Raw genomic sequence first — 72,089 nt, forward strand, 5'->3', positions numbered from 1 at the left:
TTTTCTTGTTCTTATTCTCCAGATGTTTCCTCTATTTGGTATTCTCTGGGCTCCTCAATTTGCTGCAAAGTGTGCCTATGGTGACAACTCTTTAGCTGATTAATATGGACCCAATTCTCTTCTCTCAGTTCTCCTTTGGGCATGTGGATTCTATAGGCGACAGGTGAAATGTTATCTACAATTTCAAGAGGACCGTGCCAGCTTGGTAAAAAATGTCTGCTCTTTGGTATGGTTCCTTTGGAAATTGTACAAGTAGACCCAGTCTCCTACCTGGTATTCCTTTTTGGTTGTTTTTAAGTCATATTGAGTCTTCATCCCCTCTGCAGATCTTTCCAGATTCCGCTGAGTGTATGCAAAAGCATGTTGAAGGTGTTTTCTTAGATTCTCAACATACTCATGAGTTGTAGAGGCATTTATCAGTATCTGCTCTTGCGTTCTGTAGAGCAGATGCTGAGGTAGCTCTTAGACTCTCAATACAAACAAATATAGTACTCACAGAACTGGTCCCTTTTTCCCTTGGCTTCTGAGTTCGTTTCTGTAGTATCGAAGTTGTGGTATGCCTCCCAGAAGGTGCTGAAGAGACAAGGAAAATGGGCTCTAAGCACCTCATGGGCGACACCCTCGGGAAACCCTCGGGAATAAAACCCGATGTGCTTGGATTCCAAAATACGTGCAGGTCTGGTGAAGTTCTTAGTACAGAGTCATTTGTACTGTTGGCCGAATTGTCCAGCTGAAGTAGAAAGGAAACCCGGCTCCGTGTAGCCGAGTCTCGTGAAGGAAGGTCCGGAACAGGACAATCTTCTTGAGTCTTCTTGATGGAATCCGGGGGCAAGGAAAAGTAAACAGGACGCACAACAGGGCAGGACGGCGCCCGGAGCAAGGTGTAAAGGAGCAAGGAGGCACAGCGATGCTGAAGCACAATTAGGAAGGAGAGGGGAGGATACGGCAAGGAAGTACAGCCGCGGGAAGGGAAAGGAAAAGGTGGAAATAACAAAGAGAGTAGGGAAAAGGAAGACCGTAGTCAGAAAGGCGGAAAGGATCGAAAAGGCAGGAGCGTGAGCTGCTATGAATCTGCACAGGATGTGGAGCGAGTAGCGACGCACCTACCTGGGTCTCAACGAGACTGATATAGCGTTTGGCTTGAGGAGGTCGCCATTTTGGAATAAGCTAGACCTGCCCGGAGCATTAGGAAAAACGGAACCAAATAGACGCCATCTTGGTTTCTGTTGAAGGTAGCGAGGATGGTGTAATTTCCATATTTTCCAGTATGAACGCTGGGATTTCCTAACAGTATGCCCCCCCCGTGGGGCCGATGGTCTGGGTTTCCAAGGATGAGTGCGATGGAATCTCCGGACCAATGCAGGACCATGTACCTGAGAGGCCGGCTGCCAAGACCGATCAGCAGGTCCATAGCCCTTCTAATCGATAAGGTACTGTAGTGTTCCTCGGTGATACCTGGAGTCACAGATGGCCGCGACTTCAAATTCAGGTCCAGGAGGAGAGAGTATTGGTGGAGGAGGGGCATTTTGTTTTCTGTGGAATCTGTCGGGAATGTGGCTCTTGAGTTGAGACACATGAAAAACGTTATGAATTCTGTTCCAGGTTTGGGGCAGTTGGATGCGATATGCCACCTTACCAATGTTATTGAGAATGGTAAATGGGCCAAAGTAGCGAGGGGAAAGTTTTGTAGGTATCAAATGTTTGGGAAGAAATTTTGAGGCTAACCAAACCAGGTCGCCTGCTTGATAACTGGATTCCTGCGATCATTTCTTGTCTGCTTGCTGTTTGGCTTTAGCTGTGGCCTGGTTGAGTGTGCAGTTTGGATGTCATCAAACAGGGCATCGACAGAAGGAATCTTGGTAGATGATGGCACTGTGGTCGGGAAAACAGAGGGATGAAATCCGTTGGAGCAGAAGAAAGGGGACATTTGTAAGGCGGAATGATGGGCGTTGTTATACGCAAATTCCGCGTAAGTCAGTAGGGTACTCCAGTTATCTTGTGAGGCTTATATGAAACATCTGAGGTATTGTTCCAATGACTGATTAAGCCTTTTCAGTCTGGCCGTTTGATTGGGGATGGTAACCAGAAGTTAGACTGCGTTGTATTCCCAAAGACTGGCATAAATATTTCCAGAAAGCGGATATATATTGTGGTCCTCTGTCGAACAAAATACTTTTTGGTAGTCCGTGCAGACGGAAGATGGTATGTAGGAAGTATTGAGCCATTTGAGCCGCAGAAGGTACTTTAGCCATAGGTATGAAATGGGCTAATTTGGTCAAAGAATCAATGGTCACCATGATGGTGGTGTGTTGGAAGGAAGGAGGGAGCTCAACTATGAAATCAGTTGAAATCCTTTCCCAAGGTTGAGTAGGTAGCATTGGTTGTATGAGTTTTCCCATGGGTAGTCTCCTGGGGTTTTCAGATTGAAGACAAGTTATGCATGAGGCGACATATTCTTTAACATCCTTCCGTACTTCAGGCCACCAGAAATAACGGGCGATTGTGTGGTAGAAATGCCTCTGTGTCCAGCCGTCTTGTGATCATGACAAAGATGTAGGATTTTCATTCTGAGGTCATGATTTGGGATGAACAACTGCTCATGGAAGTAGTATAAGCCTTCCTCCTGTGTCAAGTTGTAAAGTTCCACATCTTGCAGAGAAAAGTCTTTGCTTTATTTTTGGACTTCATGTAACAAGGATGCCACGAAATAAATAAATGGCGTTTGGGGAAACATCCTCTCTGTTTTGGCTGGAATGTCTATTTCGCCGGAACTGCGAGACAAGGCATCAGCTATATGGTTGCTTGTTCCGGGAATGTATGTAACAATCATATCGTAAGAAGAGAAGAAATATGCCCAACGGGCTTGCCGACTGTTCTGGCATTCAAAATTCTGTAAAGCTCTCAGATTCCGGTGGTCTGTCCTGATCAAAATAGGATGTTTTGCCCCTAGAAGAAGGTGTCTCCATTATTGACATGACCTTTTGACCGCCAAGAGTTCCTTTTCCAACACCGTGTAGTTACACTCAGAAGGTGTAAGAGTTTTGGACATGTATGCAACAGGATGTTCTAGGCCTTTGGGGGACTTCTGTTTGAGTACTCCACCAATGGCCGAAGACGAGGCATCCGTTTCCAAAATGAAAGGTTGAGACTGATCGGGAAGTCTCAATATGGGAGCAGATGAAAAAGTGTTTTTTAGGAATTCAAAGGCTTGTTGAGCTTCATCGGTCCAATTGAACCGAATCCCTTTTTTGATAAGAGAAGTAAGGGGTTTGGTGACCAGAGAAAATCTTGGAATAAATTTCCTGTAAAAATTGGAAAACCCTAGAAACCTCTGGATATCCTTACTGCTCTGAGGTCTCTTCCATAGCAATATGGCTTCGACTTTTCTTTTTTTTTTTAAATTCTTTTTTATTAGGCAGCATGGCAGCAAAACAGCAGGCGAACAGCGCCCAGCAAAAACAGTCTGTCAACGTTATGCATGGTACAGGCATACAGAGATTGCATACAAGATGATTAAGAAACATAAGTACAATCAACATGTGAAGGGGAGGTGGCCGAACACAATGATGTGGAGGGAGCCCTCGGACTAATGAGAAAGAGTGGGTGGTGGGGAAGCAACCGGAGTCGCGTTGAGGTCGGACATGTAGGAGCGGAACCTAAGCCAGATGTCCCTAGGCCTGGAGTGGATGGGTTGCATGTGTGACCAAGTTTCCTCGGAGTCAGAGGCCCACGTGACCGCACCCAACCATTGGGCATGTGTGGGAGGAAAGGGGCGAAGCCAACAAAGCAGGATAGATCGAACCGCTAAGAGCATGCAGAGGCCGGCCATTTTTTTGGAGTTTCGAGAGAGACCCGGGAAGTCGTGAAAGAGGCACAATGCTGGGGAAGGGTCGATAGGGTGATCGAGAATAGCGGATACCATCGAGCAAACCGCTCCCCAGAACCGCGAGAGGCGGGGGCAGGACCAAATCATGTGGATGTAGTCCGCATCATCATGACTGCATCGAGGGCAACTAGATGAGTATTCACTGGACATACGATGCAATCTGACCGGGGTGTAGTGGAACCTATGCAGCACTTTAAACTGAATGAGTTTGAATCGGGAATTAAGGGACACCCGGTGAGTGCGTTCACATAAACGTGCCCAGCGATCATCTGACATTTCTACGTCCAAGTCTACCTCCCAGGACCGTCTAAGTTTAGCGAATACTGGGAAGGATCTGGACTGCAGCATAGAGTATAACCTGGAGATTTTACCTCTCATGGGTGAGGGGGAGGTCAGTTCCTCAATGGCCGGGTCGTCTGGTGGTAACGCAGGGAACATCTGATACTTTCCCTTGAGGGTCTTACGGAGAGACGCGTATTGAAGCCAGACACTCCGGTCACTCCTCAAGGGCAGGGGGAGGTCAAGCCACTCAATGAATATACCCTGGTCAAACACGTCTCGCAGCAACTCATAGCCTGCCTCGGCCCAGCGACGAACAGTAAGTGGTGGAACCTGGGGAACCCCCGGGAGGAAGTTCCAGAGAGGAAGGTTGCCGTGGAAGGCGTGGGCAACTCCCAGCAGCTTCCATGTCTTGGCTAATGCAAGGGATGTGCTAGCGACCGGGCTCTGTGAGTTCAATACCAGAGGAGCGGGTTGTTTAACCAGAGAGCGAATTTCGCGGTCGCAGAACGCGAGTTTCTCGAGCCGGACATGAGGGGGGGGGTCAGTTGTGTTGAACCAATGGGAGCTATGCTGGATCTGGGATACCAGCCAGTATTTAAGAAAATCAGGAGCACCAAAGCCCCCGTTGGCCATGGGAGCGGACAAAGTCTCATACTTAAGCCGGACCGCTCCTGAGTGCCAAAGGAAAGAGTTAACAGTACGGGTCAAGTCGCGAAAGAAGTCCGCGCCTGGCCACAAGGGTATGTTAGCAAATTTGTAAAGCAGCTGAGGTAACACCACCATTTTCAATAATCCCATTCTGCCTGCAAGGGAAATGGGGAGCTTGTCCCAGGCTAATAATTTAATGGATAGAAGTGTGAGGTACCTCCGAAAGTTCTCCTCGAAGGTTAGCGCCTGCTGGCGCGTTACCTCTATTCCCAGGTAAGTGAACGTGGATTGAGCCCATGTAAATCCCAGAGTGTCAGGGGGGGGAGAGTGCATTCCGTAAGTGGGAACAGGGTAGATTTTGAACAGTTCACCCTAAGGCCCGAGACCCGGCCAAAATAGATGATATCCTCAAGCACTGGAGGCAGGTTAATGGATGGTGAGCGAATGAACAACAACGCGTCATCCGCATACAGGGAGACTATGTCCGCCCTCCCCGCAGCACGGAGGCCTCTGTGGGCATGACGGTGACGGAGCATGTCCGCAAAGGGCTCCATGGCAATTGCAAAGACCAAGGGAGAAAATGGGCACCCCTGCCTCGTCCCCCTGGCGATCCCAAAGAAAGGGGAGCAGTGGTCACCAGTGCGGACCCTAGCCACGGGGGATGAATAAAGTAGCTTGACCCAAGAGAAAAAAGAGGGACCAAATTTACAGCTCTCAAGAACCCGCCAGAGGAATTGCCATGAGACCGAGTCAAAGGCCTTTTGCATGTCTAGCGTGATCGCCACAGCCTGAGTCTCTGGGCTAATCCTGTCAATTATGTTAAATATACGTCTTAGACTCAGGGAGGTAGAACGCCCCGGGACAAAGCCGGCTTGATCGGGATGGATAATGGATGGTAGGAGGGGGGCTAACCTGAGCGCCAGGGCTTTTGCGTATATTTTGGCATCACAATTTATAAGTGAAAGCGGACGGTACGATCCACACTGCGAGGGGGGTTTGCCGGCCTTTAATAAGACTGTAATCGTGGCCTCACGTAGTGAAGGGGGGAACACACCCGCCTCAACCGACTCCTCCCAAACAGCCAACAAGTGGGGAAGCAGAAGTGACTTATAAGACTTGTAGAATTCGACTGGGATACCATCCGAGCCGGGGGCTCTTCCCGAGGATAGGGAGTCGATAGCGTCAGAGAGCTCCTCCAGTGTGAGTGGGGAATCAAGGGAGCCCGCAGCCTCAGGAGACAGAGCAGACAAGGGAAGGGAGTTAAGAAAGGAGTCAATCTCTGCCACTGATACTTCGTCTGAATTGGAATATAGGGACTCGTAGAAATTAAAGAATTCCGTGTTGACGTCCCGGGAGGAGACAGCCAAGGAGCCGTCCGGTCTCTCGATCCCGAGTATATGCGGGGAACCCGTCTCATGTCGGATCAACCTTGCGAGGAAGCGGCCAGGGCGCTCACCCTCCCCGTATTTCCTCGCCATACCTGGGTTGTCCAGAAACCTCCGTTCACGGTCAGCCAGAGAGCGAAACGTATCCAATTCCACCCCAATGGCCGCTAGGTTACCCGGAGAAGAGTGAAGTGAACACGCTGCCTCCAGGGTCGATAACTTGGATTCACTCTCGGCTAGATCTCTCCGGATCGACTTGAGGACCCCGTTTTCCTTGGAAAGTGCAATCCCTCTAATATAAGCCTTGAAAGACTCCCATAGTGTGGCTAGGGATGGCACCGAGCCCGCATTGAACTCAAAGAACTCTTCAATAGAGTCCCCGAGCTCGGAGCGGAACTCTGGATCGAGTAGGGCAAGGGGTTTCAGTCTCCAACTCCGGGACCGGCCAGGATCGGGGCTCCAACTTACAGTGATGGTCACTGGAGAGTGGTCGGACCAGGTTCTGGGTAGGATCATTAACTGTATCACGTCCTTAACCAAGACATTGGAGATCACCCATCGGTCAATTCGGGAGTGTGAGTCGTGGACTGAGGAGTAGAACGAATAAATGCGGGAGTCAGGGTAAAAGAACCTCCATGCGTCCACCATGGCCAAACGAGGTAAGGATGATAATGCAGCATAGGCTGCCCTGGAGAGATGACGGGGCTTGGACCCAGATCTATCAAGGGCTACATCGAAAATAGTGTTAAAATCACCCCCCCAAAGAATAGGAACAAGGGGGAAGCCATCTAGAAGAGACGTAACCTGTCTGTAGAACTCCGGGTCATCAAGGTTGGGGCCATAAATGTTTAGCAGAACCACTTCCTTCCCCTGAAGCGTGGCGTGTAACAGAACATACCTGCCCAGGGGGTCAATGTGTGAGGAAATGAGGGTGAAACGGAGACTCTTGTGAATAAGGGTCATGACCCCACGACTTTGAGTAGAAAAGTCAGTAAAGAATCTATGGGGGCCCCAGGTTTTAGCGAATCGCACGCATTGTTCCGTGCGGGCGTGTGTCTCCTGCAAAAAGAGAATCTTGGACCCGTGGCGCTCAGCCTGCAGCTGGAGCTGACGCATCTTTTTATAGTTACCCAATCCCCGCACGTTCCAACTCATAAAGGTCAGGTCCCCCTCAGCCATAGATGTGATAGTGTTAGAGTCAAAAAAAGTGTCCAAGACCAATGGGTGAAAGCTGCACCCCGGTCCGCCTTCGCTGCCAGCGCCAATTTTCTAATACTAATACCCCCAACATGTCCCACCCCCACCCACATCCCCCTCCCAAACAGAGGAATGACAGTCCCAAACCCCCTCAACCAGAACCAAACTAGAGGCATCAGCGCCTGGGGGCCTGTAGGCCGGCTGGCCGTGGCGCTCCGGGACGGAGCAGAACCAGTAGAGCTTAAGGTGCAACTACAAACATTGTGTGTAACTTTAAACAAGGTGTCTTGCACTTAGCGGAATGGCACATATTTGCAATAAAAGGAGAAACTTGAACAAGCCGAATCCGGGAAGGAGGATCAATGCGGCACCAGTATCGGGGGACGGCCGGCCTCGGCCTGCCCCCGCAGGGCCCAAGGGGGTAGCTACAAAGCAGCGGACAGGAGAAGGGAGTCAACCTGGGAAGTGTTCGTCCATAAACTTGGAGGCCTCCTCCGGGATCGTGAAAAAGAACACCTGGTTAGCATGTTCTATGCGCAGTTTGGCGGGTAGAGCATTGCATATTTAATGGAGTGATCTCGCAGCCGCCGCTTCACCGCTTGAAAGGTCTTACGCTCACGTTGGACGGCCGTTGAGAAGTCGGGGTAAAGATGAATCCTCGCACCACCCAATAGCAGCTCACCCTTGATCCTCGCGGCTCTGAGTAGGGTATCACGGTCCCGGTAGTTTAGGACCCGGGCGATGATGGGCCGAGGCGGAGCTCCGGGTTTGGGTTTAGCGGAAAGGGCATGGTGCGCCCGCTCAATGGCGAAGTGAGGGGAGAGCTTGGGTGAGTCCAGAAGTGACATTAGTGTGTGCTCAACGAAGTCCTCCATTGGCTCATGGACCTCGTTCTCTGGGACCCCGATAATACGAAGGTTATTACGCCTTGAGCGGGATTCCAAGTCCTCGTTCTTTTTCTCCACTTCGAGGACTCGACCAGAGAGAGCGACCACCTCGGAGCGCAAGGCACCCAGTGCATCCTCCGCGGAGCTGACCCGTGTCTCGACCTCAGACACGCGACTATCGGTCCTCTCAATGTGGGCCTTGATCGAGGATATTGTGCCGTTCATATCGTCCAGTTTTGAGTGTAGGGCGGTGAAGCCCTCCCTAATGAAGTCCATCATGTTTTGAGATTCGGATGCTTCGGCGGATGATGTCGCAGCAGGGCTCTGCTCAGTGGACTCCTCCGGTGATCTCACAGCCGCTTTTGCAAACATGTTGATAGAGCTCTGTTTCCGCGCGCCCCCTTTAGTCATATTGACGAGGATAGTGGTCGAGTGGGGAAAAGGGGGAAACGCTATCCGTCCCAAGAGGGAGACGGGGAGTCCCAGGCCGTGCAAGCCAATACCGCAGGTAGGGTGCGTAACAAGAGAGGGAAGCGGGGGATGCCGTGGCCCCGAGACCGTGTAGGTAAAGTGTAGACCGCAGGGCTCCAGCCCGCTCAGGGAGGCGTAGCAAGCAGTACCAGAGGGCCTCAAAGGTGGGAGATCCCAAAGATGGGAGAGTGGGGACCAGCGGTACTGTCAGCACCCCTTCTTCAAAGTATCACTGCGGGTGGAGAGGCAGCAGTCTCAGAAGTGATGAAGTGGGGAGAGGCAGGCCCCCAGCAAACAGTAGGGTCACTAAGAGCGAGGGATTCCAGCCAGGGTGGAAGACATGTGAGGTCGGTGAAGGCAAGACAGCCCCCAAATGGGGGGGAGGTCAAGAGCAGGACCGCCAAGCCGGGGAACCGAGAAGGGAGGGGAAATAGTCACTGTTGTGGGCCTCCGGCGCCCCCCACCGCGGCAGGAAAGCAGAAACCCCGGCACGGGAAGCCCGCGGGGCCCCCCCCGCACGTACCTGGAGGCCGCGCCGCTCCAGCAGTGCAGCGTGTGCCAACAGGAGGGGGAAGGTCCCAGCGACCCCCCTACGGGCGGTGAAGATCTCCCGGGAGAAGGCGAGTAGACCTCGCGATGGTTCCCCCCCCGGGGAGAAAGAGCGGGCAGACGTTCGATCAGGAAACGCCGGGGCAGCGCCAGGCCACTCAGCACCAGCCAAGATGGTAGCACGGCCGGCGGGCCACGGTCCCGGCCCTCCGTCAGGCCCGCCGCCGAGAGGGGAAAGGCAGGCCAATCACAACCAACACACCGCAGATGCAGGGGGAAGACCCCGCTGGGGTTGGGTGTAGGCTTCGCAGGATCACCACAGGAGGGGGGCGGGCCCAGCGTAGTCCAGCGGAGTCCAGGAAAGCTCCCCGCGGCCCCCGGTCCGCACCGGGGCCGGGTCCGCCGGAGCCCCGCGGCAGCGGCTGCAGAGTCGTTCAGGGAAGGCTTCACTTGGAAGGCGGGGAAGCCCCGCGATGGATCACGCAGTCGGGGAGGGAGAGCGGAGCGGCCACACCGCAGGCCGCGCGCCCCTCCAGGGACACGAGGCCGCTCCGTCTCAGCAGAAGAAACAGCTCGGCCGGCGGGTCACGGTCCCAGGTCTCCGTCGACCCCGCCGCCGAGTAGGGTGAGGCACGCTGGCCCCCACCGATGCCCAGCCGATATGAGAAGGAACGCAGAGAGACCCCGGGCGGGCTCGACCACCCTCCGCCGGGGCTGGATTTTAGGCGCGCAGGAGCGTCGCAGGCGGGGGGATGGGCACAGCGGAGTCGGGGAACAGCACTTCCCGGTTCCGATTCACGGCGGGGCCCGGTCCACAGGATCACTGGGGCAGCAGCTACAAAGTCGTGTGTCCCATGCGCGGCTGCAATAGAAAAAAGTGCCAAAATGCAGGATTATGAAGTCTGCCTGCTGCGGAGCTCACGCTTCAGGCGGCCATCTTGCTCGGCGCACAACAGCGCCCCCCGGCTTCGACTTTTCTTGGGTCCATGGCTGCTCCGTCAACAGAAAGGAGGTATCCTAGATAAGGTATAGTGGACTGATGGAAAGAACATTTCTCGAGCTTGGCATACAAGTGATTATTTTGTAATCTTCTGAGGACTTCCGACACGTGTTGCACGTGTTCTGTTTGGGTTTTGAAAAAATAAGAATGTCATCCAAATAAACGATAAGGGAGTGTAGGAGCAAATCAGAGAAGAGGTGATCAACAAATCTTTGAAAAACCGAAGGGGCATTGGCTAACCCGAAAGGCATCACCCTATATTCATAATGTCCGAAGGGTGAGCGGAATGCAGTCTTCCACTCATCACCTTGTTTTATTCTGATAAGGTGGTATGCTCCTCGCAAGTCCAATTTAGTGAATATGGACGCTCCTCTGACTGCTTCCAGAATGTCTTGTATAAGTGGTAAGGGGTATTTATCCTTATGAGTTACTTGATTTAACCCCCTGTAATCTATACAAGGTCGTAACTCCTTACAATCTTTTTTGGGAATAAAAAATAAAGATGCCCCAGCAGGACTTTTGGACTCCGTAATCAGACCATGACGAAGATTGGTTTCTAGATACTCCTTCAAGGCCTCTTTCTCTGGTCCTGAGAGCGTATACATTCTTCCAAAAGGTACCTCTGTGTCAGGTAGGAGATCTATTGCACAGTCGTCACTGCGGTGTGGTGGGAGTTCTTTGAATTCTTCGTTAGAGAAGACTTTCTGATATTTCTGATAACATTCTGGTAAAAGATTGAGATTGGAAACAGATTGTGGTTGTGGTTCGCATTTTTCCTGATGGGGTGGTGAATAAGCCGATGGCACCCTTGGATAAACAGTTTGACAGGCAACCTTCAGAACCCAGAAATAATGTGCCTGCTGCCCAGTTAACGTAGGGGTTGTGTTTGACCAACCAGGGTAATCCTAGAATCACTGAGTAGTGGGCCAGCTTTATCAAATCGAACACAATTTGTTCTTGGTGAGATGGGATTCCCATAGTTAATTCCATAGTGTTTTCCAATATGAGTCCCGAGCTTAGGGGGGTCCCATCTACTCCTTCTACTGGGATTGCAACGGAGTTGGTCACTCTTTTGATTTGGTTTCGACTGGCCCATTCTGAATCCATGAACAGTCCTACGGCTCCGCAATCAATCAGGGCAGGGATTCCGCTTAAAGTGATTTCCTGACACTGTAAAGAGATGGGCAACACCACCATTCTCTGGGAGTTAGGAAGGCAGTCCAGGGAACTTTTGCAATGCCCGTTCATGGTTCCCTTCATGGACGGGTGGCGGCATTTCCCGAACGTCGGGGAGATGTCAAGGTGCAATCGGACAGTATGTGCTTATCAGAACTGCAATACATACATAAGCCCAAAGTCTTCCTTCTGAGTCTCTCTTCAGGAGTTAGAGGTCCACGGGCAGTACCTAATTGCATGGGTTCGCTTTGTTCGCGTCGGGTGAGGTTCTTTGTAGAATCATTTTGTGGAGTGAAGGCTGGGGGCTTATTTCGATTCTTGCGGCGTTCTGAGTTTGTTTCCTGTATGCGATAATCCATCTGGAGTACTAGGGAAATCATTTCTGCCAGATTGTTGGGTCGAGCCACTCGAGATATCTCATCCTTCAATTCTTCGCATACATTTCTTCTGAAAACTGTGATGAGAGCATCATCGGACCAGGCAGTTTCTGTAGCAAGTTGCTTGAATTGTGTAATGAAGGAGAGTAAATCAGTGTTACCTTGTTTTAAGTCCAGGATTTGTTCTTGAGCCGTAACCACCAGTTCTTTCCGGCCAAACATGGCATGAACGCTGTTGACGAATCCTGCTGCAGAATCCATCAACTGATTATTGGTGGTAACAAGGGGAGTAGCCCAAGCCAACGCGTTACCTGACATGTTTGAAACCATGCAGCTAACCTTGGCTCTATCAGTGGGAAAGTAGGGGGGTTTCAAAGTAAACTGTACCGTACATGAATCCAAATATTCTTTAACTCTTTTTGGATTGCCATCAAATTTGCCCATCGGCAAGGGCCCAGGGGGAAGTTCATTCCGTGAGATAACCATTTGGCGTAAGACATTATTTTCATTTCTCAGTGTCTGTACTTTGGTATTGAGAGACTGGACCGCGGTTATCAGTTGCTGGACTTGTTGATCCATGGCGTTGCTATCTCTTAGACTCTCAATACAAACAAAGACAGTACTCACAGAACTGGTCCCTTTTTCCCTTGGCTTCTGAGTTTGTTTCTGTAGTATCGAAGTTGTGGTATGCCTCCCAGAAGGCACTGAAGAGACCAGGAAAATGGGCTCTAAGCGCCTCATGGGCGACACCCTCGGGAAACCCTCCGGGGAATAAAACCCGATGTGCTTGGATTCCAAAATACGTGCAGGTCTGGTGAAGTTCTTAGTACAGAGTCCTTTGTACTGTTGGCCGAATTGTCCAGCTGAAGTAGAAAGGAAACCCGGCTCCGTGTAGCCGAGTCTCGTGAAGGAAGGTCCGGAACAGGACAATCTTCTTGAGTCTTCTTGATGGAATCCGGGGGCAAGGAAAAGTAAACAGGACGCTCAACGGGGCAGGACGGTGCCCAGAGCAAGGTGTAAAGGAGCAAGGAGGCACAGCGATGGCGAAGCACAATTAGGAAGGAGAGGGGAGGATACGGCAAGGAAGTACAGCCGCGGGAAGGGAAAGGAAAAGATGGAAATAACGAAGAGAGTAGGGAAAAGGAAGACCGTAGTCAGAAAGGCGGAAAGGATCGAAAAGGCAGGAGCGTGAGCTGCTATGAAGCTGCACAGGATGTGGAGCGAGTAGCGACGCACCTACCTGGGTCTCAACGAGACTGATATAGCGTTTGGCTTGAGGAGGTCGCCATTTTGGAATAAGCTAGACCTGCCCAGAGCATTAGGAAAAACGGAACCAAATAGCCGCCATCTTGGTTTCTGTTGAAGGTAGCGAGGTTGGTGTAATTTCCATATTTTCCAGTATGAACGCTGGGATTTCCTAACAGTAGCACCATCCTTCGTCCAGTCATTAGCTCAAATGGAGACATCTTGGTTGCAGAAGAAGTTGTAGATCTGATGGCCATCAGGACAAGCGGTAATCGGATGTCCCAACTTGGCCCAGAATCTGGCACACATTTTTTTAGAATGTTCACAATGCTTTTATTCTCCCCCACTAGACGACAGCGGTATGCAATGTGAAGTTTCTTTTTTACCCCAAGTATCTCCCACATCTTTGTCATCACTTTGCTGGTGAAGTGACTACCTCGGTCTGACTCAATCCTTTGGGGCAAGACAAAATGCAAGAATATGTGGTTGATCATCAGGGCAGCTGCTGTTTCTGCCTTGCAATTTGGGGCCGGGCAACATTCCACCCATTAGGTAAACAAGCATGTTACTGTTAACATGTACTTGTTCCCCCAGAGGAGCGAATCACAGGCCCAATGACATCTACTTGTAAATCTGACCAAGGCAGTGTAATCCCCTTCTTCTGGAGGGGAGCTCGGTGTGTTAGTGATGTTGGCTGAAATTATGCACACACAAGACACCCCTTCAAGTACTGGTTGAGGTCCTGCCCCATGTGTGGCCAGTATGCAACCTCTCGTAAGATTTCTAAAGTAGTGTGAAACCCCCGATGACCGGCTGTGGCCACATCATGGGCGTGACTAAGCATCAGGCCTCGGAATGAGGTAGGTACCACCCACTGGTCACAGCCAGAGATGGATCTCTTTACCAACAAACCGTCTTGGATTCAGAACATTTTTGGACACTTCATCAACACCCTGAAGTCCTCGTTCCCAATGGAATTGGTGTCCATCAGAGGAAAGTTCTCCGGGTCCTCAATGTGTTGATAATATTTCCTGATAATCGGATCCCCTTTTTGTGCTGTGATTAAATCAGCATCTGGGGTCTCCTTACTCCACTGGGCAGTTGAGAGTTTGTTGTGAGCATTTGTCTGGAACTTAGTGATAGCAGTGACCTTGATTTCCCCCAACAGGGACTCAATCTCAAGGAAATCCCCCTAGATGGCTCGGGTTTTGGCCAACTGGTCAGCTAGGTCATTTCCAGTTTTGTCTAGCCCCTCTATTCTGGAATGACCCTTGATCTTCTTTCATAGATGGTCATCCCACTAGAGGTGACCAGATCATCAATATTTTGGATTAGCTTGCCATGTTTAAGCAGTTTGTTATTAGCACATAGCATGCCTCTGGTTTTCCAATTAATCAGGTGCTCCACTAACCCATTCCGGGCATTATCTGAATCGTGATTATGGCCAGTTCGTGGAGTTGGTGTTGGATGGTAGTGAGGATGACCTGGTGAACTGCCATCAACTCTGCCACCTGACTACTGTGGGAACCGATTTTGTACCCACCGCAGGGTTGCGTGGTATCATTCACCCAGGCATCCCCAAAGCCTGCCACCAGTTCCTTTTCCCAGTTGTTGTCAACATGGTAGGAGCACCCGTCCACATAAACTGTGGGCATTCCCTCGCACTTGTCTTCTTCATAGACTTTGTGCAGAGAATTCAGGTACGCTTCCATGTTGTCCTGGGTTTTAAGACTTTCGTCCTCGAGACAGTTTTCTCTGGCACAATCATCCAAGTCAGCCAGACCTTGCGCGAGGGGACTCTTTTTGGTTTGGCCATATCTGACCTCCGCAGGAAAGCCTTGCATTGACAGAATCCAGGAAGTAATTCTGGAATTACTCACATTTCCGGCCCGGATTCTCTCACTTTGCAGGTGTTGCAAAGGCTAGTGCGGAGTCTTCACTATGATGTGTTCCCCCTGGATGAACAGCGGTACTCTTTCAATGCCCACACCGTTGCCAGGAGTGCCTTCTCACAATCGTTGAATTTTTCCTCCACAGAAGATAAAGTCTTACTTGCATAGGAGATTACTTTATTGACCTTGTCATGCTTTTGATATAATACTGCTGTCAAGCATGTATCCGAGAAGCCTGTCTCCAAGAAAAACTCCTTGTTTTTCACAGGGTAAGCTAGACAAGGTGCTTGTGAGAGGCTTCTTTTGAGCTGTTTTACTGCCTCAGCTTGTTCTGGACCCCACTCCCACTTGACCCTCCCCTTCAAAAGATGGATCAGGGGTCTTGTGACCTCTGCGTAATACTCAATGAACTTCCTACTGTAATTAGTCAGTTCAAGGAGGCTTCTTAGCTCATGCAGAGTTGTAGGGTCTTTCAGTTTTAGGAGTGCTTCCACTTTCTTCTCCTGAGGACAGAGACATTCAAGAGATATATCATGTCCCAAGAAGTTGACACGGGTCCTGCACCACTGTGCCTTTTGGAAGGACAGTTTTGCTCCGGCAACCCTCAACTGGGTCAGAACATAACAGATTTCTGCTATGTGTTCCTCCACAGTTGAGATTTTTATCAGGACATCATTCACATAGGCCAGGTTACCCCTTTCACCCAAGTCGGGCATGGCCTTATGTAGGAAGATGTTGAATTTGTTTCCGGAGTTGATGTATATGAAGGGAGTCCGGGTCCAATGCACTGCTGCCCCCGAAGGTAAAGGCCAGCTTGTATTGGTCCTCCCTACTGACAGGCACGGTCCAGTACCCATTGGTCAGGTCAATGGCAGTGTATACCTTTGACCCCTGGATCTGGACCAGTCCTTGGTCAATGTATGGGAGAGGCCATCGGGACCCATTTATTTAGCTGCCTAAGGTCAGCACAGAGTCTCCACTGGCTATTTGGTTTTAAAATCCACAGCACCGGATTATGAAAGGTGTTGTGGACTGGACGAATTATCCCACGTGGCTCAAGGTTTTTGATTATTTCCAACAGGGACTCCATGGATGTGAGAGGCATGCAATATTGCTTCACAAACACTGGAGTCAATACAGGGTCCATGGGAATTGTTGTAGTATGGTCCTCGGTGCGACCACAGTCGTAGGAGTCCACAGCAAAGAGATCTTGAAAATCTAAGAACACCTGTTTCAACTTTTGCTTTTGCTCCGGAGTCTCACAGGCATCAGCTAAGTTGACTCGCTCTTCAACCATTTGCCTGAAGCCTTGGAAGACTTCCGGTTTTGCTCTCTCAGCGGCCTCCTCCAGATAGGTGGAGCGGTCTCTGGTTAGAGTGTTGACCTGGACAGAGGGTTTCAGGTAGGAGAGGCAGTCATTGTGGATCTGGAATATCACCTCATCTTGCTTGATGTCACAGGTCCCCTCTTCCGCACCGCAAGGGCAGGAAGAGTACACCAGGAAATTCCCCCCTTGCCGGGTGAATATCCTGTCTGGTGGTAAGTCATTGTCACTGTCATTGTCAAAACAGTCATTGGGGATTGGTCCTATCAGTTCATTTCCTAGGTTCATAGACAAATGTTGGTCATCAACCGCCATTCCAATGATGGTGGCTGCGCGCAGAGTGATACTCCTGTGGTCGCTGTTATCCACCACTATTGGAATGGTGTTACATTCTACATTGACTAATGGTGTTGGGTTTAACCCCAACCCCTGCTGTTGGAGATGGGCATTTAGGTGTACATATGCGTCAGGATTTTGCAGTTTCTGTCCTCTTTTAATTTTTAATCCAAGTGGGAATTGTCAGGTCCATCCTGGGATGGTGACCTCCCCTCCAATTTGAACTTCAACTGCATACGGCAGCAATTGGGCTGACCAAAATGCTTTTTCTGAATCATTAAAGTCCATGGGATTGCCCCCTAGCCGGGACCAGGCTTTGCAATTTATCAGGTCCAAATTAATGGCAAATTGATTGAGAATGTCACTGCATAAATAGAATGCAACAGGGACATCTCGGACCACCCAACAATTACGTTCTATGCTTTTGTTTCCTATAGAAATTTTGAGCATACACCTGCTAGGCAGGAGATGCTTGGAATTGGGAGTTTCCAGGCCCATTTCTCACTCACCGATCAATTTAAATGTGGGAATGGCTGGATCTTTTGGGAGCTTTCGGAACATGGCTTTGCTGATTAAGCTCTTTCCGTTGTTCATGCACACTCAGGCGAGAACAGCCTCCTTCCCCTCATTTAACTGAATAGGGATGAACAAATGTTCTCTAATTTTCTGAATATCAGCTAAACTTTTAGCTGGTTTCTCATCACTTTTGGTGATAGAATTGGGATTTTCAGATTGTGAACCAGTATCAAATTTCAAAATATTTCCTTCCAGTGTGGATTGCCACTTAAAACTTGAAGGAAGGTTGATTTTCAGGAATGGAGAGGAGTTCCCATCACCAGTGTGTTGTCCTACAGCAATTACTGGCACCTCAGGTATTTGATTGTTATAGAAATGAAACTCAATGTGATCAGGTTTTTGTTCAACCATGTGGCATGTGCCATTTAAACTAACATGGTTGACACTCTGTTTTAATTGTATTGGCCTGTTAGTCTGAGTCCAGAGGACCTTGTTCACACAGTCTATTATGGGAGACAACCTGCGCAGGATGTCATTCCCTAGTAGACAGGGTGTTCCCTCTGGAGTCACGACTATGACCGGGTGTTTCACTTTGTGTCGCCCAATTTTTATTTCCAAATCTGTTCTCCCCTTGACAGGAATTTAATTCCTGTCGAAGTTCTGGAGTTGTCCAGGAAGAGGGGTGAGAGGGATCTGGCATCTCTCTCCCCTCTTCCTGAATTTAGCTGCTCAAAGGCCATTTTTGACAGAAGAGTGGCTTGGGATCCACTATCCACCAGTGCTGAAAATGTACATTGCCCTTGCACTTGGACCGGGGCCTAAAATCTACCCTCCTTCTCCTCAAGCGAACAAAGGTAATGTGCATTTTGGGCAAGCTGGGTGGTCAATTTCTTTATTTTAGGCTCTGACACAGTGGAGTTTTGGACAATTTTCTGTGCCACAGTCTGGGGATCTGTAATGAAAATTTGGCATCCTGAAATAGTGGAGATTTTGGAATCCCCTGTTTCCCTTACATCTGTGCTGCCCCCGCTTACCGGGTGGCAGTCACTACAACCAATTTGTGGGGAGAATTCCTCCATTACTATTCTCTTCTCAGGATGACAATTCTGGGATTCAGGGATGGGTGACTCTGAATCAGTCCCCATACCCATCCAGTCTTCATTTAGATCTCTTGGGACGCATTTTTCTTTGGGAGGAGTTCCCCCATCCCTGAAGGAGATTTTTTTCCCAGAATCCCACTAACTTCCTCCACAAAATGGGCCTTTTTACTGGCTTTATTTTTTCTACCCACCCTCTGTTCCATGGGTTGCAGATTTTCAGGGGCAAGAGATTTTTGTTCCGTTTTCGGGGTGTCAAGGGCCTTTTCACGGGTGAGGAATGAAGCTTACTCTAAGGCTTTACACCCCCTGTGCCTCTTCCTCAGGAACCAGTGAGTTGTCGGGGTTTCTCTCCCCATTATTGTTCTGGGGTGCCAGACCCTTAGTTTGAGGGGTTGTGAGCCACCATGTTCATCTCAGGGTTCTGTTGAGCCCTCAACTTGCGACCCAGATCCTGGGTGAGGTTCTGGACCTGGCGCTCCAGTTGGGACAACCGTTCCGGCTGGTACGGGGGTCTCTGTTCAAATCTAGGTGGTTCACGGGAAGGGCAACTATTCCTTCTCCCGGAGTACCCTGGATATTGTGGATTTTGGTAACCTTGGAAGGTAGTATTTCTGCAGATGTAATTCCCTGACTTTCCCCTCATAGGAGACTTCCTTGTCAGAGACATCAGCCTTAATGTTTTGGTATTTATACAGGGACGCCCATCCATCAATTTCTGGGGGGCGCTGACCTGTCATCTCCATCATGCTAGGCCTATTTAATTCTGATGGCCTCATGGTTTCTGGCTCATAAGAACCGGATGAAGTCAGCAGTGCACAAAGGGTTGAATGGGTTTGAGTCCCTTATTACAGAGGTCACCATACTATGATCAGGGGTTGCCCTGTCTCTCTCTACCTGTTCGGTGTCCCTCAAGTTTGTATTAGATCTAGGATACTCTTTCTCCAACCTCGCTAGTTTTTCCTTCTCAGTCCCTATCTCTTGATAATAGGCAAAGATCTGCGCCTTTTGCTCGGCTATCAGAGCTTTACTGGCCTCTATGACCCGCTCTTGAGCTGCCACTTGCTTGTGGAGCCCATCTTTCTCCTCACTGAGGGCCTCATTATCTCTTTGTGCTGTCTGTATAGTTTGGGAACACTGAGCCAATTTTTGTTGCAGGAGACTCACCTCCTGAGTTTGTGCATTTTTAGTTTGAGTGTTCTCTTCCAGGGCACCTTCTACCCGTCTGGCGTGCTCCAGTAACTTTCCATATTCTGTTTTGAGTTCATTTAATTTTTGGAGGCCCAACTCACTTTCTTGTAAATCTGTTTTTAAATTGCTAACTTCCTGACATAGGGCATCTTTTTCCTGATTTAGGTTGCCTCACTGTGCCGCCAGGTCATCCCTTTGTTGTTTGATGGCATTTAGTTTTTGGCATTCTTGATCAAAGTCAGTCTGGAGGTGAAGCTCTCTATTTATGAATTCCTTACTCTCCTCTTCCAATGTTTTAATCTGGTCCTGTAAAGTGACTATTTGCTCTGCGCTGACGTTATTGTATCTCACTTGTTGTTTTAATTTCAGTTGCATCTCTTCCAAAGAGTCAACCTTTTCTTGACACTCCATTCTTAAGGCATTTAATTGGGCCTCTTGGTCTATATTATTCTGCTGTTGGAGAGCCAAGTCCTCTTTTAATTTATTTTATATAATTCCCAGATTCTGCCTCAGAATCTTAGCTCTTTTGCAAGTTTTGTTCCGCTAATTTTAGTTCAGTCTGGATTTTTGTTAAGAGTTCAAATTGATCTTGCGCAAGAGTTGTATTTTCTTCATGCTTTTCCCACATCACTCCCATATGGAGGTACATGTAGGTCGCGATTCTTACAATTTTAATCTGCTCCTCTTTAATTTTGGGAGTCATGTATAACTGGCTCAAAGCTTGATGCAATAGGCCACCGTCCTGCCACATGTCCATGTTTATGGCAGTGACCTGTTGTATCATTTCTTCTAGCCAGACTTTTTCATCTTGCTCTGGCCATTCCCCTCTGACAAATAACTTGTGCAGAAGGTGCTCCCTGGCCATATTGATCTCTACTGTGGTCATTTTGGAAATGTTCTTTCTTTATTAATTTATTTATGTAAGGGTAATCTGTATTGTATCGCTTTTTGTCTATTTTGGGGTTGATTTTTGGTGTGAATGCCATATTTATTCATTTTTAAAATTCAAAGGAAATCATGCAAATTTTAATATTGGGCAGCAATCACCAATGGGGTGATAATTACAATGGAAACTGAAACAATACACTTGGTTGACCTTCTACAAGAACATATACAAAGCACAAATTAATAGGAGCACTTTTTCTCTATGGGTAGATAGCACCTGAGTTAAGGTTTCCCCCTGCAATGCTCTCCCAAACCCCTGGGAATCGAATTTAGAGTGGACAGAAAGACGCAGCAGGGAGTCAGGGTTATTGTGCAGCAAACAGAATCAAAATCCGACCTGCCCTTTGCAATGGCACAAAATGACACTCGGAAATTGACAAATAAATAATTAATGTGCAGTTAAATCTATGAGGCACATATGATTTCTCACGATAGCAGGAATGGATAAACACTAGCAATCACAAGGCAAGTTCTCAACAAATGGCATACAGTTCAATAACAGGCTGAAAGTAAGAACACGATGCAGCCGAATCACATGTTGGAAAGTTGCATTTTACACGGATTAAGTTTTAAATGTCACAAACGTTTTTTATGAAAAATGGGTGAAATACTTGGATTTGTAATGCATTTATTGGGCTGGGGAATAAATGTATATCACAGGGACAACATAAGAGTGAAAGGATGGTTGTAGCTGAAGATTTGGATGAGATTTGCAAGATCGAAGGAGGTTCGATTTTGGCAAAATGAAGCCGTGAAAGAGAGAAAATAGGCTGGCAAAGAAAGACAGATTTTACTCAAACTAGATCATCAAGACTATATTGTTAAAGAATTACACGGTAGGATCCTGGGTTAATTTGCAACTTAACCCTTTCACCCCACATTCAGATCTATGTGGGAATTAATTTCAATTATTCCAAATATTGCTAAGGAGTTACAAGATGAGGTGAATGAAAGAATGGCGCTAACACTAGGAAATCACAGACAAGATGCACAAAGAATTCTGACAGTAGGACAAATTACCAAGGAATGGATAGGATGGCTTGGAGAGTGGAATAAAGATGAAAGGGTCAGAATGGGTGGGCTATGTGTTTTTATGGGATGGGAAATACTCACAGTCCATGGTTGAGTTTTGGGATTTTGGAACAGTCAACCAGGTCTGGTCACCACACAGCGGGCACCTCTTACAGCAAACAGCTGGGCAATTTGGTCACTGTATGGCACAGGTACAGCTGGATGCATTTAGTGGGCAGCAAGCCGGTCTGGTCACAGGATGCTAAAGGTACCACAGTTTTTCTCCTGGTTAATGGGATTTTAGTAGGATTTCTAGATCAAGGCCTTGCTGGGATGGGTCAGCTATGCTTTGGCCTGGCAGTGGAATCTGGAATATGGCAAGATGGATGTAGAAGATCAGGAATGCAAGAAGTAGAAATTCAGGAGAGAGTCTCTCCAGAGTCCTGTCAGTCACCCTTTATATAAAGCATGGTAACATCACAGAATTATATGGTAGGGCAGGCTTAGCTAAGTACACCCCTAAACAACTAGATTGGTCAGGGGTGATTGTTACCGCCTTCTTGTTAACTGATTGGACTCTTAGAGACATGATATCAGCTTTATGATGTGGGTTTACTATGTACAGAAGCTCCCACAGTTAATTTTGCCACAACCCAGTTTTGACATAAATGGCACATTTTACAGTTGTGACATCTTAACAAATGACACGGGCAGATTACATATTTTATGTAGAGCATCGCAGTCCAATTCTCACAGTTGTAGGACCTTGTTTCATCTGTTTAACAATTTTTTGTTGTTTTCAGTGAGAAATATTCAGGCAAGAATTTGATAACTCTATACATGTGTATAGATTATTATTAGGCATAACAGTATTGAATTTCACAGTGGCATCATGTACACTTTCCTCAGAATGTCCATTTCTCTGCCATTTCTGTTTGCAACATGGCAGTGAAGGCTACATCTTAAACTAAAAACCACACAATTACATTTACATTGTTAACTTTTTTAATTTTTGCAAAGTCCTGTTGCAAAGATAAAAGACTTAACATTTTATTAATAACATAGTCTTTGGAAACACCTGAGGTGGGCCTTTGTCCTTCATTGGCCCATATTTTTTCTCAGCTACCACCAACTGTCATTTCAGCCCAGGGTGGGGATGGGGGTTTCCCAGTTTGATTGAATGTTTATTGCCACTTCTCCACTTCACAGGTTAGTGCCCAAGAATTTCTATTGTAAGAGGCCTCAGCCCAGACAAACGTCTGCCAAGGTAGCAATTATCACCCATGTGTGCCCTAGAATCTACTGTGAAGGGCCTTTTGTTGCTAGCAACCCCCAAGCAGTAACATGTTTGGGATTGATTTCCCCCATGTAGCCAATGCAATTCAAATCCTTATTTTATTTATTTTTGTTCTGAATCAGAAGAAAGCATGTTGAATAAAACCTCCCATATATGTTTCACAGCACAAACCCCTTTACATTGCTAGATGAAGGCAGGGCCTTATCGAACATACACTTTTAAACAGGTATTTTTCTTATTTGCAAATCTACATTTAAACATGTGGTGACTGCTGGCATTTTCCTTTCAATTAAGGTTTTTCTCTTCCATATGAATTCCCACATTGTTCTGTAGCGATAGTTAGTTTCTTGTATGCAGCAATTTGTTTGAAACACAAATGCACTGAAATTGACATAGGCCTAGAGAGCTGGGGTTTCTTTGAAGCATTGATCTTTCTGACATTTTGTGACTCAAATGTCAAGCATTTTCTCTGGCTGAAACTGAAGTTTCTTTTGATTTGTTTTCTCCAGATTTGGCTGGCAAAGCCTGTCATTCAGGAATCACAATGAAGCACAATGTGGATATGGATGGGCATGGCAGGGTCTTTTTGATAAAAACAATGTAATGTAGAATAGTTGAAAATAGCACCAGGGCAGCATCCTTTTCAGTGTAAAATATTCCCTTTTCAATGGGAACTTTTTGGAAGCAGCAGAGCAGCGTTTATTTGATTCGCTTCTTTTGGGTGCACCCAAGAACACACTGGCACCTTTCTCGGTGTGCCCTCTGTTCTAACTCGCCCAATAGGGGTTTGGCAAGATGGCGCAGCCGTCCTTTTGTCACTGCAAAATGCACTTTTGATGCAATGGTGTTCCAAGGAGCCAGCACAGCCATTTTGCTGTTGACTGCAAAAGCGCAGCTTAGTTATGAATGGGAATTCTGCTGAGTCGGTCAATGCAAACCACACCCAGAAATCCCCCCCCCCCGACTCTTCTGAAACTTTTTGTTGAGGGAGAGTAGGGCAAAGTGGGGTTCATTAGTAGGGCAAAGCAGGGTTCATCAGGTGGAGTCCTTCCATCAGGGAGCAGTACGCCATGATCCTCCCATTGTCTCTCGAGGGAGTGTAGAGTGACACCCCCAGATTTTCTACGATCTCTCCTTTCCAGGCCCCCGGCGAGGTCCTTCTTGGTCTATAAAGGGTGCAGCCAGTATGAATCTATTGAACAAATAAGAACCGGTTACTACATTTTCCCACTGACTGCCTTCCAGGATGGTTGACAGCAGTGGGTCACACATGCATTCAATTATTACAGTGCTTTGATAATAAAGACAAATGATCACTCACAAGACACAGATAATTATTGATTTGACTAGACTTTTTTGGGAATTCCTTTCATCCTGAAAATGAAGAAAATACTCCCTGTTAAATTATTATACCTCTAACCCTACCTGTTTCCTTCTGGTTCTTCTTTTTCTGGTCCTCATTCTCCAGATGTCTCCTCTATTTGATTTTCTCTGGGCCCCTCAAATAGCTGCAACGTGTGCCTAGGGTGACAACTATTTAGCTGATTAATATGGACCCATTTCTCTTCTGTCAGCTCTCCTTTGGGGATGCAGATTCTATAGGCGACAGGTAACATTTTATCTACAATTTCAAAAGGACCGCACCCCCTCAGTAATAATGTCTGCTCCTTGGTCTGGTTCCATTGGAAATCGTACAAGTAGACCCTGTCTCCTACTTGGTATTCTTTTTTGGTTGTTTTTACGTCATATTGAGTCTTCATCCCCTCTGCAGAATTTTCCAGACTCCATTGAGCGTACGCAAAAGCATTGTTGAAGGTGTTTTCTTAGATTTTCAACATACTCATTAGTTGTGGAGGCGTTTATCAGTGTCTGCGCTTGTGTTCTATAGAGCAGATGCTGAGGTAGCACCATCCTTCATCCAGTCATTAGCTCAAATGGAGACATCTTGGTCGCAGAAGAAGGTATAGATCTGATGGCCATAAGGAAAAGCGGTAATTGGATGTCCCAACTTTGCCCAGAGTCTGCCACAAACTTTTTAGAATGCTCACAATGGTTTTATTGTACCTCTTAACTCCCCTACTAGAGGACAGCGGTATGCAATGTGAAGTTTCCTTTTTACCCCAAGTATCTCCCACATCTTTGTCATCACTTTGCTGGTGAAGTGACTACCTCGGTCTGACTCAATCCTTTGGGGTAGGCCAAAACGCGAGAAGATGTGGTTGATCATCAGGGCAGCTGCTGTTTCTGCCTTGCAATTTGGGGCCGGGAGACATTCCACCCATTTGGTAAACAAGCATGCTACTGTTAACATGTACTTGTTCCCCCTAGAGGAGCGAATCACGGTCCCGATGAAATCTACTTGTAAATCTGACAAAGGCAGTGTTATCCCCCTCTCTTCTGGAGGGAAGCTCGGTGTGTGAGTGATGTTGGCTGAAAATGTGCACACACAAGACACCCCTTCAAATATTGGTGAACGTCCTGCCCCATGTGTGGCCAGTATGCAACCTCCCGCAAGATTTCTAAAGTAGTGTGAAACCCCTGATGACCAGCTGTGGCTGCAACATGGGTGTGACCAAGCATCAGGCTTCCAAATGAGGTAGGTACCACCCACTGGTCACAGCCAGAGATGGATCTCCTTACCAACAAACAGTCTTGGATTCAGAACATTTTTGGACACTTCATCTACACCCTGAGGTCCTCTTTCCCAATGTAATCAGTATCCGTCAGAGGAAAGTTCTCCAGGTCCTCAATATGTTGATAACATTTCCCAATAATTGGATCCCCTTTTTGTGCCGTGATTAAATCAGCATTTGGGGTATCCTTGGGCAGTTGAGAGTTCATTGTGAGCATTTTTCTGGGACTTAGTGATAGCAGTGACCCAGATTTCCCCCAACAGGGACTCGATCTCAAGGAGGTCCCCCTGGATGGCTCTGGTTTTGGCCAACTGGTCAGCTAGGTCATTTCCAGTTTTGTCAAGCCCCTCTATTATTGAATGACTCTTGATCTTCTTCCAATAGAAGGTCATCCCACTAGAGGTGACCAGATCATCAATATTTTGGGTTAGCTTGCATTGTTTAAGCGGTTTGTATTTAGCACATAGTATGCCACTGGTTTTCCAATTAACCAGGTGCTCAACGAATCCGTTCCGGACATAATCTGAGTCGGTGATTATGACCAGTTCGTGGAGTCGGTGTTGGACTGCAGTGATGATGGCCTGATGAACTGCCATCAACTCAGCCACCTGACTACTGCGGGGACAGATTTTGTACCCAGCGCAGGGTTGCGGGGCATAATTCACCCAGGCATTACTAATGCCGGCCACCAGTTCTTTTTCCCCATTGTTGTCAACATGGTAAGAGCACCCATCCACATAAACTGTGGCCATTCCCTCGCACTTGTCTTCTTCATAGACTTTGTGCGGGGAATTCAGGTATGCCTCAATGTTGTCCTGGGTTTTAAGACTTTCGTCCTCGAGACAGTTTTCTCTGGCACAATCATGCAAGTCAGCCAGACCTTGCGCGAGGGGACTCTCCTTGTTTTGGCTATATCTGACCTCCACAGGAAAGCCTTGCATTGACAGGATCCAGGAAGTCATTCTGGAATTACTCAAATTTCCGGGCTGGATTCTGTCACTTTGGAGGTATTGTGGCGTTTCCACTATGATGTTTTCCTCCTGGATGAACGGGCGGTCATTTTTCAATGCCCACACCATTGTCAGGAGTGCCTTCGCACAATCGTTGAATTTTTCCTCCACAGAGGATAAAGCCTTGCTTGCATAGGAGATGACTTTATTGACCTTGTTGTGCTTTTTTTTTTTTTTTTTTGATGCTGTAGTTTATTTGAAAACTTTTTCATCAGTTGCTTGAGTTGGATTGGCTTTTTTAATTTTGTTTGTTTAGTTCGAGTATAGAAGATAGGAAGAGAGCAATTGTGTAAGTGTACTTGTTGTTGTGGCCGCTGAGGAGAGCGGTCCATCTTTCTTGCTTACACATTTGTGTCGATGAGAGTTGAAAAAAAGCACTGAATTCTTTGCGTTGTGAGGCGAGTTCATTACATTCCATGACGAGGTGGAATATGGTTTCCTCAATTTTTTGGTCTTTGCAGAACCTGCAGTAGTTGTCTTCGTGCTTGATCTGTCTTTTTGTAGATAGGTATGCTTTTGTAGGAAGAATGTTTAGGCGAATTTTTAGAAATGTTGTTCGAATGGTTTGGTCTGGGAAGGTTTGCAGGTAGGCTGGTGGTTCGTGGATTCTCCTATTGTCTTTTGTGCAATGTAGATTCTGTTTGTAGGTATTTTTTTGTTGGATGGTCTTTATCCAGTGGTTGTGCAGCAGTTTTGTTTTTGCGTGTTGTGGACGAAGTATAAGCAGTTCTTCTGTGATATTTTCACTATCCATTTCTTTTCTCATTGTATCTTTCCATTTTTGCAATATTGTCGTATTGAAGGTGTTTTCTTTATGTCGCAGTATTTGAATTGCTGGAGTTTTCCCATCTGTCAGTATTTTGCGAAAAATATCTAGTCTTTTCCATTGTACGACTGATTCAATTGATTGAGTTGCCAATTCGTAGCGTATTCTTGGCATTGGAAATGTTTGCGGGAGTCGAAGGACTTTGCGCCAGAAAGCCGCTTCATATTTTTTCCAGTTGACTCTCTGAGCGTTCAACATTGCTTCAGTACCGTAGGTCAGAATCGGAATGTACTTGTGTCTGTAGTAGGAGATAATTGGCTTGAAGGAGAACTTGCCGTATTTTCTGTGAAGGAGGCAGACTTGTCTTGATAGCGTTTGAGATGTTTGTTCGATTTTGTCTATCCACTGCTCTTCTGATTTTGACTGGTTTATTGTGATCCCTAGGTATTTGAACGAAGTAACATTTTCTATTTCGACATTGTTGATCGTAAAGGTACGCTGGTTTGTTCTTTTTTTTAGTGGTTTGGTGAGAGTCATTGGCCCTCATTAGGACCCTGGCGCTAAGGGGTTAGCGCCAGCGTTAGCTGCGCCGACCCCTTACCGCCAACTACGAGTTCCCGGAGCGCCATGGTCATTTCTCCGCCCGCTTTTTGCGGGCGGAGAAATCCATGGCGCTAAGGGACCTCGTTGTTAATTACGCCGCCGTACTTTACGGCGGCGTAATTAACTCCTTCCCCACTCCCATTATACCCTATGGGGCAAAAATGGGAATGGGGAAGGGTAAATGGGGATTGGGGACTTACCGCCCCGCCGACCTCGGAATGGGGCGGTAAGTCCGCCATCCGCCATGGCGTAAAGGGACTTTGCGCCATGGCCGGAAAGTCCGTCGATGGCGGAAAAAATCCGCCAGGGTCCTAATGAGGGCCATTGTCTTTGTTTTTTCCGTATTGATCGTTAGTTCGTTTTTTTTCATGTAATGGCTTAGGTCTGCCAATGTCGTTTGTAACCCAGTCGGTGTTTTGTCTAGTAACACAATGTCATCGGCATATGCCATGACTGGGACTGGGATCGAGTTGATTTTGGGGGGATTGGTTTTATGTGATTTTAGATGTTCTTCGATATCAGCAGTGAATAAGTTGTAGAGTGTCGCTGCGAGAGGACAGCCTTGTTTGAGTCCATTTTCTGTTGGTATGGCAGATGTTGTAGCTCCTTGTCTCGACAATCTAACTTTTATCGTGGTTTTTGAATACAGCAGAATAATCGGTTCTAGGATATCAGGTGGACAGTTCCATGTTCTAAGTTTCGACCATATTTTTTCGTGTGAGATTGCGTCAAAAGCCATTTTTAAGTCAATAAATGCTGCGTAGATTGTCGAGTTGGAGTTGATAGCTTCATGTTTAATTACTTGTAGTAATATCAGGTTGAGGTTTGTTCCAACATTGGCCGTGAATCCTGTTTGTCTGGTCGAGAATTTATTGTTTTTTATGGCCCACGCGGTGAGTTGGTTTAGAAGTACTGCTGCAAATAGTTTTCCTAGCGGATCGAGCAGAGCGATCGGTCGGAAGTTTTGGGGGTCTTCTCTAGGGCCTTGTTTGTGGATTGGTACAATTACTGCTGTTCTCCAGGAGTTTGGTATTCTGTGCATTTTATTGATCAGTTTTGTGATGTGGCATAGGAGGCTTGCCCAAGCGTTAGGATCTTCTTTGATTATGGCATTGGATAGTCCATCTGGGCCTGGTGCTCTAGAAGTATTGAGTTTGTTAATCAGGAGGATGAAATCTTCAAATTCTGCGTGTACTTTCCATGTTGGGTCTGTTGTGGGCTGTGTATTCTGTTGATCTGTTTCTCGTGGTGCGTAAATGGTAGTAAAGTGCGTTATCCATTTTTCTTGGGTTACATTAGCTGTAAGCTTGTGCTGTTTTTGTTGATGCTTTTGATGTAATATTGCTGTCAAGCATGTATTTGAGAACCCTGTCTCCAAGAAGAACTCCTTGTTTTTGACAGGGTAAGCTAGACAAGGCTCTTGAGTTGCTAGAAAAGCTTCTTTTGAGTTTGAGTTGCTTTACTGCATCGGCTTGTTCTGGACCCTACTCCCACTTGAATCCCACAGGTGCTGGGGACTGGACGAATTATCCCACGGGACTGAATGTTTTTGATGATTTCCGTCAGGGACTCCATGGATGCGAGAGGCAAGCGATATTGCTTCAAAAACATTGTAGTCATTCCGGGGTCCGTGGGAATTGTTGTGGTATGGATTTCGGTGCGTCCACAGTCGTATGAGTCCACCCCAAAGAGATCTTGAAAATCTTAAAACACCTCTTTCAACTTTTGCTTTTGCTCCGAAGTCTCACAGGCATCAGTTAGGTTAATCCACTCTTCAACCGTTTGCCTGAAGCCTGGAAAGACTTTGGTTTTTTTTTTAAACTTTTATTTTTATTGGCAGAGGTTCACAGGGTACAAACATCGGGACAACAAGCATTTGAATCGAGTGGCTCGTAGAGCCGTCAACGGGCCACAATAACATCTTTACAACAATGACTGCAATATTGTACAAACAAAAGAGGAGGCTGGATAAGATCACAATGCATGGGTGGGTGCCGGGGATGGACAAGACCCCGTTGTGGCATCAGACAGGTTATTGAGATATGTGGTGAATTCACTCCAAATGTTCTTAGGACGAGAACGAGCAGGCAGCGTAGCCAGATAGTCCTCCTCGCAGTTCCTTGACCATGTGAGCATGCCCAACCATCTCTGAGGGGTCGGGGGAGAGGAACATCGCCAGGCCTGAAGTATACACTTCTTGGCAACCATGCAACTTATGTCTAGAAACTTTTTCAGGCGTTTAGTTTCCTCGGTGCCCCAAACCCCAAATAGAACTGCCAGAGGGTCGGGATCGACAGTGGTTTCAGTTACCGCACTAAGTGTGTTCATGACCCCTCCCCAGAAATCGGACAGCTTGTGACAGGACCAGAACATATGGAGGTGATCAGCATCTGTGGCCTTGCAACGAGGGCAAAGGCGCACCTCGGAGCGAGCAAACCCAGAAGTCCTGTGAGGTGTGTAGTATAGCCTGTTGAGGAGTTTATACTGCATGGCCCGAAAGCGAAAGTTGAAGGAGACTCTTTTGGTGTGGAGGCACATGCCATCCCATAACCCATCCGGTATCTCTAGACCCAACTCATCAGCCCATTTGTTGCGCGCCCCAAGGATCGGGGCAGGGGAGGCAACCTGCAGGATGTGATACAGTGATGAGACAACCCCCCGTGCCCCGCCCGAATTGGCAATGTACGCTAAAGCAGGGTCGTCTGGGGGTTCGTTTGGGAAGGAGGGCCACATAGTGCGGAACGAAGCGCGAAGCCTGAAGTATTGAAGGGTCTCTAAGGGAGATTTGGTGTGACCCGGCCTCCACGTCCGGGGATCTATAAATTTGCCCTCTGGGTAGAAGTCAGATAGTGCCCTATATCCCAAAGCCTCCCAGTGGCGGGTCAAGGCCACATCGTGCGTGGGTTCCAGGCCCGGGAAGGCCCACACAGGCAGCCACTTGTAATACGGAGAAGTCCCAGGCGACGGGCTTAGTATGTGTGACCAGGCGAATAATGTCGCGGCTAAGGGGTCAATGGGGGAGTCCGGTGCGTAGTGTCGGTGCAGCACTAGGGTCATCAGATTAATACCCGAGGATGCCAGCCGTTCCAGCTTGACGTGAGGGCGTCCCGGGGCGCCAGGGTACCAGTGGGTGGCATACTGGGCTTGGGCCGCGAACCAATATGTAGCCAGGTCAGGGGCAGCCATGCCCCCCCGCCTGTACGAGAGTGCCATGTCAGTCCACTTTTTGCGCACCGCACCAGAGTGCCAGAGGAACTGTGCGCAGAGTGTGTGAAGCTTAGTGAAGTATGCCCTCCCAGGCCACAGGGGCACATTACTAAAGGTGTACAGGAGCTTGGGGAGGAGGATCATTTTGATCAGGGACAGTCGACCCGCAAAGGACAACGGGAGAGTGCGCCATCGTGAAATGTTTTCCTCAACAGTCCGCGCTACAGCGGAGTAATTATCGGTGAGTAGGGTGGGTTTAGTGAGGGATACATGTACTCCCAGGTATTTAATACCGTTAGGGGCCCAGCGCAGAGGATATTCAGAAGCAGGGTGTGTAGTAATTTTCGTAAGCGGGAAGATCTCCGACTTGGAGTAATTGATCGTAAAGCCGGAATGTGTACCAATGCGAGTGATGTCTCTCAGTATGGGGTTGAGATGGGTAGCGGGATCCCTGATGTAAAGTAGGACATCATCTGCATATAGGGATATGATTTCAGGCTCCTCTATTAATCTTATACCTTTGCGAGAATGTCTCGAGCGCACATAGTCCGCCATCGGTTCAATCGCCAGTGCGAAGAGAATCGGCGAGAAGGGGCAGCCCTGCCGGGTGCCTCTGAAAAGGGTGAAGATCTCAGATGTAAGAGAGTTAACACGAACCCGCGCCACGGGGGAGGTGTACAAAAGTCTGATGAATCCTATCATGTTTGGACCAACACCCATTGTCTCGAGGACCAGCCACATATACTTCCAAGAGACCATGTCAAAGGCCTTCTGGGCGTCTAACGTAACCGCCACAGCCTGGGCATCCTGGTCTACGCGGGACATGACATTAAACAGTCTCCTGATATTGTGGGAGGTGGACCTGCCCGGGACGAAGCCCGCCTGGTCCTCATGCACAAGGTGCGTCATTATCGGTAAGAAACGGTTGGCAATAATTTTAGCGAAGATCTTTGTGTCCAGGTTCATGAGAGAGAGGGGTCTGTATGACCCACATTCGTCTTCCGGCTTGCCCGGTTTGAGCAACACCGTGATTACCGCTTCACGCATGGAGGGGGGAAGGATGGAGGTTTGTAGCGCCTCGTTCCATACCTCGAACAGACGAGGGGCCAGGACGGCAATGTGTTCCTGATAAAAGTCGGCGGTGAGGCCGTCAGGGCCAGGCGCCTTGCCTTTGGGCAAGTCGGAGATGGACGCTACTATCTCGTCTAATGTAATCGGGGAGTCTAACTGGTCCCTAGTCTGTTGGGAAATCTCCGTGGTAGGAGTTTGCCCGAGGAGTTCGCGCATATGTTGCTCGGCGTGTTCTGCGGGCTGGGAATAGAGGGAGCTGTAAAACTCAGTGAATGTCTCTAGTATTTTCGGGTCCGCCCATTGCACGTCCCCATTCCGATCCTTGATGAAGGAGACCTGTGTACGGCCCAATTCCCCCCTAGCCAGGGTCGCAAGCGTTTTCCCAGGTCTATCGCCCTCCCCATATCTCCTGGCGGCCTGTGGGCGACTGAAATAACGGACTTCGGAGGTGGCCAGTGTATTATATACTTGAAGTTCGTCAGAAATCTGGGCAAGAATGGAGGTGTCAGAGCCGGTAGTGGCGCGTTGCTCAAGTTGTTTCAATTTGGCCTCAGATTGCCCCAGGGCAGTTCTAATGGCCTTCAGCACCCCGGCCTCCCGGGAGATGGACATGCCCCTTATATATACTTTGAAGGCCTCCCACCTAACCGCTGCGGTCGTGTCCTGGAGAGAGTTAAGTTCGAAGAACGACTCGATATCCGCTAGTATTTCGGCCTTAAACACGATGTCCTTTAGGGCCTCAGATTTAAAACGCCAAGTGCTGACCGTTGGAGCAGTAGTGCCTAATTTCAGGGACAATGTGATTGGGGCGTGGTCCGAGAGCGTGCGGGCCAAAATGCCCGCGCCCTCCACTCCGCCCATTACCTCACCGGAAACAAGAAACAGATCTATCCTGGACGAGCTGTCGTGTACAGACGAGTAATAGGTATATTCGCGTTTCTGCGGGTGGAGAGTCCTCCAGGCGTCACAAATGTTGAGGGATTTCATGTGACCCCGTAGTCTGCGCGCCGCGCGGGAGACTGCCCTAGGAGTCGTGGATGTTCTGTCCAAGACAGTGTCCAATATCAGGTTTAGGTCTCCTCCCCATATAATGTGCACTCCCACATAACCCAGAAGTATGGTGGCTATTGCGTCAAAGAATTCCGGTGAGTCCACATTGGGGCAGTAGGTGTTGACAAGCAGGTATTCCCTATTGACCAATGTACAGTGTAATATAACGTAGCGACCTTCGGGGTCGATGTAGCTTTTATGAAGTCCAAACTTAATTGATTTGTGGATAAGCGTGAGAACCCCCCTGGACTGCGTGGAGTAGGAAGTGAAAAATCTGGCGGGACCCCAGGATGGGGCAAGTGCCCTTGGTATCAGACCATTGGAGTGTGTCTCCTGCAGTAGCAGGATCCTAGAGTTATGCCTGTTGGCATACGCCATGATCTTGCGCGCTTTGGTATGGTTGCTAAATCCTCGAACATTCCAGGACATTATGACAGTAGGCATTTTAATCGTAGCCATATTCAACCGCAGTATTCATCCTCAGTGAACATCCCAACCCAAGTGGCAATGTGGGCCTCCGTAGTTAAAACAGCATGCGCGCTTGCGTCCCGCCAGCATGCGCCCAGTGAAACCTCGTGTGCCTTTTGAGAAAACAACCCCCTTCCCACCCCCCACCCTCACCACTAACCGTGAATCAGCAGTGTACCCATCACCCACCCTTAGCCGCCCGACATTAGGCCAACCACAACCTGGCCAGAACCCCCCAAGGGCCCAACAGGGGCCAACCCATAACAACAGAACAGAGAAAAACAGTGCAATCGCAATGGGGTGCGCCGTTGCCACGCACTAGCACGCCTAGAGCCAGCGGCTCTGTTACAAAACAAACAGTATCAGTGGACTCCCAGCGCGAGTCCCCGCCCACAAGCGGAAATGTGGGGACCACACGCAAGCCCCTGCGGCTCCGCAGCCACCAGACCAGTGTCAACAAACGAATAGCATCTACCCCATGTGTCCCCTGAGTGGGGAACTGGAGCGGTCTTAATGAAGTGGGGGTCTCGCAGTAGTGCCGCTTAGGGAGGAAAACATGACAGTTGGGCAGCTAAACCTCACAATGTTGGACCTATGTACAGCGGCAACCCAGACCAAAGGAGGAGTAGGGCCCTGGCATCCCAACCCGGGCAATAACGAGTGCATAGACCATCACAGTGAGATAGCGTAATTACAAAGACAGCAAATGCAGCGAATAAACCCTTTCCTCGACATTCCCTCAGTTCTCATCAGCAAGGCCCTGGAGCGGTATCTCCATTTCAATAAATTTCGCCGCCTCTTCAGGGATGGTGAAGAAAAAGAGTTTGCCCCTGTGGGTGATTTTGAGTCTGGCAGGAAATAAAATGGCATATGGGACTTTGCGCTCCCGAAGCATCTTCTTGACGCCAAGGAACTGACGCCTTTCCTGCTGCACAGCCACTGAGAAATCCGGGAAAATTCGAATAGTGTTAGACTCCAAGCGCAGCTCACCCTTCTCGCGTGCCAGGCGGAGAATGAGGTCTCTGTCCCGGTAATTGAGGATCCTGGCTATAATGGGCCTGGGGATATCGCCAGGCTTGGGGCGCGGGGACAAGGCACGGTGAGCTCGCTCAACAGTGAAATAAGGGGAAAATTCCGGGTCCCCAAGCAAGTCCTTAAGTAGGCGCTCGACCGCCTCCTCCATACGACCCTTCAGGGCGGTTTCGGGAACCCCAATGATGCGTAGGTTGTTCCTACGGGAGCGGGATTCTAAGTCGTCACATTTGGCCCTTACGCTCTTCATGTCACGCGACAAGGCAGCCACAGTGTCCTGTAGTGTGTGTAGTTCGTCTTCGTTGGTCGAAATCCGATTCTCGGCCTCTGTAATTCTGGAGCCAGCCTGATCGACACGAGTTTTGAGCGAAGCCACATTAGCATTGATGTCGTCAAGCTTCTCATGAAAGGAGGCGAAATTTTTTGCCATCGATTCCATCATGGCAGTAAGATCAGGGGATGGAGCCCCGGGGCTCTGCTCGATATCAGGTTCCTCTGGCGTAGTTGATGCGTGGCCCCCCTCGGATCGAGGGACCGCTTTAGTAAATTTGTCCATGGCACCCCCTCTAGCGCCGCTCTTGGAGCGATTCGACATGGTCGACGGAAGAGAATGAGAGGGAGATGCAGAGCGAAGAGTAGCCAGATGTAGCGGCACGTTCTGCTACGGGCACGTAGGAGGCGGCCAAGTAGGCCTAGGTTGGTAAAGCCCTGAGCCGGGAGACGATATGCGTGGGAATTGAAGATATGAAGCCAATGCAGGGCTCAGCAGAGGGACCGGCAGCCCACCCAGCACAGACCCAGTGATGGACTCCGCCAAGGCGAGCAGCGCGTAGTCAATAAGAGGTTGGGGCGCTGAGAGGGCGAGATGTGCGGAAGAGATGCCGCGGAGCCAGTGGGAACGGTCCGGTGCGGTAAAGTTCGCCGCCAGTGGCGGGCCCGGTTAACGTGGCGAGGATCAAGCAGGACCAGGGAGGCGGGGGTCCGTTAGGTGTGGAGCAGGTCGCCCACCCTAGAGGAGGTGAGGTGCAGCATAGGCCCAGGAGCGGAGTGAGGTCCCCATGCAGCCCCAGCAGCGATCCATACATCCAGGCCTCAGCTGGCCATCCCGCCGGGAAGAAAAATACAGTCACCCCCGGATCTCACCTCGCAGTTCGCCGCTCAACCGGTCAGGTCCAGGCAGGGCCGCCGCAGCACGCCGGACCTCCAGCAGCCCCCCGGGAGCGGAGGGAGAGGTCGCAGATCCGTGGGTCGCCCCCAGGGTCCGCAGCCGGGCGGGGAACGATCTCGAGCGGGCCCGCCAGCACACTCCCTCAGCCGCGGCCCGACGGCCGGCGCAGCAACGTTCCTCCCCCCGGAGGGGCGGGCAGGCGGAGATAGTTGTAACTCCGGGCCAGTGGCGTAGAGGAGCCGCGCCTAAGACGCAGGCACGATCCAGCAGCAAAGTGAGCGGCGGCGAGCGCCGAGTCGGGGCCCGAGAGACTCGGGAGAAGAACGATGGCACAGGCCGCGCCGCCGCCCGCGTAGTTCGTGGGTGGATTACGGGTACCCGGAGTCCGATTTCTTCCAGAAGTTGGTGTGGAGAGAGCCCCCAGCAGCAGCCGTCGTTAGTGCGAGGCAGGGTACCAGGATCAGGCAGGGAGCCGCAAATGTAATCGGATAGGTGGCGGCTAGGCGTGGAGCTCGAGCGCTAAGCGGCCATCTTGCAGGCTGCTCAACAGCGCCCCCAAGACTTTGGGTTTTGCTTTCTCAGCGGCCTCCTCCTTCTGGGTGGAGAGGTCTCTTGTTAGAGTATTGACCTGGACAGAGGGTTTCAGGTAGGAGAGGCAGTCATTGTGGACCAGGGATATCACCCCATACTGCCTGATCTCACAGGTCACCTCTTCCTCACTGTAAGGGCAGGAAGAGTACACCAGGAAATTCCCCCCTTGCTGGGTGAAGATCCTGTCTGGTGGTAAGTCATTGTCACTGTCATTGTCAAAACAGTTATTGGGGATAGGTCCTATCAGTTCATTTCCTAGATCCATGGAAAAATGTCGGTCGTCCACCGTCATTCCAATAATGATGCCTGCACACAGAGTGATACTCCTGAGGTCGCTGTTATCCACCACTATTGGACTGGTGTTACATTCTATATTGACTATTGGGGTTGGGTTTAACCCCAACCCTTGCTGTTGGAGATGGGCATTGAGGTGTACATATGCATCAGGATTTTGTAGTTTCTGTCCTCTTTTAATTTTTAATTCAAGTGGCAATTGTCGGGTCCGTCCTGGGATGGTGACTTCCTCTCCAATTTGAACTTCAACTGCACACATCAGCAATTGGGCTGACCAAAATGCTTTTCCTGAATCATCAAAGTCCATGGGATTGCCCCCTAGTCGGGACCAGGCTTTGTATTTTTTGAGGTCCAAATTAATGGCAAACCGATTGAGAATGTCACTGCTTATGTAGAATGCAGCAGGGACATCTTGGATGACCCAACAATTATGTTCTATGATTTTGTTACCAATAGAAATTTTGAGCATACACCTGCTAGGTAGGAGATGTTTGGAATCGGGAGTTTCCAGACCCATTTCCCACTTATCAATCAATTTAAATGTGGGAGTGGCTGGATCTTTTGGGAGCTTTCTGAACATGGCTTCGCTGATGAAGCCCTTTCCGTTGTTCACGCACGCTCGGGCGAGAACAGACTCCTTCCCCTCATTTAACTGAACAGGGATGAACAACTGTTCTCTAATTTTCTGAATATCAGCTAAACTTTGAGCTGGTTTCTCATCACTTTTGAATATAGAATTCGGATTTTCAGATTGTGAAGCAGTATACAATTTCAAAGTATTTCCTTCCAGTGTGGAATGCCACTTAAAACTGGAAGGAAGGTTGATTTTCACGAATGGAGAGGAGTTCCCATTACCAGTCTATTGTCCTACAACAATTACTGTCATGTCAGGTATTTGATTGTTCTGGAAAGTAAACTCAATATGATCTGATTTTTGTTCAACCATGTGGCATGTGCCATTTAAACTAACATGGTTGACACTCTGTTGTAATTGTATTGGCCTGTTAGTCTGAGTCCAGAGGACCTTGTTCACACAGTCTATTAGGGGGGACAACCTGCACAGGAATTCATTCCCTAGTAGACAGGGTGTTCCATCTGGAGTCACGACTATGACCGGGTGTTTCACTTTGTGTCGCCCAATTTTTATTTCCAATTCTGCAGTCCCCTCGACAGGAATTTCCTTCCCGTCAAATTCTGGAGTTGCTCAGGAAGGGGGGTGAAAGGTATCTGGTATCTCTCCCCACTTGCTGAATTTAGTTGCTCAAAGGCCCTTTTTGACAGAAGAGTGGCTTGGGATCCAGTGTCCACCAGTGCTGAAAATGTACATTGCCCTTGCACTTGGACTGAGGGCATAGCATCTCTCCTCCATCTCCTCAAGCGGACAAAGGTAATGTGCATTTTGGGCAAGCTGGGTTGTCAATTTCTTTATTTTGGACTCAGACACGGTGGAGTTTTGGACAATTTTCTGTGCTGGAGTCTGGGAATCTGCAATGGAAATTTGGCATCCTGAAATAGTGGAGATTCTGGAATCCCCTGTTTCCCTTAGCTCTGTGCTGCCCCCGTTTACCGGGTAGCAGTCACTACAACCAATTTGTGGGGAGAATACCTCAATTACTATTTTCTTCTCAGGATGACAAGTTCAGGGATGGGTGACTCTGAATCAGTCCCCATACCCACCCAGTTTTCATTTAGATCTCTTGGGACCCATTTTTCTTTGGGAGGAGTTCCCCCATCCCTGAAGGAGAAGATTTCTTTCCCAGAGTCCTCTAAGGATTCTTCCCCTTCAAAGTGGAGGACACTAACTTCCTCCACAAAATGGGCCTTTTTACTGTCTTTATTTCTCCTACCCACCCTCTGTTCCCTGGGTTGCAGATTTTTGGGGGCAAGAGATTTTTGTTCCGGTTCCTGGGTGTCCAGGGTCTTTTTACGGGTGAGGAAGGAAGCTTCCTCTAGAGCTTAACACCCTCCTTCACCCTGTGCCTCCTCCTCTGGAACCGGTAAGTTGTCGGGGTTCTCCCCCGTCATTGTTCAGGGGTGCCAGACCCTTGGTTTGAAGGGTTCTGAGCCGCCATGTTCATCTGAGGGTTCTGCTGAGCCCTCAATATGCGACCCAGATCCTGTGTGAGGTTCTGGATCTGGCGCTCCAGTTGGGACACCCGTTCAGGCTGGTACGGGGGTCTCTGTTCATATCTAGGTGGTCCTCGGGAAGGGTAACTATCCCTTCTCCCATAGTACCCTAGGAATTGTGGATTTTGGTAACCCCCCACCCTTGGCCTCCCCTCTCCTGGATTGGGTTGTTTGGGCTCCTGAAAGCGGGCAAAGAAAAGAGGATTGTCCTGCAGTTTGGGGTTTTGGGGATACCCGGGAAAGAAGCTTAACCCAGTATTTGGAGGATTACTGCCCTCCTGGGGCACGTTAGGAGGGAGGTTTTTGCGGGGCAGTACTTACCTGATTGGATTCCCCCCTTTGGGCTGGGGGAGTCCATATATACCCCATGGTCCATTGGTTGCCCTTGTATCTGGGACTGATATAATCAGGAGAGTTAGGGGTCCCATTGGTGGGATTGGCTCCCTGACCGCCCCTGTTTGTGATTTGCCTGAAGGCCTTCTTGGCCTCTGGTTTTGCTGGTTTGGGATTAGTGCATTTTTAGACTCCCCCATTTCTAGGTCCAAAAGGGGGGCAACCTTCACCTCTGCCACCTTACTAGAAGCAGGGGTGTTGGTTGGCTTGGAGTTTTTAACCTGATTTTTATTTTCTGCAGGTTTTTGGACTTCACAAATCTGGGTAGCCTGCTCTATTACCCAGTCCAGAGATCTTTTATCATGGAAATCGCTCACCAGCTGGGTCATAATGTATTTTGGGAGCGCATGAAAGTAGGTAGTGGTAAACTCTATGCTATACGTACAAACTCTCGTCGGACCTGATCTTCTCCACACTTTAGATTGTAGGCCCCTTGGCGAGCCTCTTGGGGGTTTCTATGGGTGGAGAAGTGCTTCAAGATGGCCGCCTTGTAGGTGGACCATCTTGAATATTTTTGGTCTTCCAGTCCAGCAAAGAAGCTGGAGTATTCTGGAGAGAATGTCCATTTGGCATAATCTATACAGTTTTGGCTATCTTTTATGTGAAATGTTTTCATCATTTGTTCATAGAGTTCCAAATGCTTCCAGCCAGAATATTTTGTGTTTTTATTGTACAGTGTCATGAAATTCCTGATGGCCTTCATCTGTCTGATTGGGTCTTTCGCCAGAACTCTTTTTGGTTTATCTGCCTTCTTTTGCCACGTCACCTGGGTCCATTCGCCCTCAGACTCAGAGGCAATGCTGTTGGAGGCCCCCTCATGGTCATCTAGACGCTCCCTGATTCTGTGAGCTTGAGAGGGGCTTGCAGAAGAGTGGGGCCTAGTTTCTTCTCCCCTGTGGCCCACAGGAGAGTAGTCTTCTGACTCCTCCCTGCTTGCCGGGTTGGCAGAGTATCCCCCCACTGCCCTGATTGGGTGAAGGTCTTCAGTATGCTCTTTTGGGGCCTATTTTCCTTTTGCTCTTGTGCAAATCGAACCAACTGGTCTTTTTGGAGGTAGTGATTCTGTAGAACTTATTCCCTGACTTTCTCCTCATAGGAACTTTCCTGGTCAGAGAAATCAGCCATTATATTGTTGTATCTATACAGGGACGCCCTTCTATCAATTTCTGGGGGGTGCTAACCTATCAGCTCCATCATGCTAGGCCTATTTAAATCTGATGTCCTCATGGTTTCTGGCTCATGTGAACCAGTAGCCATGAAGTCAGCAGTGCACAATGTATTAAATGGGTTTGAGTCCCTTAGTACAGAGGTCATCATACTATGATTAGGGGTTGCCCTGTCCCTCTCTACCTGTTCGGGGCCCCTCCAATTTGGGTTGAATCTAGTATACTCTTTCTCCAACCTCATTAGTTTTTCCTTCTTAGCCCCTATCTCTTGATAATAGGCAAAGATCTGAGCCTTTGTTCAGCTATCAGGGCTTTGCTGGCCTATATGACCTGCTCTTGAGCTGCCACTTGCTTGTGGAGTCCATCTTTCTCCTCACAGGGGTCCTCATTATCTCTTTGTGTTGCCTGTATAGTTTGGGCACACTGAGCCAATTTGTATTGCAGGAGACTCACCTCCTGAGATTGTGCATTTTTAGTTTTTAAATTGTGTAAATACCACAGAAAATTGCTTTCTAACTCGGGAGGGTCAGGATGAAGTTTTCTGTATTATGCTCACTTCATTGATGCCAGCTAGGCATGAAGACAGGCAGGCCCAGAAAGTGCCAGCAAGCAATTGCCGGAAAGGAGGTGGGTGACATTATGAGAATACAGGTGCATCTATTGTTAAACACCAAAGAGGCATGCAGCAACATTGCTTCCTTTACAGCTTCAAGGCACTTACATCCTAAATTACACTGTGAGTGTTTTCTCTGCATTCATCTGAACCATTTCCCCAGTTTGTCATTCTCTTTCTCGGCAAGTTTGGGTGGTCTCTTCCAGAGCACCCTCTACCTGTCTGGTATGCTCCAATAACTTCCCATCACTTTCCTGTAAATCTGTTTTTAAATTGCTTACTTCCTGACATAGGGCATCTTTCACCTGATTTAGGGTGCCCCTCTGTTCAACCAGGTCATCCTTTTTTTTGCCTGATGACATTTAGTTTTTGGCGCTCTTCATCAAATGCTGATTGAGAGTGGAAGTCTCTCATAATGAATTTATTATTTTCTGGATCAAGGCCTTGCTGAGATAGGGTGAGCTATGCTTTGGTCTGGCAGTCGAATCTGCAAGATGAATGTAGAATATCAGGATACACAGGCGCTGGAAATTCAGGAGAGACTGTGTCCAGAGTTCTGTCAGCCTCTCGTATTTATAAGGCATGGTGACATCATAGGATTGTATGGTGGGGCAGGCTTAGCTGGGCACGCCTCTAATCAACTGGATTAGTCAGGGGTGATTGTTACCGCCTTGCTGTCAGCTGGTTGGAATTTTTAGGGACATGACATCAGCTCTATGATGTGGCTTTACAATGCAAAGGTTCATGCCACAGTTACTTTAGCTAAAATCATTCTTCACATAAATCACACATTTATGCAATTGTCGCATTTTTGCGAATTATCTAGGCAGATTGCATATTTCACGCAGAGCATGACAGTCCAACTCTCTAGTTTGTGAGACTTTGTTTTGTCTGTCTAATAATTTTTCGTCATTTTCAGTGATAAATATTCGACCTAAAATTCCATAACTTTATAAATGGGTATAGATTATCATAAGGCATGTAAGTATTGCATTTCAAAGTGGCATCATGTACACTTTCCTCAGAATATCCCCTTCTCTGCCGTTTCTGTTCCCAATATGGCAGTGAAGGCTTCCACGCCTTGTTTAAAAGCCACAAAAATTGCATTTAAACTGTTAACTTTTTTACATTCATGCAAAGTCCTGTTGTAGAGATAAAAGTCTTAAAAGTTTATTCATGAGATAGTCTTTTGAAACAAATGGTCACCATTGTCTCCCAAATAAGGGCATAGCTTACAAGGCTGCTCTTGAGTTGGCTTTGAAGCTCCCAGTGAAAGTTGCGAGGACTTGTGATTTCCTATTTCACACACATGTGTCCCAGAATCTCCATTGTAAGAGGCCTCTGCCCAGACAAATGTCTGATGGGCATGGGATGTTTTGCCTCCTGGTCCATTCAAAGTTTCCAAGGGCATAATTATCACAGAGGTGTCCCAGAATCTCCTGTGGCTTCTCTTAGGAGTAGGGAACTCCTGTTGTCAGCAACCCTCCCAAGCAGAAAACCTGCTTGGCTAGTTCCACAATGCAGCCAATGCCTTTACTTAGTTATTTATTTATTTAGTTTTCATGAATCAGAAAGCCAGGCTGCTGAAATCAAACATTATGTTATAGTTCTACCTAAACCCCCTTACATTTCTAGGCAAGGATAACTTTTTCTTCAACATTGTACTTTTAAACCAGACAATTTTCTTATTTGTAAAAGCGCATTTGACACGTGGTGAATGCTGTTGGATGTCACTTTCAAATTTGTTTTTTCTCTCCCATCTGGATTCCAAACACTGTTTGTAGCCCCAGTCAGTTTCTCTTATACCACAGTCTGTAAAAAGCAAAAGGTCCCTTGAAATTGGCATATGCACAGAGCTATGATTTCTTTTGCAGGATTTATTTTTGACACTTTGTAGCAAAAAGTCAAGCGCTTTTACGTACAGCTGAAATTAAAGTTTTTGGTGACTCCCAGATCAGGCCTGACACAGCCTGTCATTCAAGGATAATGCTTTCTTTTCCTGGCACAATCCAGATATGGATGGGCATGGCAGGGCCTTATTGATAAAAGGAATGTGGTGTTGAACAGATGAAAATAGTGTCAGGGCAGCATCCTCTCCAATGTAAAATATTCCCTTTTCAATGGGAACTTTTTACAAGCAGCAGAGCAGCGCTGCTTTTGAATTAGTTTCTTTTGGTGCACACAAGAACACATACTGGCGGCCTTTCTCAGTGTGCTCTCTGTTCCAACTTGCCCAATAGTTGTTAGGCAAGATGGTGCAGCCATCATTTTGTAGCTACAAAACGCAGTTTTGATGGAGGGCAATGGTGCTCCAAGGAGCCATCGCAGTCATTTTGCTGTTAACTGCTGAAGTGCAGCTTGATCATGGATGGGAATTCTGCTCAGTGGGTCATTGTACCCCACAAAGTGTTAATTTAGTTATTTCATTCCTTGCACCACATATTGGCAGGTCATTCTTCCCTGCCGCCAGGTCCCCTCTTTACAATTCCAGCCACGCTTACGTTCTCTTACCATCTCCCTCCCGACAGAAGAAGAGTTTCCCTGAGCTGGCACATTCCAGAACAACATGGGGTGCATTTATTTGCCGTGTGTAAATACCACAGAAAATTGCTTTCTAACTCGGGAGGATCAGGATGATGTTTTCTGTATTATGCTCACTTCATTGATGCCAGCTAGGCATGAAGACAGGCAGGCCCAGAATGCGCCAGCAAGCAATTGACGAAAGGAGGGGGGTGCCATTATGAGAATACAGGTGCATCTATTGTTAAACACCAAAGAGGCATGCAGCAACATTGCTTCCTTTACAGCTTCAAGGCACTTACATCCTAAATTACACTGTGTTTTTTCTGCATTCATCTGAACCATTTACCCAGTTTGTCATTCTCTTTCTCGACAAGTAGTTTTCTGTGCTGCCCCCTTTCTCTGATATTTTCCAGCTAAAACAACGATGTGGGGGATGGTCCCACAAGTGACTAACACAAACACGATACATTTGTCTAAACAATATGCTGTATCATTTTTGGTGTGCTAGCTTCTTTTATGAAACACACATCTAAACAGATCTCCTTTCATTTTACTCACAAACTTTCCTTTTAATACATATGCCCCAGGTTTAGCAGAGATACAAATGTAATGTTACAACAAACATCTACTCAGTGGAACCAAGGGTGTAAACGGAGTCCTAAAAATCAATAACCCAACTATTTGCAGTAAGTGCACTGGGTTGAGCAAGAATCAATACGTTTCTATAGAATAAAAATATGTCTCGGTAGTAGCTATGTGAAAAGAAACATATGGATACCGTGTGTTTGGGGTGGAAAACAGTCTGAGGCACCCATGGGGTGCATACATTTTAATGGAGACAAAGGAATACACGGGTTGTCTTTTGCCACCGATTATCACAAGACTGCCAGCCAGCAGGGAACTGAAACAATAAATGTCCACTGAAAAGCTATAAATCCTTCTTTGTGGGTGATGCAGAGGAACTGGGGTTAAAGGCAACAAGATGATAACACGTCTATATACTACAAGGGAAGTGACGGCGGGAAGGGCTCCAGCAAAATGGCGAGCGCTTCAAAACGCACATTTTAAACCAATACCTATGCTACTTATTTCAAACTGTTATGCTTATACCTTGTGGTTTAGGGCCATTTGACATGTGATTTTATTTTCTGAGATGTTATCAGGTCAAGTGATGTCATTTCCCTTGAAGTTATCATTACACTGACTACTATTTTTGGAATTTAAAAAATCCTACAGAGTTTTGGTCACAGAATGTTGGCAAGTATGTTTCTCGCGCCCATCAGTGAGCGTGGGCCCATCTCCAGGAACCGAGGCCACTCACCTAGGACACGTGCAGCAGCTGCCCTCTTCTCCGCGGGTTTCCTGTCAGGTATGTGGTGCTTATGACTATTCTGAGTCCAGCGGGCGGTCTGCAGCACCTGAGCGCTCGCCCTGTGCTTGGCATCCAAGTGCTTACTCTCTGCCATCCATTTCCGGGGATGCCCAGAGCATCTCAGTTTTAAAACTGATCTAAAAAACAAAAAAACAAATCTAGAGGCTCCCAGCGAGCACGCAAATTAAATCCATTGACCTGCCATGACCCGAAAATAAGGTACAATAGTTTAGTGGGATAATACACCATCTGCAACAGAAATCCAAACACACACCTCTGCATGCCATGTGCGTTAATCCTCCTGGTTTAATTCAGCTTTTAAGAGCCATGCCAGTGATTCAGGTAATAGTAGGGGCTGCTGCACATACAGTGGCAAGATTTTCTGGGTCATGGTATAAGGTCAATCTGGCTACTGGGCATGACCGCAAGGGACAACAAATGGGGTGAAAGTGGCCATGTCCACCTGGTACCGGCTATGTGGTAAAGTTATTCGAAAGTGGGATAGGTTTGAAAGGGAAAAAAATGTGCTTGTGGTAATATGGTCATAGGGTTCTGTCTTTGCCTTCTGCAGGCTGCCATGGAAAGGAAAGAGTGGCTCTGTACTGAGCCCTGCCTTTCCTTTCCATGGTGGCCATTTTGGAAAAGGATTTTCCTTCCTACAGCGGGACGCTAGGAAGAAACATCCTTTTTGTTAGCGCCCCGGGTTCCCGCTTTGGGAACAAGGGGTGCTAATGGCCTTTATCCCCCATCGCAGGGCCTGGAATGGAGGATAATGGTCCGGAGCCCTTGTTATTTATTTATTTATTTATTTATTTATTTATTTATTTATTTATTTATAACGCGCCAAAGCCCACAGGCATCAGGGTGCACACAGACACACTTTGCTTGGGCCGATAACTTGGGCTGCCGGGATGTTATCCCCCGTTCCAGTAGCTGGAATGGGGGATGAACGCCACATTATTTCCATTAACATAACACAAAATGCTAATGGAAATGTTGGAAAAACTTATTGAGTCTATGTAGTTTACTGAGAAAGGTAAAGTAGATGGAGTCTATAAGATTTCTTTTATGTTCTATTTTTTAACTGTGAAAGGTGGTTCCTAAAGGAACCTTTCTTTTGTTGTATTTTTTTTTTTAAATTTTGCAGGAGAGGTTAGAACGTAAGGTGGGGAGGGAAATGAGGGAAGATGCAACAAGCACTAATACAGAGGGGCAGGTGGACAGGGGAAGATGTTGCACGTGTGTTACTTCTAAGGTAGCGGGCAGTGTTTTTCATGCTCCTTGATTACAGCTTCAAAAGCACTTCAAAATTGCTCCCCTCTGCAGAATGGTGTGTTGCAGTATATACAGAGGACTGTTGGCTTTGAAAGATACGGTTCAACAGCCTCTTTTATTGCTTGCAGGGTAGCTGGCCACAGAAGTAGGCTGTGTGGTTACAGTATTGATTGAGGAAGATGATGTGGAGGAAGACAGCCTACCACTTGCTAAGAAAGGAACAATCTTTCTGAGAGCATTGCAGTGATTGGATTTGGTGTGGCAGCGCATGCAGGTGGTCCCATAGGAGTACTGTCCAGGTAGTCCGCGACTGAGTACAAAGTTGCACTCAGTGCATTTCACTTTTGTAGCTTTAGCCTTTGGTACATTCCCAACACTTGTAAAGAATGGCCACACCCATGATTCTCTCTGGGTGCTAGAGATAGGCACATCCTTTACCTCATCTCTTGGTTCTCTTCATTGTCTTTGTAAATACTGTGCTTTTTTTGTTGTGTGGGTCCTCCAGCTGGTGGTGGCTCTTGGGAAGGAGGGATGGCATTAGGTGATGCCCTTTTTTAGATAAATAGCAGTTTTGCTACTATTCTTCGAAGTATGTGCTTTGTATTAGATTCTTAATGGATACATGGATAATGAGTAAGAATAGGTGTAGGAGCTGTGCAAGGGTGCATTTTGTGCTTGAAAGTTCCTAGATCAGTAGAAAATGCAGTTCCGAACTGTCCTCGAAGCAAGGACCTGAACGCGAAGTGCAAATGCGTTCATGGGCACTTCATTATTCAGCACGCAAGCGCATGGTCATGTGGCACTCTCCGGAAGGTCCGTAATGAAGTCAGATGTTCGTGGAAATCGATGCGAACCACCACCGTGCACTGCTAAGACTAACACCCAGGACATCACTGATGACATCACATTTGAAATTAATTTAGATGAAAAGTCCCTACTAGGGGTTGTGTTTATAATGTTGGTAACAAGATGTCAGGGGCTATCGGGATACTTATCTTGAACTACTTAATCTATTAAAGAATGTACTCATCTAAACAAAACATTTTATTTGAGTGTTGTTGTTGATACAGGAATCTAATCATATATAAACATAGGCAATGGCCGCAGCATGCACCATAACAATGCAATATTTATAATCTTGTAATTTTGGATAGTATAATAATGAATGCTACCTTATCAGAGTTTTGTGGTATGTTAAACATGTAATAACTAGCTAACAATTCAAGACTTACTACACACTTGTGCTAGTACAAACAATACATATGAAGACCCACAATGCATCCAAATCAGAGGCACAGGGAAATTAAAGTAAGGAAGAAAGAAACAGCATCATCAGAAAATGTTAATAGCATTAAAGTTTATCTTCATGTATACAAATGAATTGTGTGTTTGAGCCCTGCCTATTGCCCCATGTATGTGCACCATGAGCTGAGACCAAACCCTAAGGAAAGTACTTTAAGAACATATGAAATGATTAAAGTCTAGATATACAGCACCTTTTGAATTTTAACAGTCTTACTGGCAGTGAACAAAACCACCTGGCCTAGATATGTCAGTAAACAAAAACAAATTGGCCAGATATGCGATGTCATCAGTAATGTCATCAATGACATTTGTGATGTCATCTTCGATGTCCTGGTTGTCAGTCTTAGCAGCGCAAGGTGGTGGCACAAGTTATGGTCGCTTAGTTTACATTAATTGCTAATTTCTGAGGTTTTTCGGTTTTATTTGTAACCATAACATCCCTTTAGCAATGTTTTTTCATTGAATACATATGTATGCACAACTTCATTCAACCAGTTTAAGGCCATGTTGGCATATCAAGGAAATATTTATTGATAGAAATATAAAACAACGCAGTTCTTCATTAGTTCAATTTCAACCCAGAATAAAACATTATGAAATTTATAGTGTTATCATGCATCATTTTTCAAAATAATCATTGAGGTAATCATCAGTGATTCCTTAGAAAATAGCAATAGAACGTATGTAAATATGCAAATTAACCCACAAGTTAGCCCTAAAATGTACTGCAGAGCCATTTTAAATTGGATATTTGAAGTGTGAGGCAGTTTATGTGTCCATGCATCTGTGCTAGATGCATAACCCTGCACAGTGAATCATGTGTGGATGTGTTACACGGGTCCACATGCGCAATGAGAAGAGTGGGCCCACATGCAGGTGCACCCAGGCATCTCCTATGTGGGCTAATGAACTGCCTTTGTGTGCATGTGCCCATGCATCACCTGAATGTTTACCGACCCATGCAATGCTTGCACAATGTTCCATGCACTTCCTGCCTTTGTGCAGGCCCTCACACCTCTGGCTTATGCATGGACCCATGCAAATTTGGTGTGTGCCTTGGCAACACACTTCACAAGCACCTGCAAGCATGCACACCTAATGAGCATGCACATTCACAGGTCCACACACCTCAAAGGTTTGTGTGGGCTGATACGCCCAGTGCAGACACATGGGCCCATGCATGTAGTGCATGCACCCTTGCTCCAGGTGTGGGTGCATGCATTCAAGCAAACCTTTCCAAGCTTTGGCCCATGTACTACCATGCACACAGATGCATGCACCTCATGCATGTCACCATGCACATCTCGTCATGCAGTGGGAGGGATGCTGCAAGGCAGGAGAATCTGAGACACTGTTGGAGATCCAAAATAGATTTGGATAGGTCCATGTCCCTAATTAATTGGCGAAGCACCGAGAAGGATGTTGTGACGTAGAGAAGCCTGGCACACTGCAGGGAATCCAACCGAGAAGCTGGGATCCACATAACACATTGTGAATGGGGAACCCAAGCATAATGCAACAAAGGGTAAACTGTCCAAGCATTGGGCATCTCCGGAGAGATGAAAGCTTGACCAACCGATGGATACTCCAAAGTATTGCGACCCAAGCAAATAAAGGACGAGAACACTGGATTCCGGTAATTTGGGGTGAAGTTCTGTAGCACTCTGTGAATAAGAAACAACACGGTTTAAATGTAGTTGTGAACTGTAACAATGGTGTTGTGTAACTCTTTCACCCTGTTTAGGAAGTATATAGGTCTTAATTTCAATTGGACCACATGCTTAAAGGGCCAAATACAGCCACCATAGTTGTATGGGACTTCAGTCGTTGGCATGGTGACCTTAAGGACAAAGAAGCTAGCAACTTACAAAGTTTGCTGAACAACATTGACTTTAAGATCAATAACCAACATCCCACGATGGATAATGGTCACATGTTGGACTGGGTTATCACTAACAATCTGGTAACTCGAGATTTCGTGACAGAACCGTGCGTATGGTCAGATCATCATAGTATAACTTTTTACATCTACTTGCCATACCCCAAGTCCAAAACTCCCAACCACCCCATTCCTACGACACATCGAAACTATAAAAATATAGATAGGGATTTACTTCTGCAATGCCTTTCCAACGCGGAAGCTAGTCAAGGTAAAATGGATTCATGTGAGTCATTATTGTCTAACTTACTAAGCCACCTAGACAAAGTAATAAATCTCGCAGCACCTCTTCAAACAAAACCTTCCAGACCAGTCAAAAAACAAACACCTTGGTTCACAAGCGAACTTACAGATCAAAAAAAGGTTAAAAGAAACAGAGAAAATAGTTGGCGAAAAAAACCATTGCTGGCTAATAAAGCTTCCTGGAAAGAAAGTGAATCCAAATACAAATGTATGATACTAGAAGCCAAGAAAAACTATTATAACGACCAAATCAAAGCTGCTGCTAATTCCACTAGTAAACTCTTTAACATCTTAAAATCAGTGGAAAAACCAATTGCTATCACACCCCACGTTCTCACCTACACAAGAAGAATGTGATGCCACTCAGATCGCCTTCTTCAATAAAATCTCGAAAGCCAGAGACGCCATCCTAAACGCATTAATGAATAAAACTACATCAATGACTGTGCCCCCAGAGACTACCCCTCCACTCTTGGAAACCTTCAAGTTTTCAGAAATCACGATGGAAGACATGACTAAAACCCTTACATCCATGAAACCCACCTCCTGTGCAGAGAACATTTTTCCTCCTAAAATAATCTTGGACAATGCAGACATTTTCGCACCGATGTTAACCAAAATCATCAATGCACCCTTCAGAGATTGTGAAGTACCTAAGGCCATTAAAAAAGTTACAGTTACACCATTGGTCAAAAAACCGAACCTCGATCAAAGAGACCCCAATATCTTGAGACCCATTATGAACTATAATTTTATATTGAAAATCATGGACAGGATCGCCATTAGCCAGCTACAGACACATGTAGAATCCACGAATTCACTACATCCTCAACAATCGGGTTTTCGCCCAGCTCACAGCACGGAGTCGGCAATGCTTGATTTACAATCCAAGATGCTTAGCATTATCGATAAAGGAAAGGCAGGTCTCCTCATTCTTGTATGTATGTATGTATGTATATATTTTTATAAAGCGCCGGTAGCCCGAGGGCATCAGGGCGCTTGAACATTACAACATAGAAGAGAAGAAAGCAGGCATAAAGAGACGCGAAACAGTTGGCATGGAAGACCTGACAGCCACTAGCGTTAGAGATCTTATCTGAAGAGGAGTGTCTTCATCCGTTTCCTAAATACAAGGTGGTTTGCTTCTGACCTCAGTGAATCGGGAAGGCTGTTCCACAATTTAGGTGCCAGTACCAGAAAAGATCTACCCAACCCCGATTTCAGCTTGAAATTGGGTACGACCATGAGGCACTTTCCTTCCGATCGTAGTCTTCTCCTGGGTGTGTAGAGGACTAGGCTATTTTTCAAATACTCTGGTGCTTTACCATAGAGGCACTTGTGGACCAAAGAAAGAGCCTTAAACTTTATACGTTCCTCTACTCTTAGCCAATGAAGGGAAATCCTATCGGGGGTGACATGATCTTTCTTCTTCAGATTTTTTACTAGCCTAACCGCACTGTTCTGGATCACCTGACATCTCGCTAAGTCCTTAGACGAGGCCCCTAACAGCAGTGCATTGCCATAGTCGAGCCGTGATAAAATAATAGCTCTGGCAATGGTCGCCAGGTTACATTCATTTAGGAAGGGCTTGATATATCTCATTAGCCTGAGATAATAAGCCGTGTTTTTTTGGAGATAGCTGGTCTGGGCATGAGAATCTACCGCAGAGTTAACCATCATGCCCAAGGTTTTCACTTTAGGGGCCACCGAGATGATGGCTTCCTTAATTTGGAAGGATTTGTACTCTGCCCCTAGATTAGCCAACTGACGACTGGAACCAAACAGCATCAGTTCGGTTTTTGAATCATTCAGGCACATCCAGTTAGCCTGCATCCAATCGTCTATTGTCTTATAAACCCTTGCAATCACTTCGCTGTCAGCGGCGTGCTGGCTGCCCCCCAGTTCCAAAATAAGTTGAGTGTCATCTGCGTAATTCGTAAACGACACGCCTGCATTCACCAGTATGCTGCACAAAGTGCGCATGTATATGTTGAACAGCATTGGTGACCTAAGCGCTGCATTCGACCTATTGGACCATAACTTACTCCAGTCCGCTCTAAAGAAAATAGATAACTGCTCAGAGGAAGCCATCGGCTGGATTATGTTGTTCCTAAAAGACAGGATATCTAAGGTCCATTGGGGCGACAAGTTCTCCATGGAAAAGGAAATCATTTGTGAAGTTCGTCAAGGCGCAAGTATGTTACGCTACTTTTTAACATCTACTTGAGATACCTATGCCTCGTCCTCGATTACATCAATGCATTCTTTACCTACTACGCCGACGATACGCAGCTGGTGATCACTAAGCAGAGACTACCAGAAAGATAGTGACCAGCTCTCCTTGATCTACAACAACGTGGAACATTGGATGGACTCCAATTGGATGTGCCTCAATGGACAAAAAACAGAGCTTATGATTTTCGGCTCCCCTTCAGTCACAGCCAAACTATCCACCTCATATAAATCCTTTAAAATAAAAGATACACAGATTCAGGTCCTAAGTAAAGTTAAAACCCTGGGTATAATGCTTGAAGCTTTATTGGGGACAAATGTGCAGGCACAATATATTAAAAAAAAATGTGCTTATCACCTCAGGCTACTAAAATCCATCCGGCCATACATATCCGAGGACAACAGTGCCACCATTGCCAGAGCCATCATATTGTCCCGTTTGGACTATGGCAATTCCCTGATTTTGGGTGCTTCAAAGAAATGCATACACAGCTACCAGGTTGTCCAGAATAACGCGGTAAGGATTGTGAAGCATAAAACCAAAACACAGCACATCAGTGACTCCAGAAGAGAGCTACACTGGTTGAAAATAGAGGATAGAGTTCACATCAAGGCCTTAACAATCGTGCATAAATGTATCCATGGAAAAGCCCCGGCTTACTTGAAATCCAGGATTCATTCCTATGTTCCAGGCAGAATACTAAGATCTACCCATCTTGGTAAAATCACAGTTGCTCCGCATAAACTTAAATGTGGTCTTGGCAGATCCTTCCCTATACTGGCAGCCGGAATTTGGAATAATCTCCCCACCCGTATTCGATTGGAAACCAACTACATGAGTTTCCGCAAGCAAGTGAAAACTCTCTGTTTTAAATAATCTCCCTGTGGAAACTACCTTTAGGCCCTCTGCTCACTTGTTTGTTTGTCCTGTCTCTCAAAGCACCGTCCATTTGTAACGTGTCCTTATTTCTGCGCCCCGAGGCCTGCGGGCTACCGGCGCATTATACATTTAAAATAAATAAATAAATAAATTGAAGTCCAGGCATTGAAACAGTGAACATCCATGTCAAGCCATTGGGCACAACCCTGCAAGATGCTAGCCAGCAGGATACACCAAGCATCAGGCCATAAAGCACTGCTCTGCTACGCTTTATGGGTGTGCTGACTTCTCTGCTTAGTAGTTTAATTATGGCTTATGTAGAATACATATTCAATAAAAACGCAGTTTAATGTGTTGAGGTTGTAAGAGAGGCTAAGGGATTGGCATTTGGAGACCCTAAAAGGCAGGGAATGTTGCCCATTCCACAGTGCTGGTACTGGAGGTGAAATACAGGTGTTCCCCGAATTCCCCCATTCTTCCCCTTGCCTTGAATGGCAAACAGCGTGTATCCTGAGGAACCCATTATGTCATAGAACGTTTAACCAAGGCTTAGACAGAAGGTTGAGGACTTCATGGCATGCCCCCCATGGGCCCAAGATTGCAGAGCTCCACGATTCACGTATTATCACTAGTAAATGCCACTAAGCTGCTGAGAACTGGTGCGTGAGTGTCGCTCGTGGAATCTGCCTTGGCCCCATCGCACATCAAGCTCCGCGAGTGTGAGCTTGTATAGTGGAAACCAAAGGCCCTACTGGCAGTAGAATTCTGAACTAGACTAAACCAATGCCATCATCGAGTCAGGCGGACAGAGGGTAAGCACCTTCTGACTTCAAGATGGCGGATGGCCATAACATAGGCTTGGTACACAAAGTGTTACACATGGGGTAAATTGTAGTCTGCTCATCAAGTATGCACCAATCACAAAGTCCACTCTACAACTGTGCACAGGTACCACACATCACATGTTTGCAAGACATTACAAACCCCACTAGAGTACAACAAGGAAACCAGCGACAGGTGAAGTTCGGTTCTAGGAGTTGGTTGGAAAACCAACAGACTGAGAGGTGGAGAGGCGAGAAGGGAAAAGCGTTGAGTACGGAAGGAGACAGACGTTATAGAGAGAGAGATGAATAGGGGGCGGCAGCCAGTGGAGGAGGTGATATACATCAAAGGAGAGGCGAAAGCACGGAAGAGGACAATACGAGAGAGGGAGCAAGAGAGAGCGAGAAGGGGCTTAGGGGGAAGAGGTAGAGAAGGAAGACCAAAAAAGCTGGAGAGGGGGAACATTTAAGGAGCGTGAAAGGAAAAGAGGTGGGCGACAGATAAGTAAAGAAAGGGACAAGAAAGGAGATATGTGGAAACCAACTGCTAATAGAGGAAAGCCATTAGGCTGAAGGAGAACATTGAAAGACGGTGAACAGAGACGAGTAGAAGCCTCAATACAGAGCAGAAACAGCCAAAGCGGGAAGAGGGGAGAGGAATGAGTGGGAAGAAGGAGAGGCAGAGAGGAGAGGAAACTGATAGACAACCAGAGGAGAATGAATAATACCATAAAGCTGAGCAGGGCTGGGTCATAGGCCAAAGGTAAGCTTAGGACATGAACCTAAGTTGAGAAGGTGCCTTTCAGAAGAAACCAGGAAGGGAAAGACTAACTGTGTATGGCGTGCCTGATGGCTGAACCCCACGGTGCAAAGGAACCGGAATTTGGTGCTTGGTAGCAAAGTCCAGGAGGACCAATGCGAGAGCCTGACAACCTGTAAACCAGCCGAGAAAGACAGAGAGTTCAGAAGGAAGTATTCAGAACTCTATACAAGCTCAGACAGATTGAATGACTGTTTTTCCACTTGGGAGAGTGGAATACGGGAGAGGAATGATTGAAGACCATGGCCACAAGGAATTTAAGGATCTGGTTGGGTGTCAGACGTTTTGGGATACCATTTCTAACGCCAAACGTGTTTTTTTCAGGCAGCCCCAACCCCTGTTGCACAACAATACAATGAACAGCGAACAACTTCTTTTTTACGAAGCATCTGTTCATCCTTGGCCATTACATGAAAGCATTAAAATGACATTTCCCGCTACTGGGGCTAGTCCTAAATTCACCAATTGCGTGGATTAAGAATCTGAAACTTAAGTGGGTTAATTTCTATATATCGTAGTGGGGGGTCAAAATGTCACTCATGTGAACTAGTCTGATTCTTACACAGGCTGAAGTATGGCACAGGCGTTCTCTGGACTATCTCGATTTGGTTGATATTTTGAGGGCCTTGCTGTTGACCCAGTGGTCCAGGTTGACAACTCAATCACTAAAAAACACAGCTGTCCTCCCAAGTCTGAAACACCCCTTGTGCCTTCTCCCCATACCTCATGTATTGTATTGAATAACCAATGCAAACTCCTGTACCTGCACTAGATATCTTATGTCAAACTAAGGAAAATAACCTAATCGCATGTCATAATCAATGTAAATTCCTGTGCCTGTAACAGCTATCTTATGTCAAACTGTATGCAAATAACCTCTGTACCTGTACCAGCGCTGCGATGCCTCCGGGCTGTTTGTGCCTTTTACAAATCAAATCAATAAATAAATAAATAGCTATTGCCTGGTATGGGCCAGAATTGACTGGTATTACAAATACTAATTCCTTACAACACAAATAGAATGGCTTTTAAAGACAACTGTAATTGATATTGAAAGCACAATACAGCACAGTTGTGGGCATTATATTGGTAGTGGAATATGCTCCATTCTAAAGCATATTTACACATATTTTGAGCCATTCGGTTATTGCGCACCATGAGAAACCAAAGAACAAGCATGAGCCAACAGCTATCCCACTTCGGAATCTCACCCCTCCAGTCACTGTAGTGAGAAGCTCACGAGGGCCTCCAGTCTGTGAGTCTGGTCTCCATTGTTATGGATAAAGTCTACCAACGTTGACCACTTTTCTATGAATATATCAAATTTGTCCAAAATTCAGTACGTCAGCTTATCCATAGACAGTTGGTGCCATAGCTTGTGCCGGACAATATTCTTAGTTGGGCCTTCAGTCTATTTGTACCAGTGGCCTTTTGATATTCTGGCGGCTAGTAACATCGGGCACGTCAGATTGCCCGCAGGCGACCATAATTGAAAAGCATCCTCTCTATCCACCCCATCTAAAAGAACTAGCACCGGACTTCCGGGCAGCCGGATCTGCGTAACAATCTGGATTGGAGGAAATACTTCAACTCAGAAATTCTGAATGGCCAGACAGGTCCAACCAACATCGTCCCTAGCAATCCACAATTCTGCACGCATAAGGGAGATGCTCTGCAATCGAGAGGAAGTAATGCACCACTTTAAGAAAACTTCGAAACAAACTTTCACACTAAATTTACAAGCAGAGGCCTTAAGGGATTGTCACTCCTATTATTTCTCTCCATTTTACCATGCAGGAAAGCCTAACGCTACTGTTGTCCAAATGTAGGGCCTTGTTAATCCACGAGCCTGGGTGTGCTGAATAGTCTTCATGAAAGAGCTTTTCGAACAGGTCTAATGTTCGGGAGCCACCCTCTCTGATATTCTCTTGAGTGACCCATTGTTGTGCTTCCCTCTGCGAACCTGTTGGCTTTCAGAATTCTGGAACCCTCCTGACATGCCGCAAAACCCAGTGGCACCCATTCTGATAAATGTATCGTAGTGATTTCTTTATTTAATTTAATTTATTATTAATGTGTTATAGCTTAACATAAGCTTTTCACATTTCATAAATTACATAGAGTAAATATTCTTGTAACATCATATAAGAAAATATATGTTAAAAATAATTAAAAAAAAAGAAACAGTAGCGATAATACGCAGAAGGATTTTCAGAATATCTAGAGTATAAAGTACGAAGGAAAGAAATCAGAAACAAATGGAGATAGTAATTAAAGAATAGATACCAATCAAGTAGCCAAAAAATCAGGAATAAACAGTACAGACCCAAAAATAAAGGATAAAAAAAATATCTAAATAATGTATAGCCAATACATTATCATTAATTAGCAATTACATATTTTGTATCCATTAGATATTCTAGGGAGTAGAAGTTCTAGGAGACAAATTACTAGTACAGAGACTTATTGATTCATGAATGAAACTCTGATGAAAATTAGCATGATAAAACAGCAGGATGACTATATATTTATATCCAGTGATTTCTCTATAGTCAACCACACATTGTACATTGCAATATAAAGTTTCAGTCCGCTTGCATTGATCACCCTTAACCAGAAGTCATTGCTACTGATGTGGTCCAGTCTGTGGACAAAGTCTGTATAGCATGTTGAGTAGACTTTTATCATAGCAGGACATCTGGTAAGGACATGTTTGCCAGTTTCAGTCTCAGATCTATCCATGCACAGCAAGCAGGAGCGTTCAAGTATAGTGAGATTGTTCATAATTCCGCTTATAGCCAGTACCGGAAGCTGGTCAATCCTTAGCAGGAGGATAAATCGTCTCAGGGGCGGTGAAGTGCAAAGAGTCAAGTATGATAATGGCTTCTTAAAGGTGTAATTCATATTATGGACAAATTTGTAGCGCTTCAGGTCTTCCAATTGCGCAAAATTGTTAATCCAGTCGTGCAATTCGTATTTTTTAGAAAGCGCTCTGAAGAGGCTGTGTCCCCTTGTGGCCTTTGGGTCCAACCAATCATTTCCAGGTAACAGTCCATATGTTTTTTCATGAGTGGATATGAGGAGGACTTATTAATTTCGCAATACATAGCCGCAAACAGAAGATTATCTGTACGGGTGTCATCTTTAAATACAGTTAAGCCCTTTTTCTGAGTACCTGGGATTTCCATGAAATTAGTCCCAGTTCTAGTCTGAGGGTGGACATGGGTGTGCATGCCAGAAGTCCAAGTATTTTCTTCCAGAATTTTCCCTCTAGAATCTGCAGCCACTCCAAGTCCATCAGATGTAACGCTTCTAGGCCAAAGGTTATCATTGGTGTTAGCCCTGGAGGTATAATTGTCGTGCCGCCCAGATGGTGTACCCACAATGTGAAGTAGAAAAATGAAATATCAGGGCTGTAACTTGGGCCGCTTGCGTAATTCTAGCTTGTTTACACATAGTGTATTGCCCCTTGGGTTCAATTTCAATGCCCAAGTATCTGTAATAGGGGGTTTATTGAATAGCAGTCCCGTGTATTTTGACACTCACACAAGATATCTTCTTGGTGCTAAATACTACCATCTGGGTTTTATTCAAATTGATTGCCAGGCCATTGTTTTGAGTATAAGACCATAATGCCTCTGCTGACCTTCGGATACCGCTTATGGTGTGGTCCATGATGACTAAGTCGTCAGCATATGCTAGGACCAGGCAGTGAGTGGTGCCAATCTTGGGGGGACAGTTATGTTCCAATGCTAATATTTTAGGAATATCGTGGACAAACAGATTGTATAATATTGGTGCCGTGACACATCCTTGTTTTACTCCACGATTTTGTCCGATCTTATTGGTCATATTACCCCTGGAGTCTAACTTCAGGGAGACTGTAGTATTATGATGTAGCAGTCTGAGATAGTGTAGTATTCCTTTGGGGCAACCTAAATTCTCAAGTTTGGACCACAGTAACTCCCTAGGGACAAGGTCGAAGGCAGCCTTGAAGTCAATAAACAATGCATATAGGGGCGGGTTACCTGGTGTTCTGGCTTTATTTCGAAGTATGTCCATTACTACCAGGTTGTGTACCGTAGAATATCCGCCCCTAAAACCACATTGGAATCGGTCTAAGATCTTCTCTCTGTCTACCCATATTTGTAGCTCGTGTAGTAGGTATGCCGCAAATAGTTTGCCCGTGCAGTCCAACATGGACAGTCGTTAATTAGAAGGGTCCGACCGATCTCCCCTCTTATGAACCGATTCCGGAATACACCCAACGTTCAAGATCTTTTCAAATAATATCTCAAGTACTTCTGCCCAGTATTCCGGATTGCTCTTTAGAATAACAATGGCAAGGCCAGTAGTACCAGGAGCTCTCGATGTTTTGAGGTTTTTTATCCTGGCAATCAGTGATTCGACTGTCACCTTAAAAGGGGGAGTATGTTGGCCCAAAATGTTCATCTCCTGGGACTGGGCAGGGGCTTTGTAGTTGCAGGTTCTCAGGAATTCCTCCCATTGGACTATACCAATTGGGTTAGACATAGAGCTGTTAGTGTCTCCCCTTGCCATATTCAGCAATCCCCATATAGATCGAGAATTCCCTGTGCAGAGTATTTGAACTGTCTTTTGCCATTTAAGTAATTTAGTTGCTTAGCGTTTCTGCCTGAGCCATGCTCTGAATGCGTTTTTCCCCTTCTTGCTTAAATTCAAGTAACTGTTCCATGTAATGGAGGCTTTGCGCAGCTTCTTCAGTTCTGCTCTTAGGATTCTTTTTGCGTCTCTGGTTTCAATGTCAAAGTCATTAGTGGATTTAACTTCAGGGGCCAGCATATTTGTTTTAACAGTTGCGTAACTGTGCGAGAATGATGTAATCCATTCTTCAATCTCATTGCTGGTCATAGCAAGAAGCTCAACGCGACCCACATTTGACTTATCAATCATGTATTCTGCAGCTCTTTTGATATTTTTGTCGGACCAGCGAATGTTTGAGGAGGCATGGTTCGTCTTCAGCTCTCCAAGTGATCTGGTCCGGACATGCTGTGTCCTGTAATTGAATGTAAGTGTGAGTGTGGCATGCTCACTCCAATCATTGTCATTAATCTTCATATCCGTGACCCAATTAGCCATAGAGGGGCTGACATAGATGTAGTCCAATATACTTCTGTATTTAGTATTACCCCATGTAGGTTGTCCCGGGTAATCACTGCTGGTTCTACCATTTAAAATTTCAAAATTCCATGAGTTGAAGAAATTGAGCCATAATAATCCCTCTGGATTTGCGCCTTCATGTCTCATTTTACCTATTCTCTTCAGCAAGGGATTGATGCTTATGCTCACATCTCCAACTAAGTGACAGTTAAGGTCGCCAGTGATTATTACCAGGTTTTTTCCTTACGTCTGTCATCCAGTCAATCAACAGATCATGACAAGCTTCCTGAATAAGATCTCTGTGGGAAGATTCAGGAGGATTGTATATGTTAATCAACAGTATTTTCTCCACTATATCTTCCACTGCTAACACAAATTAGTCTATGTTAGTGTGGATCCAAGTAGATCTTAGTGGATGTGAAATTCTAGTGAGTAAGCCTCCATATCGTCTCCCCCCTGTCCCTTTTTGGCTAATTCCTGGTGTATAGTGTAGCCATTTAGCAAGGCCCGAGAGGTAAGCCATGTCTCCTGGGGCATTTGCAGGTATGTCATATTAATCGGGGAATGGAGCCATCCGGAGTCAGTAGGTGGCTAAATCCCCGACAATTCCATGATATTAGAGTTTGATCTCATTGTCTTAATGTTAGTGCAGGGAGAGACTCCGCAAGCCACTTAAGAACATTCTGTACATCTGCCATCTGTACAGAATCGCCTTTTGGTAACTGTGGGGTTTTACTTTCTTCCGTTTTTGGGCTTGACATCTGCGTAGGCCATTGTGGATCAATCATATTGGGATTAACATCTACTTCCATGTCTGCTTCCCTCAAGCTGGTTTTAAAGTTACGTATCAGATTAGCTGTAGCTAAGAATTTACAGTGTAGAGCCAATGTGCTGGAATTCCTGACTTTCAGTGGTTCGACAAATTCAAAGTCCTCAGATCGCAATACTCTCAGCTGTGGAATAGAGTGTAATCTGGTCATCAATGCTGATCTGGTGATCCAGTCATGGTCGCTGGTTTGATATACATTTTTAACAAGGCAAGTTCTTCCGCCTTGGGGCACTATAATCTTACCATTGTCCTCAGCTGGTACTGTTGTTGGTGGTAGAGGTTCGTTATCCGGTAGTAATGAGATGACTGATTCATTATTTGTAATATTCGGAGCTGGGTTCGTGTTCTGTTCGTCTAGACAAAGAGATGGCTCTGGATCCCCCGCATCTACTGGCTGAGAGGTATTGCTCGTGTCAAGGATGAGCCAACTGGTCAATTTGCCCTCTTTTCCTGCAGTGCATTTGCGGGCACGCGCCGCTTTCCGTTTCGCTTTTCTCTGCCCCGTTTTGGGCGTACTACCTTCAGTCGGTCTAGAGATTTCACCCTTCGGCTCTGCTGTGTCAGGTAATGTTATGGTCACAGTTTGACGCTTTTTCCGTCCGGTCACTCTTCTGACCAGGTGTCGCTGTTTACGTCAAAAGTAGATTTCCGAGTTGTTTGTAGCATTTGAGTCCGGGTCCGCAGTTTCCGAGCTATCAGGGATAGTAACGTTACCTTCCTCTGGCTCCTTATGATTATTTATATCTGTGTTTCCTGCCGACAAGATGAGGGTAACATCCAGTATCTTCCCGCACATCTTCAGCAGAATGTTTAATGCAAATTGTAAGGACGCGACCGAGGCTTGTAGATCACCCAAAGTCGTACAGCTTTCCTCTCGATCTCTACTGTTGTCTGATTCCGATGAATCCAAGTGCACGTCCAAGTTAGGGGAAGCAGATAGTCTATTGTATACTTTGCGTTGTTTATCAATAGCCTGATGTTGATTGCTATTGATCAGATTACCAGTGTTGCTTCCTGGTAGAGGGGTCATGGATCTCTGCATAGATAAGCAGAGGTCCAGCAGTGAGTTATTGTCGATTGCGCTTTCCCCTGACCCCTCTTTGTTGTTAATCATTCTGTGGCTGCCAGACTCCTTCTCCACTGGTGGCGATGGGGTTATTGGGTTAGAGGTGCCCAGAATTGGGAAAAAGTCAGTGATGGCGCCTTTTCCCATCGGTGCAGGTTTAGTTCCCTTACACTTGTTCATCCCTGATGTGGAAGTCCTGCCCTTCTGATTGCGAAGGTTGTACTTCGTAGCAGAGCACTTCTTCACTGTGAGCATAATATGTCTTACCACTCCCCTCTGTAAGAAATCTTTCAAATTTAGAGGGTGCAAGATTGAGAGGAAGTCTTGCGGTCAGTTAGTTAGTGTAGTCCCTGGTTCAAGTAAGGCTAATCAGTGCCAGTAGCAATAGTGGAGATCCGTTCACTTTTATCACTATAAGCAACCCACGTCATTGAGCTGCTTTAGTACCCTGTAATTCAAGTATGTAACTAATTCAAAAGCGTCCCTTCAAATGATTCAAATGCTTCAGACTGTCAGCATCGGGGACAAAAATGGTGCTCGCAGTCTACGGAATGCTCATATCATATGCTTGTAATTTATTGCTATATCACAGTAGACTTGCCTTATGCACCGGGATCAAAGGCAATGCCCGCAGTCTCTCAGGCATGGCAGGTGAAAGATCAAGTGGAGCCAATGATTTTAAGCTACTCCCTCCCCTTCCACTCTTGGCAGCGCAGTGACCACTTCAGCATAGAGCTGCTCTAACTGCTGCAGCGCTATAACTTAGGGGACTATGATGCTCTTATAGGAGCCAGAAAAGTGGAAGGGAATAGAGGGAATAGAAGGGGAGTAGAGAGGGCTCGAGGCGGGTCAGTGGAGCGAGAGTGCCGTGTAGGAGAAATACAAGTCACAGCACGAGGGGATTAGCTCTCTATTCACTAAAATGTCCGTGCCTCTATTAGATGGATTACGGCACCTCAGCCAGGCAGCCAGGCAGCCAGGGCGTATAGTACCACCCCTCACCTTGCTTCGCCTTGCCTCCTTGCCACCGGGGAAAGGACTTCCAATTTACTGTCTCGTTTGGGTAGATTTTTGGGTCCAATACTCTGATGTGGCTCCTGCTCCAGGGAACGCTGCTCTCGCTTTGCCTCCTCCTCTGAATGCGTCCGCGTCTGCTAGAGGAAAGCTAGAGGAAAGCACCCAAAGCACCCAAATCACACGTCAAGCCACACCAACGTTGCTGACACTGCTAGGAATGCAGTTTGAGCAGTGGCCGCTTCTGACGTTATTGTCATGATCTCTGCTTCCAAAAGGTCAGGGTTTTCCCAACTCCCTTGGAAGCAGATCCATAACCCAGGTTCCGAGTGCCAACCAGTCCCAATTGGGACCTTTTGGACCCAGTCCTGGCGCCAGTGGCACCAGGCTCATAAATATGCCCAGTCCCAGCGCTGGAAGCGCCGGGCTCATAATGCTTGGGTGGACTTACCTGCAGCAGACCATGCTGCTTACTTGCCTGCCAGTTGAGCCTCTGATCCTCTTCTGTTTGGAACTACTTTTCCTGTTGGGTGGGGCTGGAGCCACTCCCTAGATTTAGAGCACTGGAACTCTTCTGGAAGGCAGGAACTCTTTTCTTACCAGGAACTCTTTTCTTACTTAGGCGTGGCTGTGGAAGGAGACACCTAAGCACTCCAGGAGGCTATTTAAACCACACCCGGTGGATGAATCTTGCTTTGCGTTATTCTGCACCCTCTGCAGCAGGACGCTCATCGTGTCTTCTGCATCCAGTCCTGGGCCTAAGGAAAAAGGCTTACCATCCTGAATCCAGTCTTCAGCAACACCTATAAAGACAAGAAAGAACAGGTTAGCATTCCGGCATCTGAAAGGCAAAGGCTTACCATCCTGAATCCAGTCTTCAGCAACACCTATAAAGACAAGAAAGAACAGGTTAGCATTCCGGCATCGGAAAGGCAAAGGCTTACCTACTCTTCGTGCGCTCCGGAGGTCTTCATACTGCATTCCGGCATCTGAAAGACAAAAGCTTACCAACTCTTTGCACGCTCCGGAGGCCTTCGGCGCTGCATCCGCATCTGAAAGACAAAACAAGGTGCGTTTAAAGACATTGGGGAACTTTAATACTCACATGCCATTACTCCTTTCCACATCTAATCCAGTGGGTATTCCGGCACCCTGCAGCCGCTCCGAACTCGTACCTGCAAAATAAAAAGACAGTTAGAGCGCATCGTGAAGCAGGCAACAAGCGCTTACTCACGTGCTTCCAGGCGCTTCTATTCATCACACGGGCTCCATCTTCAACTCACTTCAGCCCGTCATCCGCCATCGCCGGAACCCTGCAAAACAAGAGACATCATTACTAAAGACTTTAAAAAGACATTTGAATGACTCGAAACTTACCGTTCGTGCAGTAAACGACGGACAGCAGTCCTCTGAAGTCAAGAGGCCTGCGCTACCTACCCAGTGAAGAAACTGGCTACAGCACCCTGCCCCGAGGCAGATGGAGAGCTCGGCATTCACTTACCTAAGGTGAGAGCGTTAACCTTTGGGGTCTACAGGAGAGGAGAAGAGGAAAGAGATAGGGACACCCCAATAACCCCAGTTCATTAACCCCATATTTTCTATCTGCAGACATCTTACTCTACACGTCAGGCATACAGTGCACAGAGGTCCAGCCCAAAGAGCCAACCGGGTGCTACACATCACCTTTGAAGATACGGTAGTCGCCCAGTCAAGACCGGCGCCTCTGCGAGAATCAGGTGAGCGTTACAGAACGCAAAGCCTACCGCAAAACTCTCGCCCAGGCGCTATGGAAACCTCGGATACTGACCCCCTAGCCTGGTTACTTGGGGAACTAAGGGCAGAAGTGCATGCAACTCGTCAGGAAACGAATGCTCTAAGAAGGGAACTAATTATTTCCAAGGAGAGAACAGACAATCTTGCTAGACAAGTGCTACAGTCACAAGCCGGACAGACTGCGTTACCCGCATCAGGGGCAAATCTTCCTTCAACATCCTCTATGAATCCAGTGCAGATCAACCTACCTGGGAATGTACCTCTGGCTCCGCCCGAGCGATTTTCTGGTGACCCAAAGAGGTTTGCAGTATTTATCAATCAGTGCCGGTTGCACTTCTTATGCCGGCCAGCAGCCTTTCCAACTGATCAAGCTAAAGTAGCTTTTGTACTTTCGTACCTTAGTGGCAATGCGGCAGACTGGTCGATCCCTCTAGTTCATCAAGATGATCCGGTTCTCCATGATTTTCAAGCCTTTCAGCTTAGTATGGAAAAACTATTCGCAAGACATTCACAGGGACAGGCCTTGGACAATGAGCTTCTTTCGTTGCGACAGGGTAATCAAGACCTTTTGGCTTATATTGCATCTTTCAATAGACTAATAGTGGAAACTCAATGGCCTGAGGACAAAAGGATTACGCTGTTTTATAGAGGTCTACGTGGAGAGCTCAAAGACGTTTTAGCCCAAGTAGTGAATCCCCCACAAGACTGTTCGGATTACATAGACTTGGTCGTTCAAATAGATCACAGGCTGCAGAACAGGAAGGCCGATCGTTCCAAGTTTGATGCTCGAGTATTTTCCAAACCGCCAACTCCTTCCAAAGGAGTAGACTCCGGGGAATCCATGCAAATAGGGGGTCTGAAAGGTCCTCTAACACAATGGGAGCGGGAAAGGAGGAAACAGTTGCAATTATGCCTATATTGCGGAAACTCAGGGCACTTTCTTCGAGACTGTCCGGTGAAACCTGCCAAGAAGGCAGTAGGAGCTGCAGTTACCAAAGTTACAAACTCTGAGCAGGGAAACGACCTCGCCCGACAAGAATAGAGGTCCTCTTGCCGAGCGTAAAAACCAGTTCCGTGACCTCGCATTTCGTGATACCTATGGTCCTCATTAGCCCTGATAATCCGGATCGATTACATGCAATTGAAGCTTACGTCGACAGCGGTGCCATCGGCAATTATGTGGATCATGAAATGGTTTTGAGGATGAATCTAACTCTTTGTCCCAAGGCTGTAAAGGACGTCATTACTACGGTGGATGGTACGGAGATAGCCTCCGGGCCAGTAACGCATACCACTCAAGAAGTGACGCTAGTAAGTCAAGATGGACACCATGAGAAGATCGTGTTCGATGTGATCAAGGCCCCTCAGTTTCAGATTATTCTAGGAATACCTTGGTTAGAGAAACACAATCCTCTGATCGATTGGCGAGCAAGAACGGTCCAGTTTCCAGAATGTGTCTCTACTTGTCACCCTCCACCTGGTGTTGCACTGGCCGCAATTTCTTCAGAGACTCCCCAGTTACCTCCCGAATACCTAGAATACCAAGATGTTTTCCGGAAGGATCAGGCTAACTCTCTACCTCCTCATAGGTCTTATGACTGCCAGATAGACCTGATACCTGGATCTACTCCTCCTTGTAGTAGAATTTATGCCCTCACCGAGCCTGAGAACCTTCACCTTCGACAATACCTGGATCAATACCTGGCAAATGGGTTTATTCGTCCTTCCAAGTCCCCTGCTTCTTCAGCTTTGTTCTTCGTTCCAAAAAAGGAAGGAGACCTTAGAACTTGTATCGATTATCACTCCCTGAACCAGATCACCGTTAAGAATAGATATCCGTTACCTTTGATCCCTGAACTCCTGGACCAAGTCAGAAAAGCATGCATATATACAAAGCTGGATCTTAGAGGAGCTTACCACTTGGTACGAGTAAAAGAGGGCGATGAATGGAAGACGGCCTTCCGCACCAAGTATGGGCTATTTGAATATCAGGTCATGCCCTTCGGACTTTGCAATGCCCCGGCCGCCTTTCAATATTTTATGAACGATGTCCTCAGAGAGCTCATAGATGTATGTGTTGTTGTTTACATTGACGACATCCTCGTTTATTCTTCATCGGAATCTGAACATCGGAAACACGTGAAAATGGTCCTCGAAAGATTGCGTCAACACAAACTTTTCGCTAAGTTGGAAAAATGTGTTTTCAACGTGACTGAAGTTGAATTCTTGGGATTCATATTATCACCTGGCGGGGTGCGTATGGATTCAAAGAAGGTCGATGCAGTTCTCAAATGGCCATCACCATCCTCCGTAAAAGGTGTGCAAAGCATGTTAGGCTTCGCTAACTTTTACCGCAGGTTTATCCCCGAGTTCTCTCGAATAGTCCAGCCCATCACTGCCTTGTTAAAGAAAAACAAACGTTTTGAATGGTCTACCGAGGCGGAACAAGCTTTCCAGGATTTGAAGACTAAATTTATCTCTGCACCAATCTTAAAACACCCTCGCCCCGAACTCCCCTACATCGTGGAAACTGATGCTTCAAGCCTTGCCATGGGGGTAGTTCTATCACAAAAGGACCCGGTAACCAATCAGTTGCATCCCGTGGCATTTTGGTCCCGCAAATTCTCGCCTCCTGAAGTCAATTACACGATTACTGACAAGGAACTTCTGGCTATCAAGTCTGCCTTTAAGGCTTGGCGGCATTATCTGCTGGGGGCCCGACACACCGTTACTGTGATTACGGATCACCGAAACCTGCAATATTTGAAAACCGCAAAAGCCCAATCCTCTAGACAACTCCGTTGGGCATTATTCTTTGCCGAGTTTGACTTCATAATTACCTATCGACCAGGTACAAAGAACGGTAAAGCCGATGCCCTTTCTCGGATGGGAGTGGAAGAACACTTGATCAACCCTAAACCTGTACCAATCATTCCCGAACAAAGAATTCTGGGTGTAATCGCCACAGAATCCATAGAGGAAGTTAAGGATAAAGCCAGGCAACTTGTAACTCCAGCAGATATACAGAATTGGCATCTGCAGGGAAAGGACTTTGCAGTAAAGGACAACTTATTGTATTTCCAAGAACGATTATACCTACCCAGCACAGATTTACAGAAAAAAGTAATCTCTTGTTATCACGACTCTTTAATGGAAGGTCATCCCGGTATAGCCAAGACCTCAGAAAAGATCAAGCGCTACTTCTGGTGGCCGTCTTGGAAAAAAGATATCAGAGACTTTATAATGTCCTGTGGAGTATGCGCCCAAAACAAGAGTCAAAAGGAAAGACCAGCAGGCCTCTTACGCCCTATTGACATCCCACCTCGCCCCTGGCATACGCTTTCTATGGACTTCATCACTGATCTACCTCCATGCTCCGGATACAATACGATTCTAGTAATCGTGGACTTATTCTCCAAAATGGCGCATTTCATTCCGCTCAAAGGCTTGCCAACAGCAGCAACTCTGGCCCGAGAATTTCTCGAAAACATCGTCCGACTGCACGGTTTTCCTTCGGTTCTAATTTCGGATCGAGGTAGTCAATTTATTTCTCATTTTTGGCGAAGTTGCTGTCGGTCGGCTCAAATTGATGTGAGACTATCGACCAGTCACCACCCTCAGACCGACGGACAAACCGAGAGGACCAATCAAACTCTGGAACAGTATTTACGCTGCATGCTGCAACAAACTGAAAAAACTTGGAAAGATATCCTTTGGATAGCCGAGTATGCCTACAATAACTCTGTCCACTCGGGAACTGGGAAAACCCCGTTTTTTCTTTTGTACGGCAGTCACCCTCGAACCTCGGAGTTGGATCCCCTCCAAGATCTTGAAACACCAGCAGTAGACTACCTGCATTCTACAATCACCCAAGCCTTTAAGGAAGCTGTTTCTCACCTTCAAAGGGCTAAAGAACAATACAAGAAAGGAGCAGATCAACATCGGAAGGAAGCCCCTCACTATCAAGTAGGGGATCAAGTCTGGTTATCCACCAAATATCTATCTCTAAAAGGGCCACGCACATTCAACCCAAGATACCTTGGTCCCTATTCCATCACTACCATAGTAAACCCAGTAGCGGTCAAGTTGGACTTGCCCCCGCACATGAAGATACATCCGGTCTTCCACGTCTCTCTATTAAAACCTGTGCAACCTCAAACCCGACTAACCAAATCTCCAAAACCTATCCTAGTGGATGGAGAACTCGAGTTTGAAGTCAAAAGCATTCTGGACTCCAAGATCTCCAAATCTAAACTATTCTACCTAATTGACTGGAAAGGCTACGGCCCCCAAGAGAGATCCTGGGAACCTGCTGAATATGTCCACGCTCCTCGCCTAATCAAAAGATTTCACCGAACATTTCCTGACAAGCCAAAACCCCCGGAGAAGCCCGGTTTGGGAGGGGCCTTGAGGGGGGGTACTGTCATGATCTCTGCTTCCAAAAGGTCAGGGTTTTCCCAACTCCCTTGGAAGCAGATCCATAACCCAGGTTCCGAGTGCCAACCAGTCCCAATTGGGACCTTTTGGACCCAGTCCTGGCGCCAGTGGCACCAGGCTCATAAATATGCCCAGTCCAAGCGCTGGAAGCGCCGGGCTCATAATGCTTGGGTGGACTTACCTGCAGCAGACCATGCTGCTTACTTGCCTGCCAGTTGAGCCTCTGATCCTCTTCTGTTTGGAACTACTTTTCCTGTTGGGTGGGGCTGGAGCCACTCCCTAGATTTAGAACACTGGAACTCTTCTGGAAGGCAGGAACTCTTTTCTTACCAGGAACTCTTTTCTTACTTAGGCATGGCTGTGGAAGGAGACATCTAAGCACTACAGGAGGCTATTTAAACCACACCCGGTGGATGAATCTTGCTTTGCGTTATTCTGCACCCTCTGCAGCAGGACGCTCATCGTGTCTTCTGCATCCAGTCCTGGGCCTAAGGAAAAAGGCTTACCATCCTGAATCCAGTCTTCAGCAACACCTATAAAGACAAGAAAGAACAGGTTAGCATTCCGGCATCTGAAAGGCAAAGGCTTACCATCCTGAATCCAGTCTTCAGCAACACCTATAAACACAAGAAAGAACAGGTTAGCATTCCGGCATCGGAAAGGCAAAGGCTTACCTACTCTTCGTGCGCTCCGGAGGTCTTCATACTGCATTCCGGCATCTGAAAGACAAAAGCTTACCAACTCTTCGCACGCTCCGGAGGCCTTCGGCGCTGCATCCGCATCTGAAAGACAAAACAAGGTGCGTTTAAAGACATTGGGGAACTTTAATACTCACGTGCCATTACTCCTTTCCACATCTAATCCAGTGGGTATTCCGGCACCCTGCAGCCGCTCCGAACTCGTACCTGCAAAATAAAAGGACAGTTAGAGCGCATCGTGAAGCAGGCAACAAGCGCTTACTCACGTGCTTCCAGGCGCTTCTATTCATCACACGGGCTCCATCTTCAACTCACTTCAGCCCGTCATCCGCCATCGCCGGAACCCTGCAAAACAAGAGACATCATTACTAAAGACTTTAAAAAGACATTTGAATGACTCGAAACTTACCGTTCGTGCAGTAAACGACGGACAGCAGTCCTCTGAAGTCAAGAGGCCTGCGCTACCTATCCAGTGAAGAAACTGGCTACAGCACCCTGCCCCGAGGCAGATGGAGAGCTCGGCATTCACTTACCTAAGGTGAGAGCGTTAACCTTTGGGGTCTACAGGAGAGGAGAAGAGGAAAGAGATAGGGACACCCCAATAACCCCAGTTCATTAACCCCATATTTTCTATCTGCAGACATCTTACTCTACACGTCAGGCATACAGTGCACAGAGGTCCAGCCCAAAGAGCCAACCGGGTGCTACACATCACCTTTGAAGATACGGTAGTCGCCCAGTCAAGACCGGCGCCTCTGCGAGAATCAGGTGAGCGTTACAGTTATCCGTTGTTTACTGATTTCACTACCAATGCTAAAATGCTGACCGGAAAAGGCTCTGATAAAAGAGCGTGTTCTCGCCACACCTGGACATGGTTGAAATGCATGACATGATTTATTTTTAAATTGTGAAATAACCTTCCTACAGTAATGAAGGGGGGCTAGTTTGGTGGTAAGGATGCCAGGGGTTTTGTGTTTAGAGCCTATTTGTAGCCCTGGTTAATTTTGCCCTGGCCTGCTGGTGTGGATCCTTGCACACCAGGCCGAGAGGAACACTACATGCCACCCTCCTCCGAGGCCCGCTGAAACTAAGGCATATGTCAAGCAACTTGCTGGGCATTTATATTGTAGCACCACAATGCTCTCATATTAACCCCGGCCATCCTTCCAATCTCACCCACATATATCAGAGCTGAGAGTTAGCTCGCGAAGTGCCCCAATGCTCCTTGCAGACTTAAAGCAATCCTCGTTCCATACCTCCTAGACACTCTATTACAGACTTATCTGCCCCAGCCAGCTGCCCCGCTCACCCCTACAAAACACACCGCTCCTTTGCCTTGCAATCTGTCAATCATGCGTTCATCCTATGAATTAGGCACAACACAGAGGGTGATAGCATAACAAAGTTTACTGTGCTTAATTGTGCAGCACATTGTTCAGAGTCTCATGGCCTCTTTCTTTTACAAGGACTTAATATTTCTTCCATTCTCTCTCACTTCATGTTATCTTTTCTCCCTGTACCTCACTCATTGTGCCATGGACATTACAGCTTCCTTTGTGCATGGTTGTCACTCTTGTGGGTTACACCTGAGCGGTGCTCAAGGAGAGACAGGACCCGGCCAACTTGTCCTCACAGTCTGCCTCACCTCAGCTCCTTCTCAAGGGGCAGAAGCTCACCTGGGACCCGCCCACTGCTCAGGGCCTTTTGTTCTTGCATTTGCATGCCAAAGCAAGGTATGTAACCAGGGATGTCATTTCACCAAAAGGCCAGGGGTAGCGGAAGTGACATCACATGATCCTTGACCTCTTATGACATAACAGGAAGTGATGCCATTTGACCACGTTCCCAAGTGACATCACAGGAAGTGATGGCGCACAACCTTTCACCACTTGACAAAACAGGAAGGGGTATCACATAGCATTGTTCCTCAGCACACTAAGAAAAATATGGTTACGATATCACCGTAATATGATATACATTTTGTGCAGTAGGTTCCCAAGCGGCTCATAGAGCTGGGGGTTTCACAACAGCACTTTAAGATTAGGCAGCAGCACCCGTGAGATGGATGGGGATGCAGATTAATACTCTTGCATCAAATCAATAATGACAACTCAATAGTTTGGCAAAGGGAGTCCGTTAAATGACAAGTACAAAAAACGGGGACTTCATGAATATCAGCAATCGCTTGATCTTCCTTCTTGTTTCAACAACTCCAATGAACTTCATAAAAACACATCATTTATACTAAAAACTTGTCATCACTGATGTGTAATGCTTAAAATGTTGCATGCAATTCTACTGGTTCTAGGAAGGTAACTTTAATAAAGGTGCTATATCTGTATATGGTAACAGAGTGAGGGAATTGGGCAAACACTGTCAGGGGGGGCATCTAAGCCCTACCTTCAAAATGACTACTGTAAACATCACTAAAAGTATGATGTCTCATTGGTTCTACTAACTATAGGACCCTTGATTACTTGGTCCACTATGTTTGGGTTGGCAACAACCCCACTCATACTTTTCCACTTGCTTAGCAGCGTGCAGAATAGCTGGCCAGGTGCAGGAGCTCGTCTGCACCCCTAGTTTTCCCTGAAATTATTGCTACAATCAATCATCACCTCAGTGGTCATGTGTCAATTATTTCTTTTTGGTTGGCCTCGAGACAGCTTCTTGATCTGGAAAAATTAAGATATATGTGCATGGCACAAGGCCGTGCGTTGGTGTGAAAGTTTCATCCCTTCTCACTTGGCTGGTTACGTGAGTCTGACACCGTTAAATTGTCTTATTCTTCATTTAATTTGTGTATTTGATTTACTTCT

The sequence above is a fragment of the Ambystoma mexicanum genome, chromosome 5q, assembly GCF_040938575.1.
Source record: "Ambystoma mexicanum isolate Mex_15411 chromosome 5q, UKY_AmexF1_1, whole genome shotgun sequence".
Taxonomy (NCBI): domain Eukaryota; kingdom Metazoa; phylum Chordata; class Amphibia; order Caudata; family Ambystomatidae; genus Ambystoma; species Ambystoma mexicanum.